Genomic DNA, 72,089 nt, shown 5'->3' on the forward strand with positions numbered 1-72,089 from the left:
AATAATAAAACTTTTTAATTTGATCTAAAATTTATCCCACTGCATGTCGTGAATGGGCAAAAATAATAATTTTTGTATAATTTTATTATTGAATTTAAATATACTTAACTTTTTTTTTATGAAAATAATAATTTTTATATATTGAAAATTATTTATTCTGAAACCTATTCTATTATAAAGTGGGAAGTTGTCCACACATAATATAACTTCATATATTATATTAAAAAAATAATAGTGAAGCATGAAATCAAGTCAAGTGTCATATAATAAAAAAAACGTTAATTTGCACTTTGAAGGCAAAATTTTACTAGATTTTATGACAAAATCTAATCTATATCTATATTATAGATTTGTTTAGACAATTTGGAATGCTAAGAGTGTATTTGAAATTGAAAGCTAAAGTATTCAAATCTTTAGTAGTCTTATTAGATTATATCATTACTAGATTTTGTATATATTTAAATTGATATATAATTTATATAATAATGAAATACACACATAGAGAGGATAGAGAAGCTCTGCCTGCGCATGTTAGACAAGGCTTGTTAACGTGCGCCACCACCAATGGCTCGACGGAATAAGCAAACCCCGACGATGTCATCTCCTCCTACAACACACGAAGATCCTAATAGGCTAATTACACCAGCAAATGTTGTTCCCCAGGACCTAGGTCCACGGTAATTTGGTCAATGGTTGACAGGGATGGGTAGTGCTCCAACGATATTTCGAGGTGTGCCGTTGGTTGAATCTGTCACCCCTGAAGGACAAGCCGAAGGTACCTCCTCAGTGGCAAGGAAACTTACTTTCTCTACTGTTTCGAGGGCAGAAAAATTAATGGCGGCTGATATTGTCAAAGGTAACAGATCCCAGCAATTAGGTATAAAACTTGACTATCTTCCTCTAGTTTTAAAAGATGGGGTAAAGACAGTCCAATTAGTCATGTTGAGGTTGAAGAAGAGTGTCAGAAATGGAAATCAGCATTAATAGGCTACGTAATTTAGGAAAACCCTTCCTTCAAAGATATGCTGAAATTTGTATATGGAGTATAGAATTTTTTGCAACTCCTCAGGTATTCTTACACAATGAGGGTTATTTCATATTTCGGTTCATATCTGAGGAAGAGAAGGTCACCCTACTCCAAAATGGGCCATACACATTTAACAACAGACCACTTGTCCTCAAACAGTGGGAACCAAATTTCCAGATGAGCAAGGAACCTCTCCAAGTTATCCCTGTGTGGGTGAGGTTCCCTAAGTTGCCTATTAAATATTGGACACCAAGAAGCCTAGGTAGGATAGCTAGTTGTTTGGGGAAGCCCGTATGCACATATAAACTCATAGCTAAAGGTGATAGAGTATCCTATGCGCATATTCTAATTGAGATGGATGTCTCAATGGAACTCCAAGAGGAAATACCAATTGAATTACGAGGAGGCAAGTGCAAACTGCACACTATTGAATATGAATGGAAGCCCTTATACTGTCAGACATGCCTCAATATAGAGCATCACAATGGTGATTGTAAGAAGACAATGCAAACTGATAAAGTGAAGCAGCAGATGAATAGGAAGAAACAGAAAATGGATTGGAGAGTGAAAACTGGAGCTCGACCTCAAGGAACTACCAAACCTACAGACCCAGTCACGTCTACTGGGAAACAAGCTAAACCAGCTCTACCAAAAGAGATAGGATAACCAACTGACATAATAGATACAGCTGAGTAAGAATATCATGTGCAACAGGCTAAAAGCAGGGGAAACAAAAAGTTGGCTGCCATCCAAGAGCATGAGAGACAAAGTCAGCTATATGAGGATAGTGAGAAGATTGAAAGGCTACTAAGGCAGAATCAATTCAGTGCCTTAAGAATTCAACCAATGATAGCCGCTCCAAAACTGACAAAGGATCTCAATCCTCCAAGGAAGAATCCTCCATGATCTTCGGTTCATGGAATATAATGGGGCTAAATAAGCCCTTTAAGCAGAAAGAACTCAAGACCTTTCTGCTTACAAACAAAGTGGTACTAGTAGGCTGTCTTAAGACCAAAGTTAGAGCACACAAGGCTGAGAAAGTTAAGAAGAAATTGGAAAAAAAATGGGAAGTAGCTACAGACTATACACAGACTTCAAATGGTAGAATATGGTTATGTTGGAGGCCTCAACAGGTGGAGATGCACATATTATTATCTAGGCCACAATTTGTACATTGTTTAGTTAAAGACAAGGGTTCTCCATTTGCTAGTCAAATAACCTTTGTATATGGATTGAATACTATAAACGAAAGGAAGGCCCTCTGGCAAGGTCTGACATCACTGAAATATACTATGACTGAACCTTGGGTAGTATTAGGGGACTTCAATACTATACTCTCTGTAAATGATAGTAAGAATGGAATTCATGTACATCCAGATGAAGTCAAGCACTTCTAGGAATGCATTAAGAATATAGGGCTTGGGCAACTCAAGAGGACAGGTAGCAAATTCTCATGGAACAACAAGAGGGATGCACAGGTCAGGATACACAGCTTAATTAACTGGGCATTTGGGAATGTTAACTGGTTTGCTAGTTATGGCCACCTGGGAACAGTCTACCATAACCCCAGGGTGCTCAGACTACTCACTAATCCTGATTAGCATTGGGAGAGCCAAGAAAATGCTCCCTCGAGCATTCAGATTTCTTAATGCTCTACTATAAGAGCAGACTTTCAAAAAAGTAATTCAGCCTATTTGGCAACACAAAATCCCTGGGTACGCTATGTATGGAGTATGTAAAAAGCTCAAGCTTATTGAGCTAAACACAAAACACCTTCATAGAGAAGCATCCAGTCTAGAGAAAAGAATTGAGGCTATTCGAGAAAAGTTACAGTATACGCAACAGTTGCTGAAATCAGACCTATACAACCCCAAATTAATAAAGGAGGTGAGAGGGTTGATCCTGGATTTAGAAAAATGGTCCAATATACATGAGAATGTGTTAAGGCAGAAATCCAAGGTTGTATGGATAGCAAAAGGGGACTTGGACACTGAATTCTTCCATGCACAACTGAAGGCAAGATAGACAAGGAGTCATATCTCATTATTTTGGAATGATCAGGGGATAATGATCACTGATCCTGCACAAGTCCAACAAGAGTTCATTTACTTCTTCCATGATCTATTGGGTACTGATGTTAGAGAAATGACATGCCTCAATAGTATTATAGCAAAGGATGGGTACTACCTTTACAAGGAAGACCAACAAGGTCTTATCAAAACTAGTGGTGAAAGAGGAAATAATGCAAGCCATGAATGATATGCCAACTGATAAAGCCCTAGGGGGATGGGTTCCCGGTTGAATTCTTCAAAGCCTATTGGGACACGGTTGGAGAATAGGTTAGCAATGTTGCGTTGCAATTCTTTGTGACTGGAAAAATTCTCAAAGAGATCAACTGCACAACCATCACTCTGGTGCCTAAAGTCCCAAATCCTACCTATGTGAAGGAATTCATGCCTATTGCTTGTTGTACAACATTATATAAGCTGATAGTCAAGGTGATCACTACCAGACTTAAACTAGTGGTGGATAAAATTATGGGACCATCGCAATCAACTTTTATTGCATATAGAAACATCTTGGATAATGTCATTGTAGCTCATGAATTAGTCAAGGTGTACAATAGAAAAGGAATGTCCCCCAGGTTCCTAGTGAAAGTAGACATCGGGAAAATATATGATACTGTCGAGTGGGGCTTCCTGATAATGGTTTTATTAGAGTTTGGACTGCCAGTGTAATTTGTTAATATCATTATAGAGTGTGTCTCGACTGTCAGCTACTCTATCATATTCAATTAAGGACTACTCCTAAATTCCAAGAAAAAAAGGGCTTCGACAAGGAGATCATGTGTCCCCTTTTCTATTTGTACTAACTATGGAGTACTTGAATAGATCTCTAAAATAATTAAACTACAACCCTAACTTTAACCATCATACGAGGTGTAGGAAAATAAAATTGATTCATATTTGCTTTGTAGATGATTTGATCATGTGCTGCAGAGCTGATCAAATATCCATCCAACTGATGCTTAAGGCATTTGAACATTTCTCAGCAGTTTCTGGCCTCAAAGAAAACCTGGAAAAGAGTTCACTCTATATTACAGGGGTAGAGCAAAAAATAAAAGATCAAATTCTAGCCGAAATGCACTTTTCACTTGGAGAGATACCTTTCAAATATCTTGGAGTCCCCCTTCATCCAAAAAGATAATAGTACAACAGTGCATGACTCTGGTTGAGAAAATGCTGGCCAGGATTCGATGTTGGACCACCATGTTCCTTTCTTACAGTGGCAGAGTACAATTAACAAAGAGTGTCTTGTTCGAGATGCATACATACTGGTCACAAGTGTTTTTGATACCTAAAAAGGTAATACAACTGATAACTAGCATTTGTAAAATATTTTTGTAGACTGGGCAATGTGCTACATCAAGAAGAGCTTTAGTGGCATGGGAGAGATTGTGTATGCCAAAATCAGCAGCGGGTTTGAACATAACATAGAGTAAGGCAGCCATATCTAAACTACTCTGGGCCATATCATCCAAGAAAGATACTTTATGGGTTCAATGGATTCACAGTTTTTACATAAAGAGAAGGAGTATCAGTGAGATACAGACTCCTAAGCAAGCATGTTGGCTTGTTAGGAAAATATTTGACGCAAGAAAATGGTATGGGAACATTGATCCTTCTACAGCACTGCAACAAATTACTCAAGCAGATAAGTTCATAATCAAGAAGGTATATTTATCTTTGATTCCTCAATACCCTAAAGTTATGTGGAAATGCCTCACTATGGGTCCATGCTATGTACCAAAGTACCAGTTCATATTGTGGCTTACATTGCAAAAAGGCTTACCATAGTTGACAGATTGGCCAAATGGGGAATATAAGTCCCTAGAAACTGTGTGTTATGTGCGGCTGGAGCTGAAGAAACATATTCACACTTGTTTTTTGAATGTGAGTACTCAAGATAACTATGGAACTCTTTCCTGATATGGATGGGAGAAAGCAAACAAGTAGGAAACTGGGAGGAGGAAATTGAATGGATAACGACCAAAAAATGTAGTAGTAAACCTCATACAGAGATTATGGGTTGGCTACTTGCCGTGATTGTCTATCATATTTGGAACGAATGCAATGCCAGAAGATTTCAAGAACTAAGCCAAGATCACAGACTCAGATCAAGAGAGATTGCTATCCAACTGCAAATCAAAGGACAATATCAGAGCAGATGGAAAAAGATCTTAGAAAGTATAAACTCATACCCAAACTTAGTATAGGAATATATTGTAATAACACCCAACTGATAGAATTAAGTGTCAAATAGCGTGTTACAAATATGAGGACTAGTTTTAGAGTCAACAATGAACTAGCGGATATACATATTCATACTTGGTTGAATAAATTTTTTTTATTGTTTGACCAAAAAAATAATGAAATACACAATAATTGAAATCTAAAATACACGATCTTTGATATTTTTATTAGATTATATCATTACGGATTTTTGTATATGTAACGACGCGACAGGTCGTTTTAATCTATAGTGCGTCGTTCAGCAGTTTGAGGCCATGAGTAGTTTCACTTCATGTATTATGACTTGTACGCATAGTCAGAATTGAATTTCGGGAGGTTCAGAGTTGATTCGGACAGAAAATTCTCATTTCGGAAGCTTTAAGTTGGAAGAGTTGACTAAGTTTTTACTTTTGAGTAAATGACCTCAGAATCAAGATTTGAAAGTTCCAATAGGTTTGTATGATGATTTCAGACTTGGGCGTATATTTCGGTTGAGTATCGGGTCGCCCCGGGAGCATTTCGGCGCTTGTTATGGAAAGTTAGCATTTTGAAAGTTTAAGGTTTCCTTAAGTTTGGTGTGAAGTGAAATTTGACGTTATCGATGTCCGTTTTGGGTTCCAAGCCTTGAAATAGATTTGTATCGTGATTTGTGACTTGTACATAAAGTTTAGTGTCATTCTGGAATGTTTAAGTATAGTTCGAATGCGTTCGGCGAAGTTTGAATGTTTGAAAGAATAAAGAAAGATTTGATCATCGATTCGTAGTTTTGATGTTATTTGGTCTAGTTTGAAGCTTTGACTAAGTCCGTATCGTATTTTGGGATGTGTTGATATGTTTGGATGGGGTCCTAGGGTCCCGGGATGGAAACAAATTGAAATTTAGATTTGAGGGAATACTGAAAACTACTGAAGTCTGGTGTCATCACACCTGCGGAAGGTTTGGTCGCAGGTGCAGACACACAGGTGCGAGGGAGGTCGTCGCAAGAGTGAAGAAGACCATCCAGGGGAAGGGACGCATGTGCGGAGCTTAGGCGCGCAGATGCGGAATCTGGGCCTTTGGTGCTAGACCGCAGGAGCGGTCAGTGCTCCGCAAAAGCATGACCGCAGAAGCGGACTTCCTGGGCTCAGTGAGAACCGCACCTACGATGGGAATTTCTGCAGGTGCGGCTATTGGCTGCTGATGCGAAAGTCGCTGGGTAGTGGTGCTTTTAAATTGAGACATATTTCTCATTTCTCTCATTTTTCTCTTGGGTGACCGAATTTGGGGAGCTATTTTGAAGAGGTTTTTTTCATGTAACACAAGGTAAGTAATTCCCACTTGTTGTAAGCTAAATATATGATTTATATGTGGATTTAAGGATGAAAATTTATGAAAATTATGTGATTTTGGTAGGAAACCTAGAAGTGATAATTTTGGATTTTTATCACGATTTTGGACATCGAATTGGGGATAAATTATATATTTGAGTTCGTAATGTTATGGGTAATAATTTTCTTCAAGAAATTTTGAAATCCGGGCACGTGGGCCCGAGAGTTGACTTTATTGACTTTTCGAGCATTGTTGGGAGTTATTATAAATTAATTAATTATGATGTTGAAGTATATTTTATTGGTTTTCATGATTGATTGACTAGTTCGGATCGATGGGCATTTGGTTTGAGGTGTTAGAGAGGCGTTGGAGCCAGTTATGGAACTTCAGATGAGGTAAGTCACTTGTCTAACCTTGTGGGGGGAGGGGGGGAGGAATATATCCCGTATGTGCTATATTCCTATATATTACATGTTGTGGGAGATACGCACGTATGAGGTGACGAGTGCCCGTGCGTATGCTAGGATTCCTGATTATGTCCGGGTAGACTTAGGTTCCCGCCATGCTTTATTTGTACTAATTGAGTTATCCTTGCCTGTTTAATTCCTTTATTTCGCATTGTGGCCTGAGATTAGGCTTGCGTAGAGAGATAGACTCGCTATTGTAGAGATTTGACGAGCTACCTGATTAGCCGCGGAACAATTATGTTTCCCTTACGAATTCCTCTCGCGTTGTGTGTTTTCATTGAAAAGCTTCTTTAAATTTCATAACTCACACGTATCTTTGTGAGTGGGGTCTAGGACCCGTTAAAGTTTCTTATTATAATGGGATCGAGCCGTTTGCCTCGGCAGTATCATATTCTCATGGGAGCGGGCCGTTCGCCTCGACAGTATAATAGATGCATCTATGGTCTTGGCAGTGTACACATTATTATGGGATCGGGCCGTACGCCTCGTCATTTCTATAAATACTCTTATGGGATCGGTCATTCACCTCGGCAGCGTCGTGCGTAATATTTGGCAAGAACCCATTGTATTCGTGAGTTATCCTGATTTGAGTTGTGACGATCTATCTGGTGGGGACCATTTTCATACATACTCCGGTTGAGGAGGGGACCGATAATTGAGGGCTTGCGTTTACTGTTTGGAGGAGGATCGTACCACGTGCTTAAATTTGTTTACATTATTTTTACCATGCCTCATACTTGTTTACTTTCTGATGTACTTTATTTATTAGACCACCAGTAAGTGTCGATGTCGACCCCTCGTTACTACTTCTCCGGGGTTAGACTAGATACTTACTAGGTACACGTTAATTTACGTACTCATTCTACACTTGCTGCACTTATTGTGCAGGTATATATATATGTCTGGTGGTCTTTGGGGCGCAAAGATGCGGCTATTGTAGGGACTTTACGGTGAGCTGCATTCCATGTTACAATCCGCAACATACAGAGTCTCCATCAGAGTTATTTACATTCTCCTGTCTAACTTGTATTCTAGACAGATGTTGTATTTTATTATATTTTCTAGTAGATGCTCATGCACTTGTGACACCGAGTTTTGGGGGTTTCTGCTGGATGTTTCTTTATTGTAGTTCACGTAATTATTATCATTTTACCTTGTAATTTGTACTTTATACAGAAATTTATAAAGAGAATTCACGGGATCCTATGAGTACCCGATATTTATTTTATTTATTTAATGGGATCTATGATTTAAGAATTTTTAAAATAAGTAATTAAGTCGATAATTCACGGTTGACTTGCCTGACAGCGACGTTGGGCGCCATCACGGCCTTTAGAAAATTTTGGATTGTGACAGTATATATTTAAACTGATATACAATTTATATAATAATGACATCATCGAAGGTCATTATCAATTATATATATATATATATATATATATATATATATATATATATATATATATATATATATATATATATATATATATATGTGTGTGTGTGTGTGTGTGTGTGTGTGTAGTAAAAAATATAAAATCAAAACTTTATATTAAAAATAAAATACAAGAAAAGTCTAATTTCTTAATCCATATAATGTAGAAAAAACATTAAAGATATTGATACATTTTACACAAAATAATAAAATAACATCTTTTTTGACGAAGTAAAAATCAAAATTAGTATTAACTGTGAAATTATTTCAGTTATATATTATAGATAAAATACTAATTTATGAAATAAAAGAAAGTAAGTAAATAATACTCAATAAATATATTGATAAATTTAAACAATTTAAGAATTAAAAAAAAACTTGAAAATGAAGCCACGTAGTAGTCAAGATTGATATGAAGATAATATATTAAAAATTATTTAAATTATATTAAAAGAATAATAGGCAAGCTTGATATGAAGCCAAGTTGCATATTGAAATTAGACCCTAGACCCCCATGTCTAGACAAGATCCCCAGGTCTATGAGCTCCAGATCTTCGGTCTGTAACTCCATTCGAATAAACAAAATGCTCAATCATAAGAATATAGTGAAAATGCCAGGTTTGCAATTACGTTCATTTGTGCCAAATGGGAGGCGGCTGGAGCATCGGTTTAGTATATTCAATTGAACTCATCACTTCCGGCACGAAGCTTAGAATATATAGTATTTGTATGAGTAAAAATCACTAAATTTCAACATATATTAAATTATAAAATTATATTTATGGTAAAACTGTATATGGGTAGAACCGAGCTCTATGCTTGATCGAGGCATCTGGAACAATAGGTCAAGACTCGGCACCTGCGTAAGAGACCGAAGTTACAAATGTGATTGAGCTTGATATCAAAGATCGAAGTTCGAACAAGACCATCAGATTTTTCCTCGAATTTATCGGGGGCACGATCGACCCCGCTTCTAACGACCTCGAAGAAAAGTTTTGCCAACTCACACGACAAGTATCCGTAATTCTCGCCACTGACCAATCATTATGGCGAAAATACAGGATTAAATCAAAAAGGGAGCCAACGGTATACATAATTTCCTATAAAATAATGTCTTAAAGGTTTCATCTCCCTGTATATATAAAGGGAATGGAGTAAGTCTTTGGACACATTGTAACATACTCAACAGAGCAAGATACCATTTTTCCAGCTTTGTTCATATTATTCTGGTTTCAATAATATCACATCTAAATTCGAAGAAAACTAATCCTACGAGACTTAAGTTATTCAATCTGCATGGTTTGTATTTATTTTTCTATTTATTCTTCCATATTAAATCTAATTTCTCACTTTGTATCAAATTAGATCACGTATTCTTAAAACCACGTATAAATTTAATTGTTATCCGATTTTTGGGTAAACAGTTTGGCGCCCACCGTGTGGCTAAGGATAATAGTGGTTATTCGATACAAATCTTCATAACACACACTACTTTACACCTTTACACTTGCTTTTTAAAGTATCTTTGATCTCAGGCCGAAAATGACAAACTCCCAACTCGCACCTCTACATATTGACAACGAGGCTGGTCATCAAGGTGATAATAACAACATGTTGCCCACTAATGCGGGGCCACCCGTTGATGTCGTTGGGATTCAGACTACAGATCCAATCGATGTAAATTCACATGTGGCCATCGATGTGAACTTGCGGACCGACCCTGAAAATAGCGTCCGTTGCGGAGGCCGATCTGCAGCTCGAAACACACAGGACAATGAAGAAGACGGGATTAGCCTACGCATGATCTTCGAAATGCTGCAAGCTCAACAGGTGGCGATAGCTCAGTTGCAAAGCCAAACCCAGGCACCGAGCAGGGTTTAACCCGATCCACCCTAAGAAGTCACCCGCAGAATGGAACCGGTTGTGGTAAGGTCGAATGAACAAGAATTGGGGATTAATCTTGAAATTATGAAAATGCTCGAGGAGCTGACAAAGCGGATGGAGTCAGGGGAAAAGAGGATCGAAGCGAACGACAAAAGAGTTGAAACCTATAATTCCAGGTTAGATCAAATCCCAGGAGCGCCCCTGATATTGAAGGGACTGGATTCCATGAAGTTCGTGAAAAAATCTTTTTCCCCAAGCGCGGCCCCAAAACCGATCCCCAAGAAATTTCGTTTGCCTGAAATACCTTAGTACAACGGAATGACCGATCCGAACGAGCATGTAACCTCTTATACATGTGCCATCAAAGGGAACAACTTAGAAGATGACGAAATCGAATCTGTTTTGCTGAAAAGATTTGGGGAGACCCTGTCGAAGGGAGCCATGATATGGTATCACAACTTACCTCCTAATTCTATTGACTCATTTGCTACGCTTGCAAACTCTTTCGTAAAAGCACATGCCGGTACCATCAAGGTCAAAACCATGAAATCATACTTTTTCAAAGTCAAACAGAAGGAGAACGAGATGCTCAGAGAGTTCGTGTCCCATTTTTAAATGGAACTAATGGATCTGTCGCCGGTCGCTAATGATTGGGTTGTTCAGTCTTTCACTCAGGGACTCAATATTCGAAGCTCGGTGGCTTCACAGCAATTAAAGCAAAGCCTAATAGAATACCCTGCCGTTACCTGGACCAATGTACACAATCAGTATCAATCAAAAATCCGAGTCGAAGATGATCAAGTTAGGGCACCTTCGAAGTCTATATATCCCGCCAGGACTCTTGATAGATCCAGTAGGGACATCGATCGTGAACCAAGATTAAACGGGGATCGATATCGGCCTTATAATGGAGATCGAAGAAGCAGTGGGTCGGGGCGTAACCCCATGAGGAACAACAGGAGAAGTGATCGAGGTCGAAGCAACCGGGAGCTCATGACCAAAAATAGCTTCGACAGGACCATCGGGCATAAAGAAGCACCAAGGCTATCGAAGTACAACTTTAATATTGATGCTGCCGCTGTCGTATCTGCTATCGGGCGCATCAGCAATACCAAATGGCCTCGACCTCTACAATCCGATCCGGCTCAAAGAGACCCTAACCAAATGTGCAAATATCATGGCACTCACGGTCATAGAACAGAAGATTGTCGACAACTGAGAGAAGAAGTAGCTCGTTTATCAAAAACGGGCACTTTCGAGAATTTTTGAGCGACCAAGCCAAGAACCACTTTAGAAACAGAGATTCTAACAAACTGACAGGACAAGAAGATACCAAACCTCAACACGTCATAAATATGATCATCGGTGGAGTCGACATCCCATAAGGGCCAATATTGAAACGCACAAGAATCTCCGTTACCAGGGAGAAATGAACTCGAGACTACATGCCTGAATGAGCCTTATCCTTCAGCGACAAGGACGCAAAAGGGATCATATAACCTCACAATGATGCACTGGTAATATATGTACTCGTAAATAAAACTAGAATCAAATGTGTGTTAATTGATCCAGGTAGCTCGGTCAACATTATTCAATCGAAGGTCGTAGAACAGCTCGGTCTACGAGACAGGATCGTGCCAGCAGTCCGAGTCCTAAACGGGTTCAACATGGCATGTGAAACCACCAAAGGAGAGATAACGTTACCGGTCAAGACCGACGAAATCGCACGGAAGGCCAAGTTTTATGTAATCGAAGGGGATATGAGGTACATCGCCCTTCTCGGAAGGCCGTGGATCCACCACATGAGAGCAGTACCCTCAACTCTTCACCAAGTATTAAAATTTCGTATTAAAATTCCCAGTCTAGGGGGGATCAAGACAATCTACAAGGAATAACCAGCCGCAAAAGAGATGTTTGCCATCGAAGAAGTGGTTCCGATATCAACGATCACAACACCGAAGGAACCGAATTCTGGCGTCCATCCAAAAGCCAAATAGCAATTACCGATTTCGGTAACGATTCGATCAGATAAGCAAAAGACTTACGAAGACGACGATTACCGGGTTCCCCGATCTTTTATAATCCCCGATGATTCCGACGCAACCAAATCGACGGTCGAAGAGCTGGAGAATGTTGTATTAATCGAGCATTTGCCCGATCGAAAGGTATACCTAGGCATGAGACTAACTCCCGAGCTCATGAAAAACTTTATTCAATTTTTTATAGTTAACATAGATTATTTTGCTTGGTCCCATCTTGATATGACAGGGATCCCACCAGAAATAACCACTCATAAACTAAGCATGGACCCAAAAAATAATCCGGTCAAGCAGAAGAAGAGGCCCCAGTCCGAGGTCAAACATGCTTTCATCAAGGACGAGGTATCTAAACTCCTAAAAATAGGGTCCATTCGAGAGGTTAAATACCCGGATTAGTTAGCAAACATAGCGGTAGTCCCTAAAAAGGGAATAAACTAAGAATGCGTGTATATTGCAAAGATTTGAATAAGGCATGCCCCAAATAATCTTTTCCTTTGCCCAACATCGATCGTATGATCGATGCCACGGCCGACCATGAGATCCTTAGTTTTCTCGATGCCTATTCCGGGTACAACCAAATACGGATGGACTTGGATGATCAGGAATAAACCTCCTTCATCACTAAAAAACGATACATACTATTATAATGTAATGCTGTTTGGATTAAAAAATGCTGGTGCCACATACCAACGCCTAGTAAATCGGATATTCGAAGAACAAATAGGAAAATCGATGGAAGTTTACATTGACGATATGTTGGTTAAATCCTTACGAGCAGAGGACCATGTAAAGCATTTGCAGGAAATCTTCAGTATATTGAAGAAGTATAACATGAATCTGAATTCGGAAAAATACACATTCGGAGTCGGGTCAGGTAAATTTCTCGGGTTCATGGTATCCAACCGAGGAATCGAGATCAACCCTGACAAGATCAAAGCTATCGAAGATATCACGGTGGTGGACAATGTAAAGGTCGTACAAAGACTAACCGGACGCATCGCTGCCCTGGGGCGATTCATCTCGAGGTCCTCCGATAAGAGTCATCGATTTTTCTTGTTGTTGAAGAAGAAAAATAACTTCTCATGGACCCCAGAATGTCAACGAGCTCTAGAAGAGCTCAAAAGATACTTATCGAGCCCACCGCTGCTTCACACACCAAAGACGTACGAACAACTATACTTGTATTTGGCAATATCAGAGATAACGGTAAGTGGAGTCCTAGTCCGGAAAGAACGAGGTACGCAATTTCTGATTTATTATGTTAGCTGGACCTTGGGTGAGGCCGAAACTAGATACCCCCACCTGGAAAAATTGGCGCTCACTTTGCTAAGTGCCTCGAGGAAGCTAAAACCATACTTCCAATGTCACCCCATATGTGTCGTAATTACTTATCCGTTAAGGAACGTTATACATAAACCCGAACTCTCGGGCCGATTGGCCAAATGGGACGTAGAAGTAAGCGGGTATGATATTGAATATCGACCTCGGACCGCCATTAAGTCCCAAATATTAGCAGATTTCGTGGCCAATTTTACACCGGCCTTGATACCCGAGATCGAAAGAGAGTTATTGATTAACTCAGGGACACCTTCGGGAATCTGGACCCTCTTTACAGATGGGGCCTCGAACACCAAAGGGTCTAGACTTGATATCGTACTAAAGCCATCAACATGTAATATAATTAGACAATTTATTACGACTGTGAAATTGACTAACAACGAGGCCGAATATGAGGCCATGATTGCAGGCCTTGAATTAGCCAAAAGCTTGGGAGCAGAGGCGATCGAAGCCAAGTGTGACTCCCTCCTTGTGGTAAACCAAGTTAATGGAACATTGGAGGTCAGAGAAGAGCGAATGCAGAGATACTTAGACAAGTTATAGATGACGTTACATCGGTTCAAAGAGTGGACTTTGCAACATGTACCTCGGGATCAGAATAGCGAAGCCGATGCCCTCGCTAACTTGGGGTCGTCGGTCGAAGAAGACGAGCTTAAAATAGGAAAGGTCGCACAACTTATGAGATCGGTAGTGGAAGAAGGCCATGCCGAAATTAACTCGGCGAGCCTAACTTGGGACTGGAGGAATAAATACGTGGAATATATCAGGATCGGAAAACTGCCCTCAGACCCAAAAGAATCAAGGGCTCTGCATACTAAGGCACCCTAGTTTAGTTTATCCGAGGATGGAACCTTAGTCAGAAGAACGTTTGATGGACCGATGTCAATATGTTTAGGACCAGGGGATACTGAATACATTTTGAGGAAAATCCACGAAGGTACTTGTGAAAATCACTCGGGTGCCGAATCATTGGTTCAAAAAATAATCAGAGTCGGTTACTACTAGATCAACATGGAAAAAGACGCAAAGGAGTTCGTTCGAAAATGCGATGGATGCCAAAGGCATGCCCCGATGATTCATCGGGCAGGAGAGCCGTTACCTTCGGTATTATCACCATAGCCGTTCATGAAATGGGGGATGAGCATCGTCAGCCCCCTCCCTCGGGCACCCGGTAAGGCTCAGTTTATTTTATTCATGACTGATTATTTCTCTAAGTGAGTGGAAGCACAGGCATATGAAAAGATCAGGGAAAAATAAGTCATTGATTTTATCTGGGACCACATCATATACCGATTCGGGATACCGACCGAAATTGTGTGTGACAACGGGAAATAATTTATTGGCAACAAAGTAAGTAAGTTTCTCAAAGACCATAGGATCAAAAGGATATTATCCACTCCCTATCGCCCTAATGGGAATGGACAAGCTGAATCTACCAACAAAACCATACTCCAAAGCCTTAAAAAGAGGTTAACCGACGCAAAAGGAAAATGGAAGCAAATGCTACCTGAGGTCCTATCGGCACACCGCACAACCTTGAAATCCAGTACCGGGGCCACCCCGTTCTCTTTTGTTTATGGCACCGAAGCTTTAATACCGGTCGAGGTCGGGGAGCCAAGCATTAGATTCCGACATGCAACAAGGGAATTAAATGACGAGGCTATGAGTACGAGCCTAGAATTATTAGATGAGAGGCGTGAAGCCGCCCTTGTCCATTTGGCCGCCCAAAAATAGCTGATCGAAAGGTATTATAACCGAAGGGCCAACCTTCGATATTTCAATACTGGGGACTTAGTATTAAGAAAAGTTACACCGAACACACGAAACCCGAAAGAAGGGAAATTGGGGCCAAATTGGGAAGAACCGTACCGAATTATCGAGATCACCGGAAAGAGATCCTACAAGCTCGGAACAATGAACGACGAACAATTACAGAACAATTGGAATATAACTCACTTAAAGCGATATTATTGCTAAGGTACGACCACAATTCTTTCTTTCATTTTGTTTACATTTTGACACTTGCAGGCAACGTAGAAAGGATAATACGAGATACTAGGTCTGAAAGCACGTGTTGCACTCTTTTTTCCTTAGACCGGTTTTGTCCCAAATGGGTTTTTCGGCAAGGTTTTTAACGAGGCAACAAGTAAATCGTGCTAACTTAGAATCAAAGGCCCGTTGCAATGATCACGAAAGCATTTGAGGCCTCTCTTCGGTCAACCTCAAACACTAGGGGGCAAGATCCTTGGGGATGTCAAAATTAACATGGCATTTCAACTTCGAGATTAAAGGGCCTCGATCAACAGGATTTATTGTAAGGGCCAAACGGTCAAATGAACCGTGCCCGTTCAAATCAGTTGAGCCCTGGCACAAAACGTGTATATATGTACGACTATTATGCATAGGAATAAAAAAGGAAACTCTTCTTTGCAGATAAACATCTCATCTTCAAAAATGCCACTTGCATTTTTCAAAGAATTTCCTACACCTGAAAGATATCAAGGGCCACCTTATTCCGAGTTCGAACATTCGTTGCACTCGGGGACTGTGGGCATCGCCCGAGCTCAATGGCTAAGGCCGTTCCGAGTTAATAAAACTCGAGGGCACAAAGCTTATTTGGCATGCCCAAACTCAACGGCTAAGACCGTTCCGAGTTAATAAAATTCGAGGGCACAAAGCTTATTTGGCATGCCCGAACTAAACGGCTAAGACCGTTCCGAGTTAATAAAACTCGAGGGCATAAAGCTTATTTGGCATGCCCGAACTCAATGGCTAAGACCGTTTCGAGTTAATAAAACTCGAGGGCATGAAGCTTATTTGGCATTGCCCGAATTAAAAGGCTAAGGCCGTTCCGAGTTAATAAAACTCGATGGCATGAAGATTATTTGGCATTGCCCGAATTTAAAGGCTAAGACCAGCCCGAGTTAACGAAATACGAGGGCATGAGGCCTATTTGGCCTTAACCCAAAAAGGTGATAAAGGCAAGGTTTGTTCAAACCTTCGAACACAACCTATTTATTTCATGCTAAGGCATCTCGGCCTTTGAAAATAGATAATAAAGCAAGAAAGAAATTTGAAAGCTATGAAAGAGACCTTATATATATATATATATCAAAGTTTTGTTTACAAAGGCTGAATAGCCCTGTTACATGTCATATACAAAGGCTAAATTGCCTCAACAAAAGAAACAATACAAAAATTTGAACGGCCTAATATTCACCGGGGGCTGCATCATCACCTTCGGAGTCTCCTTCGCCACCGAACTAGCACAATTCTTTAGACGCATCGGAATCCTCCTCGGGAAAGGCTAGCCTTCGAGCATTGGCTTCGCATGTCTTGGCGTTCTCAATTTCGTTTAATATGTCAAATTTCTGGGCATGGACTCAATCGAGGGTCTTTCTTCGGGATTCCCACCATGCATGCTTCACCATACTTTTTGCCTACTCCTGTATAGCCTCGGCATCAACTTTGTGCTGGGCCACACTTTTATCAGCATCGTTTCGGGCTGCAATGACTTCTAACTTGGCAGTCTCGAACTCCTTGGCCAGATTCTCTTGGCCAGAAACGGCTAAACTGAGCTGAGATTGGAGTTCCTCGATCGTTGTGGCCTGCCCTAAGTTCTTCTCCTTTGCAGCCTGAAGCTGAACCTCAACAGAAGTTAATTGTGCCCGGGCAGTTTCTTTCTCCGAGGCCAGACAATCCATATTTTTCTTCCATTTTTCGGCCTCGGCCTTCACCATGTCCACCTCTGCCTGAAGATGCCTGACCTGGTCAAGTCTCTTTTGAGCTTGTAGTTTCGGGTCGTTAGCCAGAGTATCTGAATCATCATCGCTAAGATTGAATATTCGTATTACCTACTCGAGCAAACCGACATGCTCCTTCTGAACCGCTTCTAAATCGGCCTGAAGATTCTCACTAAGAAGTTTGTAAGTATCCTTCTTCTCAGCAAGCTCTCGAGTCTCGGCCTTGTGACGCTTGAACTCCTCCCGATATCGGAGAAGGCCTCATGATGAAGCATCGAGGTCTGCACACACAAAGGAAGATGTTAGGATTATTCACTATTGAATCTAAGTATATAACAAAGGCATGTGCGAAATTACCTGATTTAGCGCCTGTTGAGCTTCGTTGAAAAGGCAGGACAGCTCTACCTCATTCATTTTGATTTGATCCTCTTCGATCACCAAGCACCGAAGGTAATTAGCAATTTCCACTGGAGCGGAAAGAACCCAGGCGTCCTCCGGGATGGACATATAAATCACTCACCTCCGAGTAGGATCAACACTCGGGGCATGGAACTGATTCACTAATTTCGGGCTCGATGAGTACCCGCCGGATCCCGGGGATGGTATCTTCCCTGGTACCGGTAGGTCGCCCAAATCGGTAACATCCTCTGAAGCAGTGGAATCTAGGCCGTCGAAAAAATTATGGAAAGAATCGGCTACTCCTTGAGCCCCTTTGCCGAGGTTACCTTTCAATGCCTGGGCCTCGTTTATCATAGAAGTTGTAAAGGAAGGCGACCCCGAAAGATCAATCATCCCAAGAGCCTCTTTGGGTGCGTTATCTTCTGATCGGGATGTACCGGTCATATTTTCTTTCTCGACCTCACTGGCTCGGGAAAAATCGGTCTCAACCCACTCGGAAACTTCAACCGTTGTTTCTTCTACGTCCTCTATGGCTCAAGGCATTTTGAAGCCGCTTCTCACGCGGGCCACTAACTCAGAATTTTCTTCTTCCCCGGACTCATCCCTCAACTGATTGAGTAAGTCCGATGAAAGTTCTTGGGCATTGGTTTACTTAGGTTTCTGCGTAAGTCGGTTCCTCGATCTTTTCCTTTCAGGTGTCGAGGGACTCGGAGCTTTTCTTTTCCTTTTCTCTTTGACCTGTTTGGAAATAGGGGGATCGGAATGTATATCATCGCCAGCTGATGGAGGCCTCATCTTAACGTCCTTTCCCAAACCTACAAAATGAAAATATAACGGATCAGAGACTGATGATGTAAAAATCAGATGTATTATTAGGGAAAAACCCTTATCATGATTACGGGCCTCCCATCGGCCCTTCGAGAGCTCACACCATAAGCGTTCGGAATAAGGTCTCTGTGTCACAATGCCCTCGACCCACTCTTTCAGTTCGGGAATGGGATTTGGCATTTGGGCAATAGTTGCATCATATAACATCGATGAGAAACCAAACGGAATGAAAGGCAATAAAAGGAATACCGAAGGCAAAGATAAACTTACGTTTCATGTTCCATTTCTCAGGGAACGACATGTCCTCAACTAGGATTAAGTTTGAGGTTCTCGCTCGAACAAATCTACCTAACCAGCCTCGGTCTCGATCGTCGTCGATACTCGAGAACAAGGTCTTGGTGGCTTGGCGTGCAAGCTTAATTAACCCCCATCGGTAAAGTCGAGGGTTGTACATGCGCATGAGATGGTCGATGGTGAATGGACATCCCTCGACCTTGCTCACAAAGAATCAAAGCAGAATAACAATCCTCCAAAATGAAGGATGTATCTGCCCGAGTGTCACATCATAACTTTTGCTAAAGGCTATGATAACCGGGTCTAAAGGATCTAACGTGAAAGGGTAAGTGTAAACACTTAAGAAATCCTCCACGTAGGTGGTAATTGATTCTTCAGGAGTAGGGACCACTACGTGTTTGCCTACCCAGTTGCAATCCTCTTTAACCTTATCGAGGATGCTCTCCATGATCGTACTTATGTACCTCGAGACCGGTTCGCATCGACCCGATACTATGGGCGTATTCTCAACCTTGAAATCGGCCACAGTAGGGCACCCAGTAGGGATGTATGATCTCAGAAGGGGTTCCTCAGTAGCAGCGTGAGAAGCGTTTTCAGAAGGTTTTGAAGAAGAAGGTGCTTATTTTTTAGGAATAGACTTTGAAATTTTTGCCATTTTTATAAAAAATAAAGTAAAGTGATTGTTGATAAGGGGAAGCTTTGAGGTTGTCAATGAGAAAACCAGAAGATGAAGTTCTTAGAACGCAATAAGGATATGAGCGTAAAAGTTCTAACAAACGGATTAAAGGGTATTTATAACTTCCTCAAGCTGCGACTCATCTCCCGAGGTAGTCGACCGTCAACTGACATATATTTAATGCCTCGAAGACCGGACTGACGGGACGTTTCCACTATTCTTATCACCTACGTAATGTACCCAACGTCATGATTTATCGAAGTAAGGACCGAGGGTTCATATCGTTTTTAGTCGCTTACTCTCCGAAAAAAGATGGGACTATCTGTATACGGGTAGAACCGAGCTCTATGCTTGATCGAGGCATATGGAATAATAGGTCAAGGCTCGGCACCTGCGTAAGAGATCGAAGTTACAAATGTGATTGAGCTCGATATCAAAGATCGAAGTTCGAACAAGACCATCAGATTTGCCCTCGAATTTATTTGGGGCACGACCGACCCCGCTTCTAACGACCTCGAAAAAAAGGTTTACCAACTACCACGACAAGTATCCATAATTCTCGCCACTGACCAATCATTATGGCGAAAATTACGGGATTAAGTCAAAAAGGGAGCCAACAGTCTACATAATTTCCTATAAAATAATGTCTTAAAGGTTTCATCTCCCTGTATATATAAAGGGAATGGAGTAAGTCTTTTGACATATTGTAACATACTCAACTGAGCAAGATACTATTTTTTCCAGCTTTGTTCATATTATTCTGGTTTCAATAATATCACATCTAAATTCGAAGAAAACTAATCCTATGAGGCTTAAGTTATTCAATCTGCATGGTTTGTATTTATTTTTCTATTTATTCTTCCATATTAAATCTGATCACTTTGTATCAAATTAGATCACACATCCTTAAAATCACGTATAAATTCAATTGTTATCCGATTTTTGGGGTAAACAAAAACTTGAAAAGCTGAATCAATCAAGTTCATATGCTCAAACGGCATTATTCTACTAGAAAACATATTTTCTATCTAAAATTAGCAGAACCTTGGTCATTCATGGAAGGAATTACAAACAACTATTTTAGCATACCCCCTCATACCAAATATCCATCTTTTTAACAAACAATAATGTTATGGACAGGGGTGTACATGGACCGGATTGGTTCGATTTTGATAAAAACCGAACCAAGCTAACTATATCGGTTTGAATTGGTTCGGTTGTCGGGCTTTTCAGATTTTTTCAGGTATTTTGGTTACGTGCATATTATTCAATCTTACTTTATTAAATTATAGATAAAATTTTGATAATTGAATATATATATTTAGTAAAAGGTAAAAAAAATGACAAACATATAATCTATTAAAAAATTCTAATGGGAGAATTTTCTTAGTAACACATGATAGTTATTTTCTTAGTCGTCTAACAATAATTTTTCGTTAATGTACGTTTTCAAGGTTAACCGAATTTTATAATTAAATATAAAAACCAACATGATACCTAAATAATGATATGTTCATTTAATTTTAAATTATCGATATATCATTTCAAATTCGAAAAAGATATAAGAAATCTTGACATATGAATATGAAACAACAAATAGATAATTGACGCATTTCAATAACATTTGATAAGAAAATAATACAACACGTTATTTAAAGTAAATAGGTTACACTTGATAAGAAAATGATACAATACGTTATTTAAAGTAAATAGGTCATTTGTGTCCCGAATAATAGAATTAAAAAATTAAAATTCAAAAAAAGTTAATTAATTCTTACATAGTACTAGGTCTTTAGAGTGGTTATATGGTATCATTTCTGCCCGTAACTTAGCCATGACTCCAGAATTGGGTCGATATTCTGGATTTACGAGTTGGACTGGTTTTAGGTCTGACATATTTTGCAATATTTTCATCCAATTGGCAGTGACAGAATTAGATTTGGCCCAAATGTGTAATTGGAAAATTTTCATTTCAGCGCTAAAGTTGCAAAAGCTTTTCACGCAGATCCCAAGGAGGAAGTGCAAAGGACAAGCCCACGTGGGGCTGCATTTGCTGACATCACATATTGTAGGCCCTGCTTTTGTCTATAGGGGTAAAAACATAAAATCGTATTCATGTGGGACCCTGAACAAGAGTGTGGACTGCGTTGGTTTTCATAAAATGCGGTGTTTTTTATTTGGAAAAGATCCAAATTTATCCCTCTACTTTCCAATATTATTTACATCTAATATCTTTTATACAAATTACTCATACCGTTATACTGTTTGATTAAATTTATTCCTATTATCAGTAAAATTTAAAAAATTATCCCTCCGTCCGTTTGGTGACCTAGAATCTCCCAAATTATTTTAATTGAATCACTTATTCTTCTTCTTGATCCAGTATTTTTAAAATAGAAGGCATTTTTTATCTGCTTTCTTAATTGAGAAAAAAAAAGAATAAAATAATACAACGGTTAGTAAATAAAGTATAGTAAATTAAATAATCTAAATTAGGTAGCTTGTCTAAATTCCAAAAATATTTATAACAACCCAACTTTAATGAATTCGTTGTACCAAAGGTATAGAGACTTTGCAAGTATTAGTGATAAAAGTTAAAGTTCCTTGAAGACTTTATATTGTCGAATTCAACTTTGCTTAAATCAAATGCCTACGCAATGTAACTCTTAAGTTAGTCGATCGAACTCTATACTAACCAGATAATAACAAAATATATTCGAATATACATGTTCATACATGATGAGCAACTACATATAATACACAATATATAGACCCACTGAATTCTACGGTGTGTATATGGTTAAAAAATAAACCAATTCCAAACGCATTATCACAAGAAGAGAAGTGAGTGCAAGGTAATTAAAAATATCCATGAATAATTTGTATAGTCTAGTAACTTTAGCATTCACATCAATAGTAATTTCTGAAAATAGAGGAGCGAGAAGACAATAAGTGATTTAAATAAAAGAAAATTGAGAGATTTTGGTTTACCTAACAAATCAAGGGGTAGTTTTTAAAAGTTTGCTGAGGGATAAATTTGGCCGGATAATATAACGGTAGGAGTAAATTTGGTCGAATAGTATAACGGAGGTTAGATGTAGACAATATCCCAAAGTAGATGAGGTATATTTGACCCTTCCCTTTTTATTTTAATTTTCTTTTCGGTGTTTTTTTTATTTTGAAGTGAAGAAAAAATTGACAAATTGATAATTTTCATGGTTGAGGGCTGAGGCCGTTGAGTTCAAGTATAAACCATAAATTGTCGCAATTTGTTAGGTTGTTAAATAATGTTGCTAGCATTTAATTGCTTATAAATAAATGGACACATTAATGTTGACTTTCACCTTATAAATCAATCATGAATAATAAAATTGTTAAATAAGTTCTAGGCAACATTGAGATATTGAATCATTGATATAATGATATGTCTGAGTTTTTATTATTTTCATCTTAAGGGTATGGTTAGCCTCATCCAACTTTTTACTACCAATTTTCCTTAAAATTCATCATTAGAATTTTTTTTTTTATTTAAAAAAATCTATCTTCTCTATGCTCTCTTTAGGAAATACGGATATCGTCAAACAGTGAATCGTATAAGTATTATTCTTTTTTCGTAATGCGTCCATTTTTTTTTACATAAAAGCATACCATTTAGCTGTATTTTACCTGATTCTTTTTTAATGTTTAGGATGCCTACAACATTTGTCACTAAAGAAAGTTTAAAAATGTTAAAGTTTTGTCACTCTGTACACTATAGTATATCCCTGTTATACCTTTGATGTTGATAATACAAGGAAAATAAAGCTATTATTACCACCTTTTTATAATATTCCTTCATATCGATTGATAGTGTCTTACTTCTTGTTTTAACATGTCATGTTATGACACCACCAAAGGATAGTGGTACAACGAATGGGTGGGTTGCTCTTATCTTAATCAAAAGTTTCGGGTTCGAGTTCTGCGTATGAAAAAATCCTTGATAAGGAGCGTTTTCCCCGAATGGGATCCTATGCGGCGCGAATCCGAATATAGTCGAACTGCAAAACAGGTATCGGACACAGGGTGCGAAACAAAAAACATGTCATGTATGACAAATCCTATGTTAAGTTTTTTTTTTAAAAAAAAGGCGATCATTGTTGGTAAGACGGGGATAATAAAGACACTGTCCCATTCCACCATTATAACAAAAGAAGAAGTTTGATTCTTATATTTGGCATGGACAATAAAATTCAACATTAAGTTCTAAGTTCCCCTACCCCTCAAAGTTCTAAGGATTCTTTACCAGGACAATATGTTAAAAGTATTATTTACACATGAAAATGACAGAAACAACCCTTAATTTTATCATATGGACAAATTATGGTACAAATAGAGGAATTCAGAAAGTTGCCAGAGCAGAAAAGGTTAAACAAAAGGAAATGAAAGCACAGTGTGTCTGTATCACTTTCACTTCAATCATTCCTCAAGCTCCCTTATGTGTTTAGAGGTGATATTTAAAAAACATTAAATTATAAAATTTACAAATTTAAATATGCGCTGATGTTTGATTAAATGCTGATTAAAAAAGAAATTTTTTTAGACGCATAAGTTAAATATATTTACTAGCACAATAAAGATACTCTTGGTATTTAGTGGTTCTAATGTGTTACATTATTATTCTTATAATAGAATGTTACTAAGAGCACGTTTGTAATTTCAAACAAGAATTATATTCAAGTGTAAGTATATAATTTGATTTGTTGTTACTTGACTAAACTTAAAACGTTTGTAATTATTTGCTATCTCAAAATACTTTCACGCCTTATATCTACTATTTGTTGTTATAAATAAAACAATTCTTAAAATGTTACTTAGACTATATTCAAATGCATTTGAGTTTAGCATAAATATTCAATTGAGTAATTACGTTCTACTCAATTTAGTTGGAATCATTATATGAGGATACTTTAATCCATGCACTTCCAACCAAATCAAAGCTAGTTTGTCATTTGAATAATAACAACAAATAATTTCTTTAATATTTTTAGAAACCGAAGCTTTAGCTGTACTACTGCCACCTAAGCACTTCCTATATGGTACAATATTTAATATCCCAGCCCCAAAAGCAAAATCAAGAAATAACTCTCATTTTATATGATATAGTTTAATTGGATACAAAATTGTAAAAAAATTAAATTATATATATATATATATATATATATATATATATATATATAATCATAAAAGAATTGGATTGGATAAATAAAAAGTTTATTATTAATTTTTGTTTAAAATATTCTTCTTTTTAGGACAAGACTTAATAGGAAATTATTATATAAATTGGAGTAAATCAAGTACTTAGTAACTATTGGAATATTTACGTGTTAATTTTTTCCTTACCAAGACAAGATTAGCATTCTTACATAAAAATATTATTTTATCAATTTAGTTGGAATCATTATATGAAGATACTTTAACCCAAGCACTTTCCAACCAAATCAAAGCTAGCTTGTCATTTGAGAATAATAACAACATAAATAATCTCTGTAATATCCTTAGAAACCTAAGCTTTAGCTGTACTACTACCACCTAAGCACTTCCTATATGGTACAATATTTTAATATTCCAGCTCCAAAAACTCCAAAAGCAAAATTATGGAACAAGTTATCCTACTCTTTTCGTCCTATTTTATATGATACAATTTAAGTAGACGAAAAATTTAAAAAAAATAATTTTACGACCTAAAATAATTATATATAAAGTTTATTATTAGATTATTAAACAAAAAATATTATTATTTTAAGACAAGACTTAAAAGGAAATTGCAATTTGGAATATTTACATGTGTTAATCTCTTACCTTCCCAAGACAAAATTAGTATTCTTACAATAATAGTCCCCATTTGGTCATATGCCTTTCAACTGAAAGTCAGTCTTTAAAGACAATTACAGAGTTCGTTCGTGTTGTGTGTAAAACTCCAATGGGGTGTTGGCACTCTTCTTTGAGCTCCAAAGACCCTACCTCCGACCACCGCCATGTTCACACCCACAAACCTCCTCGTTTCTCTAACGGCACCACCGCCGCAGCTCCCGCCGTGTCTGACGGCGGCGTACCTGCCTTCTCTGAGTTTTCATTAGCTGAGCTCAAAACAGCTACTAATAACTTTAGCTCCGAATTTATAGTTTCTGAAAGCGGCGAAAAGGCGCCGAATGTGGTTTACAAAGGTCGTCTACAGAATCGCCGGTGGATCGCTGTTAAGAAATTTACTAAATTGGCCTGGCCTGATCCTAAACAATTCGCGGTATTTTATGCCCTCTACTTCTGATTTAATTTTTTCTGTTTCCTATTAAATTATGTTTGATATGGCGAAAAATGTATTTTTAGACATTGTTTTGCTTGATAATTTCAATATTCCAATGTTTGATTACCTTTATTCGAGAAAAAGTGTTTTTTAAAGTTTCCCCTCCTAGTGGAAAAACTGGACTTCTTTTGAAAAAAAAATGTTTTTGTAGACTTTGTTTTGCTTGATAAAATCATATTCCAATGTTTGATTACTTTGAATCGTGAAAAAATGTGTTTTTAAAGGAGATGTTTTTTTTCCGAAAAATGACTTCTTGAAGAATTACTGGTATGCTAAATAAAAATGTTTTGAAAATTATTTTGCATAGTTTGGCTACCCTGAATTGAATAAAGGTAATAACTTGGTTATGAAAAATGAGTTTGTTATAGCATTTTTCACAAAAGTTTTCTTGTTTAACAAATGCGCTCATATTTTTCTCCTTCTTTTGAGACTTTCTAATGGGGTTTGTGTTTTTTGTTTGATGGTGTGTTGTAGGATGAAGCTTGGGGTGTTGGGAAGTTGAGACATAAAAGGGTCGCCAATTTGATAGGTTACTGCTGCGATGGTGATGAGAGACTGCTTGTAGCTGAATATATGCCCAACGATACACTTGCAAAACATCTGTTTCACTGTATGTTTATCTTGTTGCAAAGTTGTTAATTTTTTCACTTCTGTATTTATGCTGAGATTGGAACTTCAATGCTGATGCTCTTCTTTCATAGATAAGAGAAACCACAAGATTATTTGATTGCTCACTGTTGGAAAGATCACGAGTTAACAGTTACTGCATCTGTTTAATAAGTGTTTGCAAAATATTGACTTGATTTTGTGGTTTATTAACCGACTAATGTCTTGGCTATTTTTCTCCTTAATAGCATTTAACTTATTTAAAGGAACAAAAGGGTTGTTTGGCATTTTATCGCAAAGAGATGCTTGTTAGATTTTCTTAACCACCAAAGCCTATTAACAAACCTATATACGATTAACTAGTAGGACAGATTTCCTTTAGGATTGAAAATAGGAAAGAGGTATTCGGAGAGCTTCAGATTTGTGCTAATAGGTGTGTGTTTAGCTCTCTTAGCACACGTTTATGCTGTATGTTTTGCTTGCTTGAGTTGTTGTTACACCATCTTTTATAACTTGAATTAGACTTCTAGCTTTTGCATGCTTTGTATGGCTTGATGGTCAGTCCTGAATTCACATAATTTGTCCCTCATTTATCTGATAGAGTATCTTAGAACTTATGGCTTCAGAATTGCTTGTTTGCTTCTATGCAGGGGAAAATCAAACGCTTGAATGGGCCATGCGTTTAAGAGTGGCTTTATATATTGCTGAGGCATTGAATTATTGTAGCTGTGAAGGTCGACCATTATACCATGATTTGAACGCATATAGGGTTCTCTTCGATGAGGTGTTCTGCTGGATCTCTTCTTTTTTGAGCTTGAAATTTTTTATTCACTCCCTAGGGTGATAGCTATCCCATTTCATCCACCTTCCTTTGTTCCCCTGGACAATTTAGTTTAGTGGGACTTTATGGGTTTTTTGTGCAATGTTAACTTGGTAAAATGTTTGGACAGAATGGCGATCCCCGTCTTTCTTGTTTTGGGCTGATGAAAAATAGCAGGGATGGTAAAAGTTACAGTACCAACCTTGCTTATACACCTCCTGAGTACTTAAGAAATGGTAAGTTTTCCATTCTTTTTTTTCCTTGCATTTGTTGCTAGTTTTATAATTTTTTTCCTTTAACCATTACTTCCATATATACAATAACGATGTTAGACTTCGTGATAGTTGGGTCTTGGACCAAACTAACTGATAGGTAATATGATTTATCAATGTTGGCTGGTGGGATTTTGAAAAAGAAAACCATTACACGTATTATATATGAAAAAGCATGGAGTATTTTTGTTCTCGGCTCATGAATGGATGAATATAAACCAAGATAAACGTCTTAAATCCTTGACGGCCAGAATTAATCTTTGCTCCAGCGGCATGTGAAATATCTCCAGATTATTTCAAATCCATAGCATAGAAGAAATTGAAGCCGTTATGCACCCAAGGTGTGGCTTTGTGGTCATTGAAGTTGGTTGAGAACCATGGGGTCTCTGGTTCAAATCCCAGTACCGGAGGCAAAATCAGTAGGTGATTTTTTTTCATTTGTCCAAGCCTTGATGGATAGAGTTATCGGGTACTTGTGCTCCTGCGAGTTAGCAGGTATCCCATAAAATTAGTCGAGGTACACACAAGCTAATCGGAACGCCATCGTTATTAGCAGGAGAATAAGAAGAGAGTAAATGAAGTATTATGAGTAAGATGTGATAAATGGGTGATAACGGTAAATCAAAATATGATATGATGACAGAGTCTATAGTCAAGTGAAGGAAAAGACAAGAGGTGACAGGACTTGACACAATAAAAAAGTATAGGCCAAAAATCATATCCTCATTTCGAGAAATGAGTTGGTGCGTCCAACGTGATTACCAAAACAAAAAAATTTAGATCCCCGGAGTAAAAGAAATCAGCACGGGCTAGTAAACAAGATAAAATGAAAATCAATTAGGGATCGAATGAGGTGATGATAGTTGACATCAAGAGAATTTCAAAGATCGCATTCCAGCAATAATACAATCGACAACAGAAGAATACCTTTAAAGGTTACTCAGGAAGACGCTTCCCTAAAGCAATCACTTTGAGCAAAGTTAAGCTTAAGGGACTAAGTGTTCCAGTTACACTAGGTATCTGATACCGTCGTGTGTAAGATATTCAATTATCCTTGGTACATAAGGGTTACTGCAAGGCGAGTAAGAATCAATAAAGACGTGAAAAAATGTCGAAGATGAAGAGGTAAAATATTTATAAGTAAGTCTTCGTAGCATTAAATGTTAATACTCCCCTAAAGGGGGGAAGATGGTGTAATATGATATTAAGGCGGAGTTAAGTGGTTTAGGTAACTATGGAACAGTAAAGGAAGAATGCAGTAAATGGCGAAAGGAATGATATTGCATTTATTCATATCCTACAGACATGATACGACTCCAGAACATTATGCAAGCACGACGCCGGAGAGAGACAGTAAGGATTCCCACACTAGATGTTATTGATAAATAAGTGTGAATGAACACTTGATCCATTAGGAGCCAGTGCAAAAGTTAAGTTAAGACAGAAGACATAACCCAAGAGAGGTTACCCAGAATGTAAATATGAGCATGGACTGACGAGTAGTTAGTAGTTCATTCAAGAATTCAGGAAGAGCCTAGTCATGGCTAGACAAGAGGTCTCAGATAAATCAGTAGATCATGTAAGATAAGCGAACTGATAGGTAATATGATTTATCAATGTTGGCTGGTGGGATTTTGAAAAAGAAAACCATTACACGTATTATATATGAAAAAGCATGGAGTATTTTTGTTCTCGGCTCATGAATGGATGAATATAAACCAAGATAAACGTCTTAAATCCTTGACGGCCAGAATTAATCTTTGCTCCAGCGGCATGTGAAATATCTCCAGATTATTTCAAATCCATAGCATAGAAGAAATTGAAGCCGTTATGCACCCAAGGTGTGGCTTTGTGGTCATTGAAGTTGGTTGAGAACCATGGGGTCTCTGGTTCAAATCCCAGTACCGGAGGCAAAATCAGTAGGTGATTTTTTTTCATTTGTCCAAGCCTTGATGGATAGAGTTATCGGGTACTTGTGCTCCTGCGAGTTAGCAGGTATCCCATAAAATTAGTCGAGGTACACACAAGCTAATCGGAACGCCATCGTTATTTAAAAAAAAAAGAACTTGAAGCCGCTACTTCCTTTAAGATCCGTATTCTGCTCCTCACTATTTGTTGAGGAGGAGCCCAGATCTGCCACCTTTTGATCTTACATATGAAACTCCCATGGGAAGCGAGCCTAATATTTACATCCTGAAGACTGATTTACAAATGAAATTGAGATGTCACGACTCTTGAATAGATCAAGCAAAAGTAGAGTGGAGATCTTTAAAAAAAATGTTCAATGACACTGCAAGTAAAATAAAATAAAAAAAATAACATGAAGAAAATATTAGCCAGTGCCTTTGTCATTCATGTAATATGGTATAGTTAGCATAACCAAGACGCCTCAACTGAACTGCATGCCACATTTGCTGATGGCTACTTATTTAGATGTCCAACTAAGGGTGTGTTTGGTTTGAAAAATGTTTTCCAATTTTCCCATGTTTGGTTGGCTTAAATGTTTTGTAAAACATTTTCCAAAACTCTTTTCCAACCTTCCTCCCATTCCCCATCCCCACCAATCCACCCCATACCCCCACCCTACCCTCCTCCGCCCTAAATAGAAATATTATTAATAGTACTTTCTTTTCATGTTATAGATAGATTATTTTTTTTCATTTCAACAAATGAGTATTTTCTTTTCATGATATAAAAAAAGTTTTTTTTTTCATTTTAACAAAAAAAAAAGTTATTTCTTTTCATGATGTAGAAAAAATATTTTCTTTCATTTCAACAAAATGAGTAAATTATTTTCATGTTGTAGAAGATGAGTATTTCAACACATTTGTTCCTTTGGATTTGTGTGTATTTTTAGAAGAATAATTAAATTCTTGAAGAAAATAGAGTAATGAAAATGTTGGGTATTTTGGGGGGTGGCATAAAAAATTATTTTCTAAAAAAAAAAATTCTACTCTGTAACCAAACACTAGAAAATATTTTTCGAGAAAAGGTTTTCACTCACCAACCAAACAAGGGAAAATAAGTGATAAAATCACTCATTTTTCATGAAAATATTTTCCTTCATACCAAACACACCCTAAAATGAGATGGAAATGCTGTAACGTAAGTAAGGATCTCTCTCTTTAATCCCAACGAAAAAGCAACAGTGAATAAATTTTCAATTGATTTTCTGTGGTGTTTGCAACTCTATCAATCGAATGTACAGGGAATTTCCCTTAACTCTTTGACGGATGGTCCATTGCCAAATAAACAATTTATTTCTTATGGCAAGAACCTTGCTTGATAATCTGGAAGTATCTGGCATCATTAGCTGGAAGTTGATATTGGGGAGGGCTATGGTATCATTTTCGTACCGTTCTAAGGCAATATGCTATCACTATCCGAGTGCCTAGAATTTTGTAATCGTTGAAAGTATGATCCTTAATTTTCGTGTACTTATCCTACCATCTTGTGTGCTTATCTTCTTTTGTTAGATGTTGGATGGGGTTTGAGAGGGGAAAGGGGAAGGGGAGGAGAGGATGCTGAACTTATGTGGACGTAATCCTTTCAACTAAAAAATATTGCAAGAGATTGTTACAGGCCTGCATGAGAGATTTTGTTGATATCTCTGTGTTCTATATACTATCATTTCAGTATCTAAGTGCTATTAGGAGATGGAAAGTTTTTGTTAAACTGTCATTTCTTTTGCAGGGAGAGTTACTCCAGAAAGTGTTGTTTTCAGTTTTGGGACAGTCCTCTTGGACCTCCTAAGTGGAAAGCATATCCCTCCTGGTCATGTAAGTTTCTAAATTCCTTTCATGTTTGATGAGTAAGTTAAAAACATTCCTGTAATGTTATGTCGGTGGTCCTACCGCACGACCCATTTAGACTTCTCTAGTTCTCTTTTATGAAAGAAAAGAAAACATGTTAGAGAGAAGATTGTTGTTTGAGGGCTTTTGTGGGACCTTGAGGTTCAAATATCAGAGAAGTATTTGGGCTAAGACCACAGATGGGTACTGATTTCGAGAATGAAAGATTTATGGGAAGAAATAGGCATAGGGCTGTTTGGTACCTGTGAACAGTGAAGTGAATAATACACTGGGAACTCAACCGGAATTGCCTAGGAACAACTGCCTGAGGTGATGCTTCATGAACACTCAAGAAACAACAAAAGGCCTCAAAAAATTCAACGTGAAGTCTTTCACCAACATTAAACTGAAATGTTATATGGTTACTTGCGAGCTACCAGCTTCGGGATCCCAGTGGGATTACACAAAATGGGTAAATATTTAATAAGTTACCTAAGGAGTCATCAGGGAAAATTCACTTCAGAGTGAGTTAGCCAAACCAACATTACCAAAATGACTTTGACTGTAGTACCTGGCAGCAATATAAAATCAAAATTGTAACTTAAAGTGAACCTAACTAAAACATTCTTTACGGTTTTCCTGAATAGAAAGAAGGATCTTTTATTTCCCTCTCTTGTCAAGAATTCCAGGCTGCCAAGAAACTGTCCAGGCCCCTCTTCTTCTAGCCACTATTGCTAGGCATACTCCCTAATCAACTTATGCATCCAAAGTGTAGTGCAAAAATCTATCGCAGCTCTCTCATGTACTCGGTAATGGACAAAATGCACAAATCACAGCGGCTAGAAGAATCATAAGCTGCATGGAATTGTCAAAAGGATCAATGAGGATTGGGGGAATGACATCAGTGCTGCTCAATGCCCTTGTTGTTCTCCAGTAGAATGTTCGGGAGGAAAGGCGCAGTAATGCATACACCAACTAAGCCTAAATCCCAATCAGCAATATATATCCTCTATCTACTCCGCTCTGCTTGAACCTGTTCTTTTTTTAAAAATAGTTTTTTCACCACACCAATTACTGATGTAACATGTGCCTTGGAGAGCGCGTTCCAAATCATTCTTTATCTTCCTCTTCAATTTGTTTAGTTTTGTGTTGGAATCAACTTAGCAGAATATCTTTACTCTTATCTGGGTGCGGTATCATCATGGAGTAAGCTGGTATTTATGATATTATTCCATTTTAAGGAAGTATATTAGATCATCTTGAATACCTAGTGTAGCATAATCATTGTGAGCGCACCTTTCCCATCCTTGGTGGGTAGGTTTATCCAACATCTGTGCTTGTGTGCTAAAGCAACTAGTCCTGTGGATTAGTTGTGGTATGCTCAAGTTGACACGGACACTCTGGTAAATTTTGTTTTTCAAAAAAGGAGGAAGAAAAAGTTAAGTAATACCAAGTAACATTCTTCTTTCTGCCACTTCACTTGAATAGGAATGGTCTTTTGGTTGCAGAAACCATCTCAGCTATTTGAATTGTTGGAGATAATCAAATTGTCTATATTATGGAAACATGGTGATATATATATCGAACTATTATACCAAATCATTGATGTATCTTTTCCTTTTTCATTTTTGCGGCCCGTTCCCCAAAATAATAAGCTAACTTTAGAATATACATTGGCCTTGTGACTCATTAAAAATATTACCGATCTTTGTGACAGGCCTTTTGATCTGACTTGGCTTTCTTACTTTTATATTGATCAATGAAAAGGATCTATATGGTGCGTGGAATTTCATGTGTCTCTAGTTACCTTCACCTTAACTTGCCCATTTCCATGCAAATGCTGTTACAACTAATCACGGACAAGGCATGTAATTTTTACAAGTTTGGACAAATATCCCCCCCCCCTCCCAACCAAACCAACAAAATAATCATTTGGCTCTTTGGAGATTCTCAATTTTATTCGAGATCTATGTGGTCTTTGGTGCTCTAAAACATTTATTTGCTTCCATTCCTTGGGAACTTGGCTATCCATCTGGTGAAATTGGGATATTAGAGGTTTCATACTGAGTTCTGACTCCCTTTTTTGAGGTTAAGATTATTGAAACCTCATTTACATACTTACACCAATGTCTTCATATTCAGATACGGAGTAGAAGTACATGATTTATTAATTATTAGCTGGAGCTAGTGTTGTCTTTACAAAGAAAACATGGAAATAGTCTGCTGGAGGTTCTTGAAGTTGGATTACTGCATAAGTGGATAACTAAAACCGTTGTTATGTTTATAATAATTTAGGTTGCGCTGACTGGAATTCGCTAAAATCAAATTTACTCCAATGTGGGCTAGTGCCTGCCGTTTTTATCATGATCTTCCAGTGCTGGACAAAAATTTAGCAGGACACTTGCACATTAGACCAGGAAGAATAGGAGTTTGGAGTTGTATTAGATAAGCATGTTTCACCTTGGATTTTATCTACCTTCGCCTCATTCTTCTGAAATTAAAAAGAGCGAATACATATAATATTAACTTAGTCGTATAATATATGCCTTTGCCTTTTCCCCGAAGAGGAGCAATTCCATTTTGGCACAGGTGTCTAATCAGTATTTACTCTTCTCTCTCTGTTTTCTAATAAAAAACATATCTTGTTTTTGATTTCCAATTTGAGATTTATGTGCTTATTTCATACCTTTACATGTTAGGCACTTGATATGATCCGGGGCAAAAACATTCTTCTGTTAATGGATTCACATTTGGAGGGAAATTTCTCAACAGAAGAGGCAACTGTGGTTCTTGATCTGGCTTCAAGATGCTTGCAGTACGAACCTAGGGAGCGACCAAATATCAAAGATCTCGTTACAACACTCAGTCCATTACAAAGTAAACCTGAAGTTAGTCCTCTCTCTTTACTTTCTTATTTAGAACAAATCTTTTGGTATTTTTAAAAATAGGTTGTCTCAGTATTGTGATTTTGAATATTTGGCTTTGTTAAGAGTCATGCTGTCCTCTGAACTATGCACCATTGTTTACCAGCTAATTTACTTTTTTGTTCTCTGTGTGTTCACTAACTTCTCCTGCCTTCTCACTTGGAAAACCATGTTGAAAATAAAGAAGCTTATATTGCTGCTAAACTTGCTATTTTGGGTTTCAGCTAGCAGAACTACCAAAACTTATGGATATGGTCTTGCTTTTCTCGTTTCTCCTCAACCTCGAGATAGTCTTATCTTCTTGTCTCTTTTGCATTTATGCACATATGTTATTTTTCTTATGAATAGTAACTGTGACAAATAACATTACTGAAGGTTGAAAGTGTTCCCGACATCTGCTTTCAGGTTGCATCTCATGTGATGCTCGGAATTCCTAAGAATGAGGAAGCTCCTCCAACCCCACAGCACCCCCTTTCTGCCATGGGCGATGCTTGTTCAAGAATGGATCTCACAGCCATTCATCAAATTTTGGTGATGATACACTACAAAGATGACGAAGGGACAAATGAGGTAATTCTTCTGACAAGTATGTGACTCGAGAACTGTTTTTACTGTTCACTCTTTAAATTGATGAGGTGAACCAACTGATGTAGTTATCTTTCCAAGAATGGACCCAACAAATGAGGGATATGTTAGAGGCGAGAAAGCGTGGGGACTTGGCCTTTCGGGACAAGGAATTCAAGACGGCCATAGATTGTTATTCTCAGGTACATCTTTCTCAACAAAAGTTACCAAAATTTGGGGTCGAATGGAAGGTGGCATGCTTTCATTTGCATCCTCCAATTTTTAATGTATCCGAAGTTTGGAAAAAAAATTTCGATGCGTCAATTCAATTGACAATGCTCTCTTTACTCAACCATTCGACTGGAGAGACTTGGGCTTTTATCTCACATTTAAGTGACTTCTGTGCGCCTCATCCTGTATGGTACATGGTGTTCCATTCCAGGAGGGGTGGGGATGGTAGGTGTTGTGTGTCTTTCTCCGAAGTTTGAAAACCTTAGATGCTTCAAACCATTACCAGTGTCAATGCTCTCTTTAGTCAACCATTCAACTGGAGGAGCTTCTGTCTGGGGCTTTTATTTCAAATTTGAGTGACAACTGTGCACTTAATCCTATAAGGCACATAGTGTTGTTAATCAAGGTGGTAACTTGTTGTTAGGCGCGGTCATGTTACTCTGTGTAGCTCACTTGTCTATGCAATGAATGGACTCCATGTGCTGCTGATAATCTAGCATAACAGAAACCAACTTTTTGGGAAAAAATTAGTGTGTGCTGCTTATTTAGAGGGACAAATTTCTCACGTGTTTGATAGTTTACACCATAAGTTCTTTTCCAGTGTAGTTCATTGAGCAATATAGCTCGTGTCTTCTATTCTTATTGAGTCATGTAAGATTTAGCTCAGTTTTTATTCAATGGTGGTGTCCTGCTTAGCTTTTTTAATTTGGATAGCATGAACCAACTAAAGAATGCTTCATATTAAGAATATATGCTTGTTATATTCTTGTCTTAATTGCAGTTCATAGATGTCGGAACAATGGTATCACCAACTGTTTATGCTCGGAGAAGCCTTTGCTATCTTATGTGTGATCAACCCGATGCGGCCCTTAGAGACGCAATGCAAGCACAATGTGTCTACCCAGAATGGTCCACAGCATTTTACATGCAGGCAGTTGCCCTTTCCAAGTTAGACATGCACAAAGACGCAGCTGATATGTTGAATGAAGCTGCAACTCTAGAAGAAAAAAGGCAGCGAGGTGGAAGAGGATCTTGATACTGCCAAATCTGTATCATTCTTTTGTAACCCTGGTCCAATCAATTGTTTTTGTTTTCGCAAAATTAACTAAACTCCTGTATCATTTGGTTTGAGACTCAAGATTAATTTACTGACTCGGTAGTTTGTTCACTATAATTGGTGAAAATAATTAAAATAATTTCCAATGTGTACATTTGTATGTATAATATTTTTTACAACTTAGCATTGAAGATACATTGATGACTTATGAAATATATAGCTCGGCCTTGCCATCAATGAAAAGGCTCATGAACTCTTCACCGTCAACAGTTTCTTTCTCAATCAGCAGTTGAGCAAGTTTGTGTAGGATGTCAATGTGAGTTGTGATTATTTGCGTTGCCCTCGCGTATGCTTTATCCACCAATTCCCTTACTTCAGCATCAACAATGTCGGCTGTAGCCATGGAATAGTCTTTCTGGGTTGACATCTTTTATGTAACAAATCCAAATAAAGGCATGGTTAGTTAACAACACTCTTTAGTGCACTGAAACAATTTATGACAGATAAGTTTGAAAGAAAATGAGTACCTGCTGGCCCAAGAAAGGGTTCCCTCCACCTCCACCAATGGCAACTTGGCCAATCTTTTTGCTGAAACCAAGCCTCTCAACCATCTGTCTCGCCACTCGTGAAACTTGCATGAAATCATTAGATGCCCCAGTTGTAACATTGTCTTGTCCAAAAATGACCTCCTCAGCAACTCTGCAAAAGCAAACAAAGTCAGGAAGTAAGAATAGAATAGATAGACAGATAAAAAGAATAGTACAAAGGGAAAAGAAACTTTCCAATATGAGATTCATAAGCATGCTATTATAAACTGACCTTCCACCAAGTGCAACTGCCATCTGATTCTCCAGGTAGCTCCTGCTGTAGAGGCCAGACTCAAGTCTCTCTTCACTTGGGGCAAAGAAGGTAAGACCACCAGCTTGGCCACGTGGAATTATAGAGATTTTGGCAACAGGATCGTACTCCGGCATGAGTGCACCAACCAAAGCATGACCAGCCTCTGTAATCCAAATGTACACGTTATTTAGAATAATTGTTGTATAAATAGTTCATGAAAAAGGGTTGACTGACAGGTAGTGTTTTCGTACCATGGTAAGCAACCAGCTTCTTCTTCTCATCTGAGACAACAGCGTTTTTCTTTTCTGGCCCAGCAATTATTCTTTCCAGAGCATCAGATATCTCATCCTTGCTTATTTCCTTAAGGTCACGCCTAGCTGCCAGGATGGCTGCTTCATTCATCAAGTTCTGCAAATCTGCACCAGTGAAACCTGGTGTTCTCCTAGCAATCTTATCAAAGTCTACATCCTTTGCAAGGGCCTTTCCTCTAGAGTGGACCTGTCAAGAAAGGGGTATCAGTAGGTAAGACAAAGAATAGGCAAGAAATAAGTATATGATTTTGCAAAAGGAAAAGGTACAAATTTGCCATGCACTATCCGAAATTGCTCAATTTTGCCCTATGTTATACTTTTAGTTCATTCATACAAACCATCTCATATTGTCCCTTGCCATGAGCTCCATCGTGAAATGGATGGACTCCACGTGTCCAAATTCTCTGAGAAAAATGTTCCTCTACTTTCGAGTTTCGACTATTGTTTAAAATTACCTTCAGCTTGGAGCTCCGTTAGGGGTCCGCAGTAAATGATACTTTCCTCATGGCGGGGGTAAGATTAGACCAAATGTTTAACGGAGGGAAAAGTTGCTCAATCGGATAGTATAGAGGCAAATTGACCCTTTACCCTTTTGCAATTCGGGGAATAGACAGGAATATTTCATGCTAGTGACTTCTACAATCAGCTATGTTTTTTTAAAATGGCATGTGCATTTTCTATTTCGAAATTATACATCTTTCGGCTGCAACTCTCTTTTTGTTCTTTTACTAATTTTCCTAATAATAAACCTGCACGTACAGAGCTGGATATCTAATTGTTCTTTTCTACAACAACAACAACAAACCCAGTGTATTCCCACAAGTGGGGTATGGGGAGGGTAGTGTGTATGCAGACCTTACCCCTACCTTTAAAAAGGCAGAGAGCCTGTTTCCGGTAGACCCTCGGCTTAGGACTAATTGTTCTTTTCTGCAGATGTTAAAACAGCATGGAAAAAGGTGAGCCACACATATACACCATCAAATGCATGTAGAATGTAGTTAGTCCACATTGCCCAAATAGAACTGCAGAATATCTGGACAAACATTCATATTCAGATTGCCATTATACTAGGTGAGATTCAAGTTACAGACTACAAAGAGTAAACAATATATAAGTGTTAGAAGTTCACTAACCTGAAGAATCCTGACTCTACCAGCAACATCAGGTCTGTCAACGGTCACTTGTCGATCAAACCTCCCAGGCCTCAACAAGGCAGAATCAAGAACATCTGGTCTATTTGTTGCAGCCAAAACAATAACTCCAGAATTTCCAGAAAACCCATCCATTTCTGTCAACAGTTGATTAATAGTCTGCTCCCTCTCATCATTTCCACCTCCAAGCCCTGCCCCTCTTTGCCTTCCAACAGCATCAATCTCATCAATAAACACAATACAAGGCGCTTTCGACTTCGCCTTCTCAAACAAATCCCTTACTCTAGAAGCTCCCACACCGACAAACAACTCAACAAACTCTGATGCTGCACATGAGAAAAATGGCACACCTGCCTCACCAGCTACTGCTCTAGCCAAAAGTGTCTTACCAGTGCCAGGTGGTCCCACTAAAAGACACCCTTTTGGTATCTTAGCACCTAAAGCAGTATATTTATCAGGATTTTTCAAGAAATCAACAACTTCTTGCAACTCCAACTTGGCCTGATCAGCACCAGCAACATCAGCAAATGTCACTCCAGTTTCAGGCACTTCTTGAAACTTTGACTTCGACCGGCCAAAATCCATTGGCCCGCCAAGCCCGCCAGCCCCACCAGACCCGCCCTGAGCCCGCCGGAACAGGAAAAACAAACCAGCAAAAGCAAGTATGGGAAATAACAAATTCCCAATAACACTAAACAAGCCATTACCACCTTCACCTTCAGAAACAGATATATCAACACCATTCATAGCTAAGATATCAATCAAATCAGGATCATTAGGCACAATTACATTGGCTCTACGGCCATCTACTGCAGTAAGCTGTAAAACAGTTCCATCTTTACTAAATCTAACCCTTTCAACTTTACCCTTTTTCACTGCATTCAAGAACTCACTGTACCTCCACTGAGAACCATCTGGAATGTCAGAGGATGACTGAGCAGCTTGTGGTTTTGGGGCATTCAAGATTAGATTTTGTGAAAAAGGAGATGGATTTAAAGGGTTGGGTTTAGGTGTTTCAGCTTGAACCACTGAAGGGGGTGGAGCTGTTGGTGTTGTGTTGTCAAGAGCAAAGGCTTGCGGAGTTATTGAAGAGAAAAAGAGAGCTGCTAAAGCAGCTTCAGAAGGAAAATTCTTTACTTTATCTGAATTGGGTTTTTTGTTGAGAATTGATTGTGGGACTGGGAAAAACTTTCTTTTGGGGTATAAATGAGAAATCTTTGTGGTTTTGGGGGTGGGAGGAGAAACAAAGATTTGGGATCCAAAGAAGTTGGAAGAGAGCAAGGAATTGGCCATTGAAGAAGCCATAATTAGTTGGGGAAAAAGCTTTGATTAGGTTTCAGTTATATATGGGGTTGGGGAAACGATATTTTGAGTTTTTTTTTTCTTGCAATTATCGGGGTTAAAAGAACCCAATGATAGTGTAGAAATAGTGAAGATTGATGGAGGTTTTTAAGTTGGTTTTTGGTTCTAGTTTGAATCTTGAATAGAAGCCATATACTTGGATGTAGCTTGGATTGCTTTACGTGTTCTGAATGTTATCCAGTCACTTGTTTGATTTTTATGACTTATAACTGGGAAAATTGGAAGGCGCGGAGCCCGCAGAAGTGTACTCGAATTAGCTACTCTCACTTTCATTTTATGAGACTGAATTTGAGTTGACACGTAGACATAGGTAAAATATCTCTCTCTCTATATATATATAAAAGAAGGTTTTGACAAGATAATGTGTCTCTCTCTTCTTATATGGTAGGAAACCTATTTATTTTTTTCTTATTTTTTTGACTTTTTCCTTTCATTTTAACCATTTATTTTAATTTAAAAAATTTATATCCATAACTCACACCTCTTCATTCATTGTGATTTTTCAAGTTGATAACCTTCAATTATTTAATTTGTTATAAATTACATCTTGGATTGTGACTTTTTGAATCCGTAATCCCTATTTGCTTAATGTGTTATAAATTGCATCTTTTTTTCCTTTTTTTACTCACTCATCGTCAACTCTGCATCACACTTTAGTTTTATTTTTGTTGATGAAGAAATAAGTTCTCTTCCTCCATTATTATTTTTTGGGTATTTTTTTACTCTCCTCTCCGATTTTTATTTTCTGCTGCTTGAATTTTCTTTACTGAGTTGCTTTGTGCGTATGAAAAACATTACTACTAAATAGAAATTTATAGTAGAGAGTAGCGGAATCAAAAGTTATGTGTGCGGAAGAAAAAAATTGGTCCTACAAGGTCAATATGCCAGCAATAGTTTTATTGCCTCAGCATCAATCTCTGACACCCTATCAATGTGGCTGACTTTATATTTCAAGTTTTTTGTTTTGTTAACGGAGAGGTAGTTCTCACTTTTTGATTACTTACTTGGTTTGTAGTTATTTTGAATTTTTCACTTCTTTAATTTGTAACATTTTGCTTTATGGGTTGTAATGTTTTGGATTTTTATCTTCTTTTCTTTTGTGTCGGTAGATGCACTCAAAGATAGATCTGAGACTAACAAATATGCGATTTATTCTTATTACCCATTACTCTATATTTCTTTCCTCTCTTTTTTTTTTTTCCAATTAAAATTTTGTTTTTTATGCTTATTAGCATGTTAGTTTTACTTTTTAGATACTCATATTGTCAATGTCATTGCCTAGCTAATTGGGAAACAAACATTTATAACTAAGTGTAGAACTTAATGTTAATGCCTTTATTTTACATATATAAAAAGTTTTTTCTTTTATATTTTTCTTCTTTAAATATACAAATTTATACTTGTATATGGTCACTGCTTTTCCTTTTTTTCCTTTAAATTGTTACAGTAAGGTATTTTTTTGGTGGGAAGTACTAATTATCTGCCAATGATATTGGTAATCATTAATGAATTATCTCACAAAATGTAGGAGTACCGGTAAATGCATAAACAAACGCAATAATGTGCTTATGTATGTTGTTATGTCATATGAATGATTATAAAATTAAAAACTTTCTTACCCATGATTTTGTCGATTTACGAGATCGGTTATTCCGTCTAAAGGCACAATAATCTTACCATTTCTGGTTTTCATGGTTGTTGGGTATTTGGTAGCTTTTATTTTGATAATTTTTCCCAAAAATAAAAAGGTGAATATTTCTTTCCCGCAGCAAAAATAAATAAATGAGTAAAGAAATAGTATATGTGAGAGAATAAGACCGCGTTAGAAAATGATTCATTTTCTTATTACAATTTTAGAAAACTTAAAAAGAGGTTACTATGTGTTAATGAAATAGGATACGGGTGTACGAAAAATCACTAGAAATCAGTAGATGGTTAAAAATATATATGATGGGCACAAGGTGGTGTAACATCTCTCTTAAAAGAAATAATTTCTGTTTCTTTTTTCTCCCTCTTTTATTATCAATTATCTAAATAAATTATTAAGTTTTGACTGTTATTAATAAAATTATTTATACCAACAAATTATTTTTTTGGTTTAATTTTTTATTCTGCTTGATCATTTCTTTGATTATTCAATGTTATTAACTTATATGCTTGATTAATATATTAAATTTATTTATTTTAAAGATAACTGTGATACAAATTTAAAAATGAGAATTAGTATCATGATAATTTTAAAAAATAAAAACAAAAGAAAACCGTTCATAATATAAAGGGTAAAATATGCTTTGGGATATGAGAGGGAGAATATCTATTTTTCAAAGTTGAGGGAGAGTTTGATTTTTTAAGCAAAATTCGGGTGTGTGAATAATTTTCACCAATTCCTTTTTCCTTACTCATAAATGTTATTAATAGTAATAATATGACATTATTTGTGAACGACATTTAACTAAGAATACAAAAGTCTCTAATTATGAATAACGTTTACTTCTTATTATGATCACTATATGATGAGCCTTTCCAATTGAAAGGATTGTTTATCGAGAGGCAATTGTTATTTTTTCGCATATGTATTTAATTTCTTTGCTTAAACATTTGATTTCTAACTTCTAGATTATTTTTCCCGATTACTTGCATTGGGTATTTGTCATGATCCAAATTATCTCTCCATAAGTTGTCGTGATGGCACCTAGTCTTTACGACTAGGTAAGCCTAATATTGCTAAAAATATAAAGAAAACACAATATTTTTAAAGATAAACAACATATTATAAATAGTCAAAAGTAGCACCACTCGACATATACAAAATAGTTTTCCAAGACCCGGAATATCACTAAGTCACAAGCTGCTATAATCTATGTAGCTCTATATAAAAGTTTGAAAATAATAAAGAAAGTCTCTAGGCAAGGGAGTAGAAGTGGACTCCGAAGATCTGCGGACGCAAGTAGAAGTACCTTGAAGTCTCCTAGAAGCAGCAGCACACACTAACCCCAAGGCTGATAGTTCGTACCTGGATCTGCACACGAAAACATGTGCAGGAAGGGCATGCGTACACCACAATGGTACCCAGTAAGTGCCAAGCCTAACCTCGGTCGAGTAGTGACGAGGTCAGGTCAAGGCCCTACCGGGAGTAAATATAATAAATTAAACAGTAAAAAATATAAGTAAAATTTACGGTAACATAGTTAAAGAAATTCTCGAAAATTTAACAGTTAAGGGAGCCCTCGACTCAAAATGAGGTAAACATAGTGGGAAAATCTCCCGGGATACCGTCCCGTAGTTCCGAATGAATATGCAGTACATGAGGATCTCGCGGACTACGTCCGTAGTCCCAAAGTAAATATGCAGTGCTGGGGGATCTCCCGGAATACTTCCGTAGTCCCAATTTAAATATGCAATGCAAGATGAAATGGCATGTATGGCATCGAGTTATACAGTTTATACTGAACACAGATAAGGAAAATAGGGATTTAACTAAGCATGACGCACAAAATATCAAATAGGCAGTTAAAACACGTAAGCATGCCTTTCTAGTCTAAACTAAATAATTAAACATATTAGTACAATTTAATAAGAGAGACAATTTATGATTTAAAAAGGATAAACAGGATTTTTGCAATAACAGCCCGTGTACGTACTCGTCACCTCACGTACATGGCGCCTACACACCAAATAATATCAAGATATCTTAAGGGGAAAAGTCCCCAACACAGGGTTAGGCAAGCCACTTACCTCGAACCGCTCAAATCAACCTGATATCACGTTCTTGCCACGAGTATCCGACTCCAAATAGCCCGGATCTATTCAAAATAGTACAATACCATCAATACGCGCTAATGGAATGAATCCCACAAGAAAAACTACAAAATTAGGCCAAAACCCGAAATTGACTCAAACCCGACCCTTGGGCCCACGTCTCGAAACCCGAAAAATTTTACGAAACTAGAAAGCTCATTCACTCACGAGTCTAACCATATCAAATTTACTAAAATCCGATACCAAATGGTCCTCCAATTCACAATTCAAACCTCCAAATCCCTAGCCTCCAACTTTCAATTTCCACCTTAAATACACATTAACTAGGTGGAAAAATATATGGTAAGGCAAGATTATTGACCACAAATAAGCACAAGGAACTTATCTCAAGAAATGCCTCGAAAATGCTCTCAAAAATCGCCCTAACCCGAGTTTACAAAGCCAAAAATGACAAAAATCGTGAAGCCCTTCGGTTTTAATCACTGCCCAGGTATTTCCGTACCTGCGGACGTCCCTTCCGCTTCTATGCATCTTGCGCATTTGCGAACATCCTTGCGCATTTGCGGGCATCGCAGATGCGGAACTTCCTCGCACCTGCGACCCCAGGCCAACTCGCGACTTTCTCGCATCTGCGCCTGCAAGCCTCGCTTCTGCGAGGCCGCACCTGCGGACTCCCCACCGCAGGTGCGAAAACACCAGAACCAGCAAAAAAAATCAGAAATTCCTCTAAGTCTAAGCTTTCACCCGTTAAGCATCTGAAACACACCCGAGGCCCCCGGGACCTCAACCAAACATGTCAACCAATCCTAAAATACCATACGAACTTAGCCGAGCCTTCAAACCACATCAAACAGCACCAAAATCATGAATTAAGCACGGATTCAAGCCTAAGAATTTAAAATTTTCTAAATTCTACAAACGACACCGAACCACATCAATTCTAGTTCGAATGACCTCAAATTTTACACACAGGTCACAAATGACACTACGAACCTACAGCCACTTTCGGAATTCCATTTCGAGCTCGATATCAAAATTTTCACTATCGGCCGTAATCGCCGAAAAATTAACTTTCGCCAATTCAAGCCTAAATCTACTACAGACCTCCAAAACACATTCCGGACGCGCTCCTAACTCCAAAATCACTTAACGGAGCTAACGGAGTCAACGAAATTCTATTCCGGATTCATCTTCACACAGTTCCGACTACGGTCCAAACTCTAAGGCTTAAACTCACAACTAGGGATTAAGTGTCCCAAAACTCCCCGAATTCCATAACCAAACACTCCGGCAAATCCCAAAAGCAGAAACAAATATAGGAAAAGCAGATATTAGGGGACCGGGGCTCAAATTCTCAAAACGACCGTAGTAAGAAGGACCAGAAGGAGTAATTATTTCCAAGATAGGCCTTGAAGTCTAAAATAAGTGGCTCAGTTGATCAAACATTTAAGAATCAGTTTGTTCATGTAAAAAAGGCTCATTAGCATAGTCCCCTGCATGTTGGTAGGATAAGGACTAGAAGCCCTTTGGAGTTTGGATATGTAATAGTTTCTCTCTGATTGTGGCACAAGCCTAAGGAATGGAGATAATTCAATCAATGTTCCCAAAGTGATTGTGAAAATTCTATCATTCTAATAAAATATTCTGTCCTTTTTAAAAAAAGACGGACCTTTCACTGAAAAGTTGGATCTGGTCAATGTGCTTCCAAAATATTAGGGTCATTTGTAACTTGATCATTGTTGTAAGCTAAATTTAGAGATCTATATCTGCTAAAACATACTCTCTCCGTTTCAATTTATGTGAACTTGTTTAACTGGGTACGGAGTTTAAGAAAAAAATGAATACTTTTGGAATTTGTGATCCTAAACAAGTCAAAAAGGGTCTCAGAGTATTTGTGTGGTTATAAAAGCTTCTAATTAATGATAGAATTATAAGTTTAAGTTAAATTATTATCAAATTTAGAAAAAGGTCATTCTTTTTTGAACAGACAAAAATAATAATAAATTCACATAAATTGAAACCGAGGGAATATTTCTCTTTATCTTATTGTTGCTGCTGAACTACTCACAAACTCCCAAGGATGATATCGATTGACAGTGTTCTGCAGGACATGTGCTTTTCTAGCATTTTCATGCAGTACGTTTCTTGCATTGAACTTTCCTTTTTTGCTTCGCTAACAGATGCGGAGTCAGGATTTGAAGCTCGTGGCTTCGGAATTATAATCTTTTTGAGTTACTGGATTTTAAATTAATAATATGTATATATTCAATGAATTTCTTAAGACAAATATAAATTTTGAAGAAAAGCTATTGGGTTTGCCGAACCCACTGTTTACCCTAAAAATTGAGTAACAATTAAACTTATATTGTGATTTTAAGGATATGTGATTTAAACCAGCACCAATTGATAAACAACAAATTAAATAGATAACTTGGACAATAAAATAAATCAAACCGGCCCGCAAACAATACCTCGACCTCGATTCAAGATAGTCTTGAGGTTAGTTAATAAGAATAATGGAGGATGGAACAAACAACGATGAACAGTAAGTAAAACAAAGAAAAAGCAGCGTATATGTATATTCTTATCACTGACTAATCATCCTACAAATGATTGGACCTCCTCTTTATATAGTAGAGAAAACCTAATTATGGTATATCTCTCATTACAGAAGGAAACCATATAAACAACTAGTTATCCGCTTCTGGTTTGGTCCGTTCTGAGATTCACGCCATGATCCTCGACCGATCACGGATATCCGTTCCGAAATTCACGCCGTGAACTTCGACTGGTTACTGATTGTTACAACTCATATTTTCGTACGTACGAGTATGTCGTAAGTCAATTGACGTAAGCTCAGAAATGAAATCATATTTGAAAAGTTTACAAAGTAAGTGAATTATGTTACCTCGGAGGTTACAAATATTGAAGATCATGAATAACAAGTACAAAGAGGGTTGGAAGATTCAGAAGGCAAAGGAATTGAAGAAAATAATGTTTCGTCGAAAGTCGATAAGTTGGGAATGTTATAGCATGTACTTTTGGGGTGAGGCCAGGGTGTTTAACATGATGAGGAGGTTATGTTATGAGTTATGTTAGTCGTATGATAGTCGTGTGTTATGTTTTGAAGTCAAGCGAGTGGTAGAACAAAAGTCGATGAAAGTCATCACAAGTTACGTTCATAAGTTTTACTAAAACTTTGGGTCAAATCTAACTGTCATTTTCTCCCAATATACTTAGAGTTATGGGGTGTTATACCCATCAAATTAAAGATCTATGAGTCTATTTTCTAACGCATTAAACCGTTTGTCAATACGATATCGGAGTAGAGATATGGGCGTTTTTGCGAGACTGTCACCTACTTGTTTAAACGAGAATCCAAAAATGGGCCAGTTCGGGTCATCCAAAGAGGAATTTTCAAAGGCCTATCCCCTTTATATATTTTATTGATAATATAGCAAAATAATCAGACATAATCTCTGCAAAAATCCTCCCAAAAATTGCCCACAAACCCCAATTGATTTTCTTTCCCTTTCAAGTTCTAATTGGAGGTAAAGCCTAGAGTTTGAAGAACCAAGATAAGAGATGAGTTATCCAACAAATAAGGTAAGTTTAATGCTCTCTTTCATACATTTTTTCTGCTGTAGATGCATATTAAATCGTTCTATATTTGTAAGAACTCACGGGACGGTGATCGGAAGCCGTGAGTTCGAGTTATTCACTTTGTAGCGGACTGTTTTGTGGTGCTGTTGGGATACGTGTTTTACTACTGTTTTATGGAGTTTTGGAGGAGGAAGGGTGTGGAGAAACACCACATAAATTCAGGGTGGTGGGATGGTCGTTCGTCGTAATATTTTTGGGTTGTTTGACACTACTACGGTGGTTGTTTTGTGTATGAAGAGATTGGGGTGTGTTGGGCTATTTTGTAGTATTTTGTGGTGTATATAAGGTTGGAAAATAATGTATTCATGTTGATATTGTTGTATTCTTATGTTGTTGGTGTTATCTTTAATTTGAAGGAAGTAAGAATTATAGGGGAGATGCTGCCCGTTTTAATACAAAATAAGCTTGTCGTTCGTTGTGCGATAGTTGTACCTTTCGTAACTTAATGATAGTATTATTCTCGTTGTTGTAGATTAAGGTACGAAGAAGCGAGTTCAACTTGGTGATTGAAAAGATTGTGATAAGGTATGGTTAAGGCTAAACCTTTCCTTCATTTTGGCATAATCCCGTAACTACATATGTTTGACAACGAGACATAAAGAGAAATTCGTATACGTAAATTTATTCACATTATCCTAGTCTCAGAAGTTACAGTATTCTCCATTATCGGGACTTTATATTCAGTTAAGTATTGTTTTCTTCCAGTCAAGAGAGCAGAGGGTCTATATATATACACACACATTATTACAGTATTTTCATCACCATCGAGCTATAATCGGTGGGCAGGCCCCTATTGGGCAACCTCTGATCAGATGGTAAGTTATATACCGAGCCTACTCTGGCCAAGCGCCTATGAGCGAGCCCAGAATGGCCAAGATACAGAGCCTAGTATGGCCGAGTGCCTATGAGCGATCCTACTGCGGCAGGGCAGTTACACATACCGAGCCTTATATGACTGGACAACTATTTTACATACTATATGGAGAGAGTTGAGTCAGTATCAGCAGGTAAGCATATCTTCAGATTATTTTTGACTCCCAGTTACATTCAGTTATTATATCATCAGTTCAGTTTCACCTTTCAGTTATTCTGTTACCTTACATACTTAGTACTTTATTTTGTACTGACGTCCCTTTGCTGGGGACGCTGCATTTCATGCCTGCAGGTCCTGATAGATAGCTGGATAGACCTTCCCAGTAGACAGAGCCAAATATCAGCTTGGTTGGTAAGCTCCACTTCCTCGGAGTTACCAGGTCTAGACCTTGGAGTCCGTTTTACATATACATGTTTGATGGGTAGGTCGAGGTCCTGTCCCGACCATGATACATTTCAACTATCTCTAGAGGCTTGTAGACAAGTCTTGTATAGTTTGTATATCAGTAGATGTTCATGGCGGCCTCGTCAGCCTGCACATGTATATATAGATATAGATATATTTATATAGATATATATATTTAAATATATATGAGTTTTTGGGTATGTTTACCCCTCAGATGAGAGAGACGATATTTTCAGATGATTCAGAATATGGCCTCATCGGCCTAGGTTGAGGGTTACCCCTCTAGAGTTCACAGTTACAGAGTGGTACGCTCGGGCCGAGTATGGTATCGGGTTCCGGCCACGCCTCTTCAGGTTTGGGGCGTGACAAACTTGGTATCAGAGCAGTTCTATCCTAGGGAGTCTACAAGCCGTGTCTAGTAGAGTCTTGTTTATGGGTGTGTTATACACCACACTTATAAGCAGGAGGCTACAAGGCATTTAGGAGTCTGTTACCCTTCATTCAAATCTAAATAGTGCTATAGAGCTGAGTCATAAGAGTTCGAGCCAAAGCTTATGTTTGCTAATGATATAGAGATGCTTTCAATTAGAAAAATTATAGCTAGCTAGAGGGATATACAACAGCAGGTAAGGGCATTAGTAGAGAGATAATTCTTGAATACGTGTCCCTGTTTGAGACCCTATTAGATCGTGCTTACCATATGTGCGAATTTCCCATTTACCCTAAGACGGGAATATCTAACATACCCCGTAAATAGCATGCCATGGAAGTATCAGAAGGTAAAAGTATAAGTTTCAACAAGTAACAGAAGCAAGGTGAAGAAGGGTACGAGGTACCTAGTTAATGAAAATTATCCGAATTTCCATGTCAGGCAGAGAAATAAAAGGATTCTAAGTTACCTTCAACATAAATAGAGGTATGTACAATTGACCACACCCATCTCAGTTATGCCTTATGGGAGTTAACATATATAGTTTAAGAGAAGGATGAGATATCAAGATCCAGCTTGGGTTAGAGTAACCCGAAATGGTGGATTGAGCTAGGGGAGCTAAAAGTGAAATAATGTTTTGTTGATGTTTTCAGAATAATACGATAGACAGAAGTATTAGCAGGAGAATAAGAAGAGAGTAAATGAAGTATTATGAGTAAGATGTGATAAATGGGTGATAACGGTAAATCAAAATATGATATGATGACAGAGTCTATAGTCAAGTGAAGGAAAAGACAAGAGGTGACAGGACTTGACACAATAAAAAAGTATAGGCCAAAAATCATATCCTCATTTCGAGAAATGAGTTGGTGCGTCCAACGTGATTACCAAAACAAAAAAATTTAGATCCCCGGAGTAAAAGAAATCAGCACGGGCTAGTAAACAAGATAAAATGAAAATCAATTAGGGATCGAATGAGGTGATGATAGTTGACATCAAGAGAATTTCAAAGATCGCATTCCAGCAATAATACAATCGACAACAGAAGAATACCTTTAAAGGTTACTCAGGAAGACGCTTCCCTAAAGCAATCACTTTGAGCAAAGTTAAGCTTAAGGGACTAAGTGTTCCAGTTACACTAGGTATCTGATACCGTCGTGTGTAAGATATTCAATTATCCATGGTACATAAGGGTTACTGCAAGGCGAGTAAGAATCAATAAAGACATGAAAAAATGTTGAAGATGAAGAGGTAAAATATTTATAAGTAAGTCTTCGTAGCATTAAATGTTAATACTCCCCTAAAGGGGGGAAGATGGTGTAATATGATATTAAGGCGGAGTTAAGTGGTTTAGGTAACTATGGAACAGTAAAGGAAGAATGCAGTAAATGGCGAAAGGAATGATATTGCATTTATTCATATCCTACAGACATGATACGACTCCAGAACATTATGCAAGCACGATGCCGGAGAGAGACAGTAAGGATTCCCACACTAGATGTTATTGATAAATAAGTGTGAATGAACACTTGATCCATTAGGAGCCAGTGCAAAAGTTAAGTTAAGACAGAAGACATAACCCAAGAGAGGTTACCCAGAATGTAAATATGAGCATGGACTGACGAGTAGTTAGTAGTTCATTCAAGAATTCAGGAAGAGCCTAGTCATGGCTAGACAAGAGGTCTCAGATAAATCAGTAGATCATGTAAGATAAGCGAAGTGAAACCCAGCATAGGAAATTCGGTCTCGTAGATACGACATCGTAATCCTTGAGAAATATTCTGATAGGAGTTGGGGTAGTAAAAGGTACCGTATAAGTATTATGGAAATAAAAGAGAGAGTGCCACTAAGGAGTAATAAAAATTTGAGTACAGAAGTAACCCTACGAGCATAAGGGCGCAGAGATAAGTAACTAAGGATAATTATTGGCGAGTCAGTACATCAAAATTTTCATCGGGTATATGATGTAAAAAGCTCCCAGCTTTACAGGAGTCAGAGGGTCTTTCCTGAGTGCTACAACGAAAGACTAGCTGAGAAAATAAGGAAGAAGGTTTCAACATAAGCATAGTGACCTAAAGAAGAAATGATCTTATAACAACAGTCTCACTACAATATTGTATACGCTCCATAAGAAAGTGGCACCTATCGTGGCTAATGAACGAGAAGTAAAAATTAAAAGTAATATTTGAGATCATATGAGTTGCACGAAATTCCAATAGGTGTGGGCACTAATATAAGCCAAGTATTCATGCAACAAGTGGCAGAACGACCAGGAGAAGTAATTGCGCACTTTTAAAGAAAACTGAGAAGGCACAAAAGGAATTATTCAATCAATGACCCAGAGTTAGTTACATTATGACCGCACTTAACATTTCAGAGTATTATCCATGCAGCATATATGTTGACATTCCTACAGCTATTGGAGACTCCGGTATAAAGTTAAAAGAAAGAATTAAGTCCACCTCACAAACAAAGGCTTGAATTGTTAGAAGATTATATTATGGATGTTCCATGGCATCCACCAAAGGCGAAAGTAATAATACCCTGAGCAGCAGATCGGAAGATAGCTTAAGCCTACTTAAAGGCTGGGAGGGAAGAGAAAACTAACGAGTTACATCAGGTAAGTGAATCAGGAGTCTGATTATTAGAATAATATAATTATAGAAATCATGATTCTAAACATTGCAAAATCACTCTTAACATTAGAGGTACAAGAAAGATAGTACAACATCCATATTCTATAACGGCTCTACAATAAAGCTAGAAAAAAAAGTACCAGCCTCATAAGGAGTAAGTATGAAGCTCCCACCGGATTGTGTACGCACTAGAGGTGCAAGTTTATAGTAGAGCTTCAAGTTGTGGATGTGAATTCTACCTATATGGAAGGGAGGTCATGAAAGAGACAGAAGATATAATATGAGATTAAAAGCTAAGTAAGGTAAAGGTTAAGAAGGTACGAGATGCTCAAGTGTAGAAGGTTGTGAATAGTTCATACATCAGATAGAGGGCTAGAAGCGCCGTGATTCAATATCCACAAATTATAGTGGTATTGTTAGTGACATATCTTCTAGCCTATAGTTTCCAAGTACCGAGAGGTCTAGTTAAGAGAGTAAAAAAGAGTTAGAGACAATTTGATGTCTCGCTTGAAGTTCCAGAATAACATAAGAAAATGTATGGTTCTAGAAAGTTAAAGGAAGGCTGTGAGTACTATAAATAGATATGTGTAGGTCGCAAGCTAAAGTATGGTAGAGCCACAAGGTTTTAGGTGGACAGGAGTAAGGATAAGCAGATGTGATTGAGAAGGTGACGAGAATAGGTAAGGCCTCAGAATTAAGCCCATCAAAACAAGAGAGCTGATGGTTTCCGTAAGTTATAAAAAAAACTCAGTATAGCCTGAATGAACTCAGAGGAGTCAGACTATGAGAAATTTGAAGAGATGAAATGTTGCCCTGGTAGTAGAATAAGGGTGTAATTGTGATAGATAAGAGGATGACGTTAAGGTCATTGATTGGTTAATGATTAAAGAGAAGGGATTTCAAGAATTGCATGAGATTAGAATACCCCTCATAAGATGAATCACGTTAGGATGCGATGAAATACGGTTATTGAAGTATAGTATCGTCCCTAGGTGGATCAAGCAAATAACTTCAGACGTTCCCTAATGAGACGTAATCCCTAAGGACAATGTATTACGTAAGAGGTTTCAAGTGGTAGATTATAGATCAACATTAAGGTGAATCAACAATAGACAGATAAAAGTTCCAAAGTATGAGATGATATTAGGCCATAATTCTTAAGATGAATAGTAATGAGGAAGAACTAAAGGACTTAGATTTATACATATAGGATAAACAGCAAGAGGGTAGCCTGGAGTTGGGTAGCAAACCTCGGCAATAATAAATCGAAGTAAGTGTGATGGTGTAGTATAACCTACCTAGATGTAGTAAAGCCATAAGGATATATTTACAAGGCTATGAAACAAGATATCGCAACAGTCGTAAGTTTGACAAAGTACCGAGCGAAGAATTTCACTACACCTATATACACCGGGAGGAACAACTTGTCATAGTTCTGTATATGTTCCCAAAGTGAGGTCTAGAGATTGGCTAAAAGCTAGAGGAAAAGGAACAGAAGAGTCACATAGGCGCACATACAAGGACAAAGTCGTACAGGCTGCATGACAGAAGGTCGCAATAATTACGAGATTGGAAGGATTCTGACCACAAGTCGTGGTATGAGAAAGAGGCCTAAAGGGGGAAATGCCCTGGCCTATGGATTTATTCATAGAACAGTTTCCTAGATGGAAAGGCCAGCAATAAAGTATTTATAAGAGCTATAGGTTATGAGACTGATAAGTGCACCAGTCAACATTCGAGAACGAATGTTCCAAAGAGGGAATGATGTTACAATTGACGTAAGCTCAGAAATGAAATCATATTTGAAAAGTTTACAAAGTAAGTGAATTATGTTACCTCGGAGGTTACAAATATTGAAGATCATGAATAACAAGTACAAAGAGGGTTGGAAGGTTCAGAAGCCAAAGGAATTGAAGAAAATAATATTTCGTCGAAAGTCGACAAGTTGGGAATGTTATAGCATATACTTTTGGGGTGTGACCAGGGTGTTTAACATGATAAGGAGTTTATGTTATGAGTTATGTTAGTCGTATGATAGTCGTGTGTTATGTTTTGAAGTCAAGCGAGTGGTGGAACAAAAATCGATGAAAGTCATCACAAGTTACGTTCATAAGTTTTACTAAAACTTTGGGTCAAATGTAACTGTCATTTTATCCCAATATACTAAGATTTATGGGGTGTTCAACCCATCAAATTAAATATATATGAGTCTATTTTCTAACTCATTAAACCGTTTGTCAATACGATATCGGAGTAGAGAGATATGGGCATTTTTGCGAGACTGCACAGACTGTCACCTATTTGTTTAAATGAGAATCCAAAAATGGGCCTGTTCGGGTCATCCAAAGCGGAATTTTTAAATGCCTATCCCCTTCATATATTAGACTGATAATAGGGCAAAATAACCCGACATAATCTCTGCAAAAATCCTCCCAAAAATTGCCCACAAACCCCAATTAATTTTCTCTCTCTTTCAAGTTCTAATTGGAGGTAAAGCCTAGAGTTTGAAGAACCAAGATAAGAGCTGAGTTATCCAACAAATAAGATACGTTTACTGCTCTCTTTCATCCATTTTTCTGCTGTAGATGCATAGTAAGTCATTCTATATTTGTAATAACTCACGGGATAGTGATCGGAAGCCGTGAGTTCGAGTTATTCACTTGTAGCGGACTGTTTTGTGGTGCTATTGGGATGCGTGATTTACTACTGTTTTGTAGAGTTTTGGAGGAGGAAGGGTGTGTAGAAACACCACATAAATGTAGGGTGGTGGGCTGGTCATTCGTCGTAACATTTTTGAGTTGTTTAATACTACTACGGTGGTCGTTTTGTGTATGAAGAGATTGGGTGTGTTGGGCTGTTTTTTAGTATTTTATGTTGTATATAAGGCTGGAAAATAATGTATTCATGTTGATATTGTGGTATTCTTGTGTTGTTGATGTTATCTTGAATTTGGAGGAAGTAAGGATTATAGGGGAGATGCTGCCCGTTTTAATACAAAATAAGCTTGTCGTTCGTTGTGCGATAGTTGTACCTTTCGTAACTTAATGATAGTATTATTCTCGTTGTTGTAGATTAAGGTACGAGGATGCGAGTTCAACTTGGTGATTGGAAAGATTGTGATAAGGTATATTAAGGCTAAACCTTTTCTTCATTTTGGCATGATCCCGTAACTACATATGTTTGACAACGAGACATAAAGAGAAGTTTGTATTCATGAATTTATTCACATTATCCTAGTCTCAGAAGTTACAATATTCTCCATTATCCGGACTTTATATTCAGTTAAGTATTTTTTTCTTCCAGTCAAGAGAGCATAGGGTCTATATATATATATATATATATATATATATACACACACACACACACACACATATATTATTACAGTATTTTCACCATCATCGAGCTATAATATTTGGGCAGGCCCCTATTGGGCAACCTCTATTCAGATGGTAAGTTATATACCGAGCCTACTGTGGCCGAGCGCCTATGAGCGAGCCCAGAATGGCCGAGATACAGAGCCTAGTATGTCCGAGCTCTTATGAGTGAGCCTACTACGGCAGGGCAGTTACACATACCGAGCCTTATAGGGCCGGACAACTATTTTACATACTATATGGAGAGAGTTGGGTCAGTATCAGCAGGTAAGCATATCTTCAGAGTATTTTTGACTCCCAGTTACATTCAGTTATTATATCATCAGTTCAGTTTCAGCTTTAAGTTATTCTATTGCCTTACATACTCAGTCCATTATTTTGTACTGACGTCCCTTTGCTGGGGACGCTGCATTTCATGCCTGCAGGTCCTGATAGATAGCTGGATAGACCTTCCCAGTAGACAGAGCCAAATATCATCTTGGTTGGTAAGCTCCACTTCCCCGGAGTTACTAGGTCTAGACCTTGGAGTCTGTTTTACATATACATGTTTGATAGGTAGGTCGAGGCCCTTTCCCGACCATGATATAATTCAACTATCTCTAGAGGCTTGTACACAAGTCTTGTATAGTTTGTATATCAGTAGATGTTCATGGCAGCCTCGTCAGCCTGCACATTTATATATATATATATATGAGTTTTTGGGTATGTTTACCCCTCAGATAAGAGAGACGATATTTTTAGATGATTCAGAATATGGCCTCATCGGCCTAGGTTGAGGGTTACCCCTCTAGAGTTCACAGTTATAGAGTAGTACGCTCGGGTCGAGTATGGTACCGGGTTCCGGCCACGCCTCTTCAGGTTTGGGGCTTGACACTGATATCTCGCCATTCCGTTATTATGCTCCCCTCGAAGTCGATCATACTTGATCTCGATTATTGTTGGCCTCGGTCTCAATGTACACTTCGATTTCTAGGCTTGATGTCTTATCTTCGATCCCTGGTCTGATTTATTACGAGGCTACCCCCGATGCAACTCTCTTCTCTCGATCAAACAGCATAATCGGGTAGGCCTGATTTTGACCGTATACAGATAGTCCCCTCGTTTCTTGAAGTGTAACGAGAAGAAACGAATTCGAGACTTCGATTTAATGTCTCAATCAATTATGACATCAACATCGTGACATAAGCGACTAAAGCATCGCGTCTACATAGTTCCCAAAGTCATTAATTAATGCCAGTTGATGGTCGGCCACCATTGCTTTCAAACCGTCAAAGTGGCTATTATAAATAGACCACCTTCACTTTACTTTCAAACTTCTTCTAATCTTCAAAAGCTCTTCTATTTTCTTCAAGTTCATCAATTTTGCCGGTTTCTGGTTACCAATCTCTTATTAAAACACAAATTTTGCCTTCTTCTTCCTTAAACCTCATATAGCAATGGCAAAATTATCAAAGACCATTCCTCAAGAGGAAAAAGCCTCCTCATCGTGGCCGGCCGGTGACAAAACACCGGTGGAGCCATGTATCGAAGAGTGTATCCCCGGGCCATGTGAACTTACTTCCGACTTTAAAGTAAAAAAACCCTCTTCGATTCCCGGCCGATACGAGCCCATGTCAAGATACATCTGTTCGATATCCGAAGGCGATCTTGAGTAGGTGAAAAGGGACTGCCACTGGGAGAATAAAGAGGAGGTGATTCCTACTCCCGAAGAGGACATCACCACTCATGTGAAAGGGTTCTTAAGTGTGTATACTTACCCTTTCACACTGGGCTCCATCGATCCTGTCATAATCGACTTCTGCCGCCAATATCAGGTAACCCTAGGCCAGATCTACCCCTTTTTTTGGTGCATTGTCATTTTGCTCAGGTTCTTCTCGAGCAAGATCGAGGGGATGTCTTTTACCCTCGATCATCTCATTAGGCTATACAACCCCCATCTTTATCGGGGTGGACTGATAAGGATTCAGCGCCGGGCCACGAAGGTGCTATTCTCGAGCATAGACGAGGACAAGGACCGATGATGGATGTGCTAGTTTGTCCGAGTTAGGACCTCCGATTTAATCCCCGCCGAGAAGATGTCATTCCCCGAAGAATGGAACATGAAGCGTAAGTAAAACTTCATCGATAACGTTTAATTACGTGTTATGTTTTCTTTACCTCTTCTCATCTATATTCTTCTTTATGGTGCAGCTCCCCCCTGGTTTCCTGGTGCAGTTCCGGACCTTGCAGGTTGGGTTCGACAACTGGTTTCAGCTTCTTCGTATGCTGAGCACTCGTGGCGTGATTTGGCCAAGGGTCGATGGGAGGCCAAAAATCATGGTAAGTTCTCCCGTCTGTGTTTGATGCTTTCCTGTGAAATACTTCCTTTTAACTTGATTTCTTCTCATACAGGTCTTGGAGATAATGTCGTTATGAGGCCGCCTCCCCTCAGGGAAGATGAGGTCCCGAAGCCGACCAAAGATAAGAAAAGGAAAAGGGCTTCGCCACCAGATACCCCAAAAACCAAGAAAAGCAGGGCTCGAAAGTTGAAGACTGATCTCGCTGTTTTGCCTGCCGATGTAGTCCAAACGCTACGAGATGAAGACGAGGAGGGAGAAGATGTCGACTGCCTGCTGGTGGTTTGGAAGAGGAAGGGCATCGAAGTTTCGAGAACTGCTGAGCCGGTGACGATCGAGGAGGTTCATCCGCAGACTGAGGTGATCTCGAAGGAAGGTCCGAGCAAAGTCCCCGAGTCATCGGGTGTTGAGGATGCCTCCTACCCTGACGAGTAACCGGGTGGTGTGCTCAAAGGGTCTAATTCTGAGGCCCTTCAAAGAGAAGAGAATGCCCCAAGTGACTCGCTTGGGGCAATTAATATTGATGATTCTCCGCTCGGCCCCACGTTCTCTGAGGGACAGTTTCGGGATGCCCGGTCCATAGGGACACTCGATGTGGGGACGCCCCCCGAAGGGGATGATATATTTCGTGGCTGCTTCGCAGGGGTCGAAGATGTTTTCGACCTGGATGCATCACTCATTTTTATGAGGCTCAGCGGCTTCTGATCCAAGTAAGTTTTACTTGAGGCCGATGATGTTACCATGCTTGCGTTCGTTCTTATTTCTTTAAGTATGATTTTATTTCTTTCTGCACAGGCTACTACACTCCATCGAGAAGCGTCCTCCAAATACCGGGCTGAGCTGGCCCGATGTGAGGCTGATCTCAAAAATCTTATGGAAGAGAGAGACGCCCTCAAACTCCTCTATGTGCAAAAATAAGAGGAGATCATGTTATTCGAGCCGAGCTGATAAGAGATCATCAAGATCAGACCGAGCTCATTGAGCAGGTAATGTTAATTTTTGGGAGCTTGTTATGTACTAACTTGATATTGGCGACTAACACTTTGATTTTGCAGGTTCAGCAGAAGGCCGAATTGGTTGAGCAGCTTCGTGAGGAAGCCAAGATGAAAGAGGCAGAGACTTTGGGGTGGAAACAGAGCATGGACCGTCTCGCCTCGGAGAAAGATGCGGTTCGGGCCTAACTGTCTTTGGTTGAGCTTCAACTCCAAAGTGTGAAGGTAGAGAACTTGGACCGAGCCCAGAAGGTTGAAGAGCTTGAGACTCGGTTGGCCACTGAGCTTAATAGGGCCACATCCGAGGTAGAAGTGCTCGTAGCCTCCTACCGAGCCGACGCTGAAGCTGCTAACACTCGGGCAAAGGAAATTTCTGATGCTGCTGAGGTTAGATTGTCCCGTGTTGCCGATTATGCCAGGCGCCAGTCTCGAAGAGAGACTCTTGAGGAGGTACATGCTCGTGACTTCGACCTCACGGCTGATATCGAGAGTGCGAAAGTTTTGGAGGAAGACGCCGGAGCTTTGCTTTCTGATGATGAAGACTCTGCGCGTGGATCCGAGAGCGGGGGAGATGAAGATGAAGCTCCCGAGGCAGACTAGGCACTTAGGATTGTTTTCTCCTTTTGTTTTTTGTGTAAGATCCTGTGTGGTCTTTGTAAATACTTTGCATATATGAAATATTCCTTTTCTTTCCGTTTCGTCTCCGATTTCTGATTTATGATAAATTCTGTTTTGCCTTTGTCTTATGAGAACTTTGTTGTAATCGGGTTGCTGTAGCCTCTATAATCGAGTGAGAAACAACTCGAACTCAGAGTAGAACAAACCCTTAGGTTTTTTTAGTTAAGATAAGGCGAGTCCCCGAGCTCAGCAATATGTTCGGGATTTTGATTTCGGATGGCTTAATCGAAGCCATAATTGTACTATTTTTGTAGCCGAGTTCGAGTAAGTTTCGAACTCACAGTAACATACCCCTTAAGGTTTTATATCAAATAATGATGAATCTTCCAGCTATATTCAAGTCAATTTTATTTGAGCTCGGAATAGTGGAACCCTCAGGTCCGAATTGAGTGAGAACAAAATCTCAAACTCTAAGTGTATTGGCCCTTAGGCTCTTTAGATTGGGCCGATATGGCCTCTAAAAGATGGTTACTTTTCCCTTTTTGTCTTAGAAGATTTAGTAAAAATTTCTTTATGCCTTAACACGTATTCTTTACCCATTGAATTTTTTGAGGGTTCGATGTCAATTGAAACCCCTTTGCTTTTTGTGCCTTAGCACGTTTGTGTTAAGATAATTTGATACCTCTTAAGATTTTTCGAGGGCTGATTTCATCGAAGCCCTTTTGCCGCGGGTGGCCTTTTTAAACCGTTTTTTCAACGAATTCGAAGGCCTATTTTTATTGAGGGATTCAGACGTCTCCGAGCCGCCTTAGTTTGGCGTAGACTTTAAGTATGCCTCTTGGGCTTATTTCCAATAACACTTCGAACTTGTTCGAAGTGTTAGTCCCCAAGAGCGATGCCCTCGGCCTATAGAGCGCGGGGTGCCTCTTTGAGGTCTAGTTTAGATTACTCGAATATGTCGATCACTGATGGCAGTCCCCGAGTGTACAAGGTATATTTGCACTTGGCCCTCGAGCCATTTCTCACAAAATCATAAGTATGGAGCTTGTATAGTAGAAAATTTTCTTTGAGACACAAGATGTTTGATATAGAAAGAATGCTTCTTTGTATAATCTATACATGCGTACATGTTTTTCCATCGGAGCTCGACTAATCTATACAGACACAGTTTAGTCGACCGTTTGGCCCATTAAAAAGTTTCTCTATCGAGACCCTTTGACACGAAGTAATTTCCTCGACAGTGTAATATCCGAGGGTGATGCCCCCCAGTATTCGAGGTTGATTGTAAAGAAGCCTTGGATACTGTTGAATTGTCCCCAGGTAGCACATAATTGTTGCCTCGTTAAAAACCTCGCTGGAAAAACCCACTTGGGACAAAAAATGATATAAGGGAAAAAGAGTGCAACGCGTGCTTTAAAACTGATGTCTCGATATCTTCGATCGATCATCTGCAGTGAGTTACTGTCGAATCTATAAATGAAAAAAGGGAATAAAGTCATACCTTAGCAATAATACCGTTTGAGAAGCGATATGTTCCAATTATTTGGCAGTTGTTCGCCGTCCATCGTGTCGAGCTTATAAGATCCCTTTCCGACTATGTCGAGGACTTGGTAGGGTCCTTCCCAATTTAGCCCAAGCTTCCCTTCATTAGGATCTCGAGTGTTGATGGTGACTTTCCTCAGGACTAAGTCCCCGACTCTGAAGTGGCGAAGGTTGGTTCTCCTATTGTAGTATCTTTCGATTCGTTGCTTTTGTGCAGCCATTCGAACGAGTGCGACTTCTCATTTTTCATCTAATAATTCGAGGCTAGTATTCATAGCCTCGTGATTTAACTCTTCTGTTGTATGTCGAAACCTTGCACTGGGTTCCCCGACTTCGACTGAAATCAAGGCTTCAGAGCCATATACTAAGGAGAACGGGGTTGCCCCCGTACTGGACTTTGATATTGTTCGATATGCCCAGAGAACTTCGGGTAGAATTTTTCTCCATTCCCCCTTAGCGTCGTTCAACGTTTCTTTAGGTTTTGAATGATAGTCTTGTTCGTCGATTTGGCTTGTCCGTTCCCACTAGGGTGATATGGTGTTGATAACATCCTTTTTTTGTGGTCTTCGAGGAATTTTGTCACTGTGCTATCGATAAATTGTTTTCCATTGTCACATACTATTTCGGCGGGTTTCCCAAATAGACATATGATATGATCCCAGATGAAGTCTATGACCTATTTCTCTCTTACTTTCTCGAACGCCTATGCTTCAACCCATTTAGATAAATAGTCAGTCATAAATAAAATGAACTTAGCTTTACCAGGGGTCGATGGCAGAGGGCCGACGATATCCATTCTCCATTTCATGAACGGCCATGGGGATAGGACTGAATGAAGTTGTTCTCCGGACTGATGGATCATCGGTGCAAACCTTTGACATTTATCATATTTTCGAACAAACTCCTTAGTGTCTTTTTCCATGCTATCCCAGTAGTATCCTGCTCTAATGATTTTGTGAATCAGTGATTCGGCGCCGGAGTGGTTCCCACAAGTGCCTTCATGGACTTCTCGTAGAACATAATCGATGTCCCCTGGTCTTAAGCACACTGCCAATGGTCCATCAAATGTTCTTCTGTATAATGTTCCATCTTCATCCAATGTAAATCGAGCAACTTTGGTTCGTAGGGCCCTCGACTCTTTAGGGTCCGATGGGAGCTTTCCGTTCTTCAAGTATTCAATATATTTATTCCTCCAATCCCAACTTAAGCTTGTAGAGTTTATCTCGGCATGACCTTCCTCGATCACGGATCTCGAGAGTTGAACGACAGTCCCCGAGCTGATCTCATCTTCCTCAACCGATGACCCTATATTTGCAAGCGCATCAGCCTCACTATTTTGTTCTCGAGGTACATGCTGTAAAGTTCATTCCTTGAAACGGTGCAAGGTTACCTGCAACTTGTCTAAATACCTTTGCATTCTATCCTTTTTACTTGGTTCACTACCAGTAAAGAGTCACACTTGGCTTCAATGACTTCTGCTCCTAAGCTTTTAGCTAGCTCGAGACCTCTAATCATGACCTCGTACTTGGCCTCATTTCTAGTCAACTTAGAAGTTTTGATAGATTGTCTAATAGTGCTACCCGAGGGCGGCTTCAAAATGATGCCTAGTCCGGACCCCTTCACATTCGAAGAACCGTCTGTGAAAAGGGTCCATACCCCCGATGATGTACCCGATTTTAACAAGAGTTCCTTTTCGACTTCGGGTACAAGGGTTGGCGTGAAGTCGGCCACGGAGTCCGCTAAAATTTGAGACTTGATGGCCGTCCGGGGTTGATATTCGATATCGTACCCACTGAGTTTGACGGCCCATTTGGCCAATCGGCCCGATAGTTCGGGCTTGTGCAAAATATTATGAAGTGGGTAAGTGGTTAATACACATATGGGGTGACATTGAAAGTATGGTCTTAACTTTCTAGAGGCGCTTATCAGTGCAAGTGCCAATTTCTTCAAATGTGGATATCTAGTTTCTGCTTCTCCTAAGGTTCGATTTACATAATAAACGAGAAATTGCGTACCTTGCTCTTCTCGAACTAGGACACCACTTACCGCGATTTCCGATACTGCCAAGTACAAGTAAAGTTTCTCATCTGCTTTTGGAGTGTGAAGCAGTGGCGGGCTCGATAGGTATCACTTCAATCCCTCTAATGCCTGTTGGAATTTCGGGGTCCAGGCAAAATCGTTCTTCTTTTTTAGCAGAGAGAAAAACCTATGGCTTCGATCCGACGACCTCGAAATGAATCGGCCTAAGGTAGTTATCCATCCAGTTAGCCTCTATACGGCTTTTACACTGTCCACGATGGTGATGTCTTCGATGGCCTTGATTTTATCGGAGTTGAACTCAATTCCCCGATTCGATACCATGAAGCCAAGGAACTTACCCGAACCGACCCCGAAAGCACATTTCTCGGGGTTGAGCTTCATGTTATATTTCCTTAAAATATTGATCGTTTTCCTGCAAATGAGCCAAATGGTCCTCTGCGCACAGGGACTTAACTAGCATGTCATCAATATAAACTTCAGTTGATTTACCTATTTGTTGTTCGAACATTTTGTTTACTAGATGTTGGTAAGTAGCTCTTGCATTTTTTAGGCCGAAGGGCATTACATTATAACTATATGTTCCATACTTGGTGATAAATGAAGTCTTTTTCGGGTTCATTTGGATTTGATTGTACCCGGAATAGGCATCGAGAAAGGTAATAATCTACACACATTCTAAGTTTCTTCCCTTTTTTAGGGACTACAACTACATTGGCTAACCATTCGGGATATTTCACCTCTCGAATGGACCCTATTTTGAGAAGTTTAGTTACCTCGTCCTTTATGAATGCGTGTTTTACCTCGGATTAGGGTCTTCTCTTTTGCTTCACCGGTTTGAACCTAGGGTCCAGGCTTAGCCGATGCGTCGTTATCTCCAGTGTGATCCCTATCATATCTAAATGGGACCAAGCAAAACAATCTATGTTATCAATAAGAAATTGAATAAGCTTTTTTCCTGAGTTCAGGGGTTAATCCCGTTTCCAGGTATACCTTTTGCTCGGGTAGGTACTCGATCAATATGACCTGTTCCAGCTCTTCGACCGTTGATTTGGTGGCGTCAGAATCTTCGGGAACAATAAAAGTTTGAGGGATTAGAAAATTCTCCTCTCCTTCTTCTATCTCCTGCTTCCCTGATTCGGTCGAGGCTGGTGGCTGTGATTGCTATTTGACTTCCTGTTTACTTTTGATGCTCGACCTTTCCGAGGTTGATAATGTCGATATCGGTGTTACCTTATCGACCACAAACATTTCCTTTGCAGCATGCTGCTCCCCGTATACTATTTTTACACAGGCCGTCATCGGAAATTTCATCATTTGGTGGAGAGTCGAAGGGACTGCCCTCATATTGTGGATCCAAGGCCTTCCGAGTAGGGCATTGTACCTCATGTCGCCCTCGATTACGTGGAACTTGGTATCTTGAATGGTTCCAGCCATGTTAACCGGTATAATAATCTCCCCTTTAGTTGTTTCACTGGCTATATTGAAGCCGTTTAAGACCCGAGCTGTGGGCACTATTTGATTTTGTAGGCCGAGCTATTCCACGAACCTCGATCGAATGATATTCGCTGAGCTACCTGGATCCACTAAAACACGCTTAACTTGAACTTTATTTAATAAGATAGAAATTACTAGAGCGTCGTTGTGGGGCTGAGAGAGGCCTTCTGCTTCTTCGTCATTGAATGATAAAGTGCCTTCGGGCACATAATCTCGGGTTCATTTTTCCCTAGTTATTGATACCTTAGTACGTTTGAATATGGGTCCCCGTGGAATGTCGACCCCACCAACGATCATATGAATGACATGCTGGGGTTCCTTCTGTTCATTTTTTCCTGTTGGCGTCCCTTTATCTGAAATGATTCTTGGCTCGATCGCTGAGGAACTCTCGAAGGTGGCCCTCATCGAATAGACGGGCTACCTCATCCCTTAATTGTCTGCAATCCTCGGTCTTGTGACCATGCGTGCCATGATACTTGCACATCAAATTTGGATTTCTTTATGAAGGATCAGTTTGTATGGGTCTAGGCCACCTAGTATCTTTGATCCTTCCGATTGCCGATACAATACCCGATGCATCGATGCTAAATTTATATTCCGATAACTATGGTGCCTCTATGGGATCGACATACTTGTCAAAACCACTTTTGCTCATAAGTCCCCGAGGATTCTATCATCAATCACTTCTTCGATCGTTCCGGGCAGAATTGCGTCTTGAACCATTGTTCCTTCGATCTGTGGTATATGGTTGATATCGGTTTCTGTTCGATTTTGGCTCCCTGTCGACGTCCTTCTGGTTTTTAACTACCGACCTGTTTAGATGTACTGAACTGGAAGGGGCTCCTAATTGGTCGTCCTCGACCCTGATCTTCGATTGATATTGATTGTGCATATCTGCCCAAGTTAAAGCTCGATACTCGATCAAATTTTGTTTCAACTGATGTGATGCTATCGAACTCCGCTCGTTCAACCCTTGGGTGAAAGCTTGAATGGACCAATCATCTATGACCGGTGGCAACTCCATGCATTCCATTTGAAATCAGGACACGAACTTCCTCAACATTTCATTATCCTTTTGTCTTACCTTGAAAAGGTCTGATTTCTTTGTTGCGACTTTTATGGCCCCGGCGTATGCCTTTACGAAAGAATCTGCTAACATGGCAAATGAGTCGATGGAACTTGGTGGCAGGTTGTGATACCAAATCATTGTTCCCTTCGAAAGGGTCTTTCCGAATTTTTTCAACAGCACTGATTCGATTTCATCATCTTCTAAATCGTTACCCTTGATGGCGCATGTATATGAAGTAACATGCTCGTTGGGATCAGTGGTCCCATTATATTTGGGTATTTCTGGCATACGAAACTTCTTTGGAATAGGCTTCAGAGCCGCACTTGGAGGAAACGACTTTTGTACAAACTTCTTCGAATCCATTCCTTTCAAGATTGGCGGTGCCCCCGGTATCTGATCAACTCGAGAGTTGTATGTCTCCACTTTTTTATCGTTGGCTTCGATTCTCTTCTCCCCTGATTCAATTCTTTTGGCGATCTCCTCGAGCATTTTCATTACCACAGGATCAATCCCCGATTCATTACCATTCGACCTTTCCGGTACTGGCTCGGTACGGCGAGTAATTTTCGGCTCAACCCTATTCAGAGCTCTATGTTGATTTTGTAACTGAGCAATAACGGCTTGCTGAGCCTGAAGCATCTCGAATATCACTTGGAGACTGACTCCTTCGTCTCCTCTGCTCTGTGTTCCTTGGCCACTAGATCAGCCTTCTCTACATACACTCCCATCGATATTTGTGCCTAGGTCCGCGTTTAGAGCAACGTGCGAATTGACATCGACTAGGTTGGCAACCGGTGCTCCCCCGAGATTAACCTGTGGCACCTCGACTCCTGGAGCAATCACATTTTCGTTTTCACTGTGGAATCCTAGGCCATTGTCACCGTGTATGGATGCATTTTGTGAGTTTGACATGTTTTAACCTGAAAGCAAAGATACTTGACAAGAACAAGCGTAAAATAGTGTATTTTACCAGAATCAGTACTGAACAATCACTATTATCCTTAGTCCCACGGTGGGTACCAAACTGTTTACCCTCAAAATTGTGTAACAATTAAACTTATATTGTGATTTTAGGGATATGTGATTTAAACCAGCATCAATTGATAAACAACAAATTAAATAGATAATTTGGACAATAAAATAAATCAAATCGATCCGCAACCAATACCTCGGCCTCGATTCGAGATAGTCTCGAGGTTAGTTAATAAGAACAATGGAGGATGAAACAAACAACGATGAACAATATGTAAAACAAAGAAAGCAGCGTATATGTATATTCTTATCAGTGAATAATCACCCTACAAATGATTGGACCTCCTCTTTATATAGTAGAGGAAACCTAATTATGGTATGTCTCTTATTACAGTATAAACAGTTAGTTATCCGCTTCTGATTTGGTTCGTTCCGAGATTCACGCTATGATCCTCGACCGATCACGGATATCCATTCCGAGATTCACGTCGTGATCTTCGACCGGTTACTGATATCTCGCCATTCCGTTATTATACTCCCCTTGAAGTCGGTCATACTTGATCTCGATTGTTGCTGGCCTCGGTCTCAACGTACACTTCGATCTCTAGGCTTGATGTATCATCTTCGAGCCCTGGTCCGATTTATTATGAGGCTACCCCCGATGCAACTCCCTTGTCTTGATCAAATAGCAAAATCGGGTAGGCCCGATTTTGACCATATACACCCGCATCCCACAGCTCCGCCCCTATTGCTAGAATATAAATTAATGGACTCATTAGTCACTGCAAATTAACAGGTTACTTCAGTAATGAAGAAGCAACTACCTCCACAACGGATTCAGATGGATGGTTAGGAATTAAAGATCTCTGCTACATTGATGAGGATGGTTTCATCTTTGTGATTGATAGGTTGAAGGAGGTGATCAAGTATAAGAGTTATCAAGTAAGAGGATAAAGATTTTTTCATTCTTTTTTGACACACAGCTCTGCTTTCATATTGAGTCCGTTGGTCCAATGATAATGTATAATTTACTTGATAAGGTGCTTACTTCACCCTATGCGGAAATCATAGCCATCTCAAGTATGAATATAGGAGGAGGGTTGCAATAGGTTGACACTGACTTTAATTCAGCATAATGGATACAATTGATTAATATAGCCGATGTTAACTAACTTGATATTGAGGCATACAGTTGATTGAACGACTAATGAAACTTGACATTGAGCTTAGTTTATATTCTCTGACAACATATGACCTAATCGAGTTAGAGGCTTTGTTGCTACCATGGCTAAATTTAACCTTTCTTTTTGTATGTAGCTGTCTCCATGCAAGAGGATAGGGAAGTTGGCATTTGTGGGTTCTGATGTTTTAACTTCAATACCACACAGGGAGGGGGGGTGATTTGTGTGGTGTCTAATTTTTCGCTTAATCTGATTATAGAAGGACCTGGTTCTTCTAAGTATTCCTTAGCCTACTATTGCTGAAATAATAAATGCGGAAAGTAAAGAACACAAGTATTTTACGTGGAAAACACCTGACTCAAAAGGTGAAAAAATCACGACCTACTTTCCAATAGGATTTCCCCAAACTCTCCACTAAATCACTGAGCCAAAAACTATATTTACAAAACATTTTTGTAAACCTAGGATTAACTCTACTCCCGTTGTGGCAACCAGCCTCTAACTGCTGCGACAACTTCAAGTTAACTCTAACATGAATACTCTGAGTACCTATTACAATTGCCTCTATGAAAACACTTGGAGCTGAAAGGTACAATATGAACTAGAATAAAAGACAGACACTTGGAGCTGGTTCTTCTATCTAGTTCAGGTAGCTTCAGGTTCGCACACTTGAATCACACACGAACTGCTTGCAAAATGCCTTGCTATTTTGCTCTCAATTCACATTTAACTTCTGCTTTTGTGCGTTACCTGTAGAATGAGAACATCCTGCGATTTATAGAGTTAGTAGAGTAGAAAATAACTAGAGTTATAATGCTACTCATCCTTGGTGGAAGAGTTCTAGTTGATCTCAACCTCTAACTCCTCTCTTATCTTGGATAGTGTTCTCTTTGATTAAGGAGTCCTCCTTATCAATTATGCAACCCTTTTCGATCAGGAGATATTAATTAGACCAAGTCAAGCTTATCTCCTTCATGTGCATCCCACATGCTCGAATCTGCCCGTGTCTATGCACACAAGGGATGGACTTGGTTCATGCATGAGTTTCCTTTGTCAATCTTCAAAACTAACCTTCACTTAGGCCAACAGGTTCAATCCCCAAGAATCCTTCAGGCAAGACACTTGGGAAGTATCTAATAAAGCTTGCAATGTCCAAACTTTAAATTTGAGATCTAGTGCATCGTTAAGCGGTTTGAGGCCTTGAGTAGCTTATCTTCATGTATTATGACTTGTACGTGTAGTCGGAATTGAATTTTGAGAAGTTCGGAGTTGACTTGGAAAAAAAATTCTAATTTCGGAAGCTTTAAGTTGGAAACATTGACTAAGGTTTGGCTTTTGAGTAAATGACCTCGGAATCAGGATTTGGAGGTTCAAATAGGTTCATACGATGATTTCGGACTTGGGCGTATGTTCGGGTTGAGTATCGGATCACCCGAAAGCATTTCGGCGCCTATTATGGAAGGTTGTCATTTTAAAGGTTTAAGAATTTTATAAGTTTGGTTTGAAGTGAATTTTGATGCTATCGATGTCTGTTTGGGGTTCCGAGCCTTGAAATAGCTTCGTTATGTCAATTATGACTTGTGTGCAAAGTTTGAGGTCAATCGGACTTGATTTGATAGGTTTTGGCGCCGAACGTAGAAGTTTGAAGTTCTAAAGTTCATTAAGCTTGAATTGGGGTGCGATTCATGATTTTAGCGTTGTTTGATGTGATTTGAAGGCTCGACTAAGTTCGTATTGTATTTTGGGATGTGTTGGTATATTTGGTTAAGGTATCGAGGGCCTCAGGTGAATTTTAGATGGTTAACGGATTTATTTTTGGACTTAAGAAATGCTGAAGCTGGGCAGCAGCTGGTATGATCGCTTTTACGATGTCTTGGTCGCAAAAGCGAGGTCGAGCTCGTAGAAGGGAAATGGGAAAGGACAAGGCAGTGGTTGCAGGTGCGAAGATAGTCCCGCACCTACGGAATTGCATAAGCGAGGCAGTGGACCGCAGAAGCAGCTTGAAGTGAGTTGGGAAGAGGCCGCAGGTGCGAAGGAATTCCCGTACCTACGTGACTGCATAAGCGGCCCAGTGGTCGCAAAAGCGGAAGGGAGTGAGGCAGGCTGGAGGAGTAGGTGCGAGGCTTGTGCTGCACATGCGAGACCGCAGAAGCGGATTCATGGTCGCAGGTGCGACTCCGCAGATGCAAAGGTAGGGGGCTGAAGGGGGACCGCAAAAGCGGTATTTGTGACCGCACCTGCGGAACTGCAGAAGCGGTCAAGTGGCCGCAGGTGCGAGAGGTCGCTGGACAGTGTGTTCTTTTAAGAACGGGGCTTGGCCCATTTTCTCTCATTTTCATTTGGTTGGGGCAATTTTGGAGAGTTTCAAAGGGAGGTTTTCATCAAGCAACACAAGGTAAGTGATTCTCACCTATTACAAGTTAAATATATGATTTATATGTGGATTAGAACATGAGAATTAGTAGAAATTTGGGATTCTGGTAGAAAATCTAGAATTGGGTACTTTTGGATTTTGACCACGAAATTGGACATGAAATTGAGAATAAATTATATTTTTGAGTTCGTGGTGTTATGTGTAAGGTTTATCATAAAATATTTTCAGAATCCGGGCACGTGAGCCCGAAGGTTGACTTTGTCGACTTTTCAAGCGGAGTTGGAGATTGTTTAAATTGATTAATTATGGGTATTAGAATATATTTTGATTGGTTTGCACGTTGTTTGAATAGTTTTGGATCGACATGCATTGGTTTGAGGTGTTAGAGAGGCTTTGGAGCCGGTTATGGAACTTCGGAGCGAGGTAAGTCTCTTGTCTAACTCTGTGAGGGGGAAACTACCCCTAAGTGATGCATTTGTTATGTGCTACTTGTTGTGGGGGCTAAGTACGCATAAGGTGACGAGAGTCCGTACGTAGCTAGATTCATGTTATGTCCGGGTAGACTTAGGTTCCCGCCATGCTATAACTGTACTATTTGAGTTGTCTCTTGCCTATTAAATTCCTTTATTTTACATTACGACTTGAGACTAGACTTGCGTAGAGAGATAGACTTGCTATTGTAGAGATTTGACAGGCTTCATGATAAGCCACAGATTAATTGTACTCTCCTTACGAAATTCTCCCGCGTTATGCGTTCTCATCGAAAAGTTCCCTTAAAACCTATAACTCACACGACTATTCGTGAGTGGGGTCGAGGACCCGTCAAAGCTTCTTATTCTAATGGGATCGGGCCGTTCTCCTTGGCAGGATAGATACATCTATGGTTCATGTCGTTCGACCCTCGACAGTGTGCACATTATGATGGATCAGGCAGTACGCCTCGGCAGGATTTTGTACCACACTCTCATGAGAGCGGGCCGTTCACCTCGGCAATATAATAGATGTATCTATGGTTCGAAAATATCATGATGGATCGGGTCGTACGTCTCGACATTTCTATAAAATACTCTTATGAAATCATGCGTAATAATTGATAAGAAGGCAGTTTATCTGCGAGTTATCCTGATTTGAACTGTGGCGACCTATCCGGTGAGGTCCATTATATATACTCCGATTGAGGAGGTAACTACTAGCTGAGGGTTTGAGTTATTGCTGAGAGGAGAATTTTACCACGTATTTATACTTGTTATTTCGTCTATTCCTCTGACTCACATCTGTTTACTTCTACTGTATCTGCCTTATTGGACCACTAGTAAGTGTTAATGTCGACCCCTCGTCACTACTTCTCTGGGGTTAGGCTATATACTTACTGGGTACGCATTGATTTACGTACTCATGCTACACTTTCTGCACTTATTGTGCAGGTACATATATGTCTGGTGGTCTTTTGGGCGCAGAGGCACGGCTATTGCGAGGACTTTACCGTGAGCTGCATTTCATGTTACGATCCGCAGCCTGCAGAGTCTCCATCAGAGTTATTTATATTTCTTCTGTCTAATTTGTATTCCGAACAAATGTTGTATTTTATTATATTTCCTAATTGATGCTCATGCACTTGTGACACCGTAGCTCGTGTAAATATTATCATTCACTCTGTAAATTCTATTTCACACTATCTAATTAATAAAAAATATGATTTTAAAGTACTAGAGTGAGTAATTAAATTGATCAATCACTGTTGGCTTGTCTGACGGCGGTGTTAAGTGCCATCACGAACTATAGTGAATTTTGGACCGTGATAGCTCTGCAGACAACATATAAATGGAACAGCAGTATCTTAACAGTATCCAACTGCAGGTGAAAGACGTTTAACTAGTCAAAGGTACCAGATATGTTGCATCAATCTTTATTTACCACAGAATTAATAGCCTAAGGGAGCTGCGAAAACATTATCCAATGAATTATGGGAGTACTGCAATTTCATTAGCATCTTGACTTCGCTGGCAAGGATGAGGAGACAAATTAGAACATACACATACACATACACATAGAAAGAGGTTGCAATAGAGAGTGTTTTTTCATTTCCCCAGTAGGATATTTTTTCCCTCAACAAAAGGAATTTAGTCAATCCATTCATTCTCACAAAGGAACTTGCAGAATGCCACTCATAGTCGAACGATGCTCCTCTTCCACCATCTCAATTAGAACTTATAAATTAGCAGATTTAGAAAGTAAAGGCACAACAAACATTTTGCATTCCTTTGTGCAGACTGAAAAGTGTAGCTTTGCTTCTCCTTAAAAGCAGTTATTCGTTCGTTTAAATCAAGAAGATAG

At 39.0% G+C, this 72,089-nt stretch overlaps 2 protein-coding genes across 2 annotated transcripts; one reads left to right on the forward strand and one right to left on the reverse strand.

Annotated features, from left to right (window-relative positions):
• The first annotated feature begins 25,610 nt into the window (after positions 1-25,610).
• LOC107831422 (serine/threonine-protein kinase BSK1-like) lies at positions 25,611-36,468 on the forward strand. The gene is made up of 9 exons (XM_075246893.1): positions 25,611-26,007; positions 26,542-26,677; positions 27,324-27,457; positions 27,624-27,729; positions 31,459-31,544; positions 34,256-34,444; positions 34,886-35,050; positions 35,134-35,247; positions 36,057-36,468. Exons 1-9 carry the CDS (start codon positions 25,687-25,689, stop codon positions 36,309-36,311), a joined length of 1,506 nt encoding a protein of 501 aa, XP_075102994.1. The 5' UTR covers positions 25,611-25,686; the 3' UTR covers positions 36,312-36,468.
• LOC107831424 (ATP-dependent zinc metalloprotease FTSH, chloroplastic-like) lies at positions 36,436-40,261 on the reverse strand. The gene is made up of 5 exons (XM_016659181.2): positions 38,617-40,261; positions 37,424-37,670; positions 37,152-37,335; positions 36,860-37,031; positions 36,436-36,759 (listed from the first exon to the last, which is right to left on the reverse strand). The coding sequence occupies exons 1-5, from the start codon at positions 39,937-39,939 to the stop codon at positions 36,538-36,540; spliced, it is 2,148 nt and encodes a 715-aa protein (XP_016514667.1). The 5' UTR covers positions 39,940-40,261; the 3' UTR covers positions 36,436-36,537.
• Positions 40,262-72,089: the final 31,828 nt, after the last annotated feature.

The sequence above is a fragment of the Nicotiana tabacum genome, chromosome 23 (genome assembly GCF_000715075.1).
Source record: "Nicotiana tabacum cultivar K326 chromosome 23, ASM71507v2, whole genome shotgun sequence".
Taxonomy (NCBI): domain Eukaryota; kingdom Viridiplantae; phylum Streptophyta; class Magnoliopsida; order Solanales; family Solanaceae; genus Nicotiana; species Nicotiana tabacum.

Bases quoted from the DNA above. Each gene is read 5' to 3' on its own strand.
- LOC107831422 (XM_075246893.1), top strand. From the start codon at position 25,687: ATGGGGTGTTGGCACTCTTCTTTGAGCTCCAAAGACCCTACCTCCGAC. The intron at 26,008-26,541 runs GTATTTTATGCC...GGTGTGTTGTAG, and splicing joins CTGATCCTAAACAATTCGCG to GATGAAGCTTGGGGTGTTGG. The intron at 35,051-35,133 runs GTAATTCTTCTG...CAACTGATGTAG, and splicing joins ATGACGAAGGGACAAATGAG to TTATCTTTCCAAGAATGGAC.
- LOC107831424 (XM_016659181.2), bottom strand. From the start codon at position 39,939: ATGGCTTCTTCAATGGCCAATTCCTTGCTCTCTTCCAACTTCTTTGGA. The intron at 37,032-37,151 runs GTCAGTTTATAA...TTGCTTTTGCAG, and splicing joins GCAGTTGCACTTGGTGGAAG to AGTTGCTGAGGAGGTCATTT. The intron at 36,760-36,859 runs GTACTCATTTTC...GTTACATAAAAG, and splicing joins ACCCTTTCTTGGGCCAGCAG to ATGTCAACCCAGAAAGACTA.